A 72089-nucleotide genomic window follows, 5' to 3' on the forward strand; every position below is an offset into this window, starting at 1 on the left:
ACTAAACTAAACTAAACTTAACTTAACTTAACTGTTCCAAGAAAATATTGTTTGGATACTCATCTTGGATTCACTCTTCATAAAGATCACACACGATTCTGACTCTCAAGCATAAGCAGTGATGTTCTTCCAAAGAGGTGGGAGGTGATAGTGTTCAAACAGCATTGCCAACACCAGTGATGGAGGTTACAGAACAGGAAGTTCCTGCTGAAATAACACTGGTGAATGACTACACTACATTACATAAGCACTAGTCACTGCAGCCAAAGTGCTGGAGGGGGTAAGCATTGGGTTTGATGGCTGATCGAATCACTGGTCAAGCAAAGTGCATTATCTGAATTGAATGGGGTGTTTCCCAAGGGAGTTACTCTGGGAGTTAAAGCATGTCTAACTGTTTTTCTGCAATTCTAATGCAAAGACAGTACAAGGAAAGTGCCACAGATCCATTCGGGGTGTGACATGTTACATGCTGTCTCAGCTCAGCGATTCGACAGTGACTTTAGACTTTAGAGATACAGTGCGGAAACAGGCCCTTCGGCCCACCAAGTCCACGCCTGCCAGCAATCACCCCGTCCACAAGAACTATCCTACAATTTAACCAAAACCAATTAATCTATAACCCTGGTAGACAAAAGTTCTGGAGAAAGTCAGCGGGTGCAGCAGCATCTATGGAGCGAAGGAAGTCAGCCCGATACGTTGCCTATTTCCTTCGCTCCATAGAAACACAGCGGGTACAGCAGCACCTATGAAGCGAAGGAAATAGGCAACGTTTCGTGCCGAAACGTTGCCTATTTCCTTCGCTCCATAGATGTTGCTGTACCCGCTGAGTTTCTCCAGCATTTTTGTGTACCTTTGATTTTCCAGCATCTGCAGTTCCTTCTTAAACCTATCACCCTGTATGCCTTTGGAGTGTGGGAATTAAGAAGAAGGGTATGAAGAAGGGTCTCAACCCGAAGCGTCACCTTGTCATTCTCTCTGCCTGACCCTCTGAGTTAATCCATCATTTTGTGTCTATCTTCAGTGTAAACCAACATCTGCTGCTCCTTCCTACACATGTAGATAAGAGATTGTCTTGGCATACTGTTCGGCACAGACGTTGTGGGCCGAATGGCCTGCTCTTGTGCTGTACTTTTCTCTGTTCTTTAGTCTGATCCTTCTGAATTGAATTTCTTAATTCTCCGCAGACCAGGCGAAGCTCTGTCTTCTGTGCCAGAAGCATGCTTTAATCCTACTCTGCCCATGGTTCCAGAATTATTTCAAAGCAAATGACACAGGAGAATCAGAGCAAAAACAGTGCAGTCAGAACAGGATGAAAAAAAAAAATGATTGATAAAAGAGCATGTCTAATGAAATCTCCAGTCGTGTGAGGATTGGAAAGACAGCATGGAAACAGGCCCGTCACCCATGCCAACCATCGATCACACCTACACACTTGTAGGTGAAAACCCACGTGGTCACAGGGAGTACGCACTGGCAAACTCCGCACAGACAGCACCGATAGTCAGTTTTGAACCCGGGGTCTCTTGACACTGTGAGGCAGCAACTCTACCACTGCGCCGCCCTATAGTAACAGCTGTCTGACAGGGAGCATGCTTTGATGTACGTGTGTGATCCTGGCAAAATGCTGCAACTCAGGCTGGTCAGCAGAAAAACATACAGGGACAGGAAAATGATGTATGGAGTTGTACGGCCGACTCATAAATCACTGACGGAGAACATGCCTTTCCTTTGTGAGAAGACTGAAATATGAGTTGAACAAGAAGGAATCCGTAGAGTCACTGAATTGAGTCCAACCCAAAGTAGAAGCAGGCTGGAAAAGGCATTGCATTAATTTCGGGCCGTAAATCTATCTACCCTAAATATCCAGAAGGAGATATTTTTCACTCAGCAACTTTACTGATCTGGATTTGAAGGTTTGTAAAATCCTGTGGAGGCAGTTTCACCAACATGACTGAAGACAGAAGGTAGACACAAAATGCTGGAGTAACTCAGCGGGTCAGGCAGCATCTCTGGAGGAAGGAAATAAGTGACGTTTCCGGTCGGGACCCTTCTTCAGACTCAAGAGTGAAAACAACACTGGATCTACTCTGGTCTAGTCTGGTCTAGAGATATGGTGCAGAAACAGGCCCTTCGGCCCATCGACCAGCTACCCCCGCACACTAGCACTATCCTACACGCACTTGGGATACGTGTTTCTAGCTTCAGGTTCCTGGGAGTCAACATCTCCGATGACCTCTCTTGGACCCACAATACCTCTACTCTGATCAAGAATGCTCATCAGCGTCTCTTCTTCCTGAGGAGACTGAAGAAGGTCCATCTGTCTCCTCAGATCCTGGTGAACTTCTACCGCTGCACCATCGAGAGCATCCTTACCAACTGCATCACAGTATGGTATGGCAACTGCTCTGTCTCCGACCGGAAGGTGGAGTGGGTGGTGAAAATTACCCAACGCATCACCGGTTCCTCGCTCCCCTCCATTGAGTCTGTCCAAAGCAAGCGCTGTCTGCGGAGGGCGCTCAGCATCGCCAAGGACTGCTCTCACCCCAACCATAGACTGTTTACCCTCCTACCATCCGGGAGGCGCTACAGGTCTCTCCGTTGCCGAACCAGAAGGTCGAGGAACAGCTTCTTCCCGGCGGTTGTCACTCTACTCAACAACGTACCTCGGTGCTTGCCAATCACCCCCCCCCCCCCCCCCCCCCCCGGACACTTATTATTATTTATTCAAATAATTTGCTATGTCGCTCTTCCAGGGAGATGCTAAATGCATTTCGTTGTCTCTGTACTGTACACTGACAATGACAATTAAAATTGAATCTGAATCTGAATTTACAATTATGCCAAGCCAATTAACCTACAAACCTGTGCGTCTTTGGATTGTGGGAGGAAACCAAAGATCTCAGATCTCAGGTCATGGGGAGAAAGTACAAACTCCATACAGACAACACCCGTAGTCAGGATCGAACCCGGGTCTCTGGTGCTGTAATGCCCCTGTCCCACTTAGGAAACCTGAACGGAAACCTCTGGAGTCTGAAGAAGGGTTTCAGCCCGAAACGTTACCTATTTCCTTCGTTCCATAGATGCTGCTGCACCCACTGAGTTTCTCCAGCTCTTTTGTGTACCTCTGGAGACTTTGCGCCCCACCCAAGGTTTCTGTGCGGTTCCCGGAGGTTGCAGGTGGTTCCCGGAGGTTGCAGGTAGTGGAAGCAGGTAGGGAGACTGACAAAAACCTCCGGGAACCGCACGGAAACCTTGAGTGGGGCGCAAAGTCTCCAGATGTTTCCGTTCAGGTTTCTTAAGTGGGACAGGGGGCATTAGGCAGCAACTCTACCACTGCACTACTGCCCATAATATCTATATATACTTGGAAATTATTGCAGGGGTAAGGAAGGGAAGGTAGAGGGGTTGGATTAGTAGGGCCGCTCTTTCAGGGTCTTGTTTCAGGAATGATATGACTATTAGCCTCCGACTGAGTTGTATGATTTTATGGTTGTAACAAACAGAGCTGAAGTCAATCCATCACCTCAGCCGCGCTACCAAGAAGTGTGGTGATGAATGGGTGAAGCAATATAAACAATCCGTCACAGTAATATCATAATTCATAAAAAGACATTAGTATGCAGAGCCTAAACACTATCCCCGCTGGTCAAATTACTGTCAAACGCGTTATTAATATGCTATGTTTAAAGACTCTAACAGTGAAAAATTTACTAATTAGGACAACAGAATTGGAATCTCCTCTGGGAATGTTGTCCTTATCTATACTGCGACTTTACTTTGTAATTCCATTGTCAAAACTAAACTTCCTCTTTGCAACTTTTACCAACTCGATACACAAATGGAGACCAAAACAAGATCATACATTGAGATCTGAGTTAACACACACCATGGCAAAATGGATAGGGTATTAGGAGAGTTGACCAAATTGTTGATTTAAGGGTAGTATCATAGGGGTGTCAGAGGTTACGGGGAGAAGGCAGGGGAATGGGGTTGAGAGGGAAAGATAATTCAGCCATGAGTGAATGGCAGAGTAGACACGATGGGCCGAATGGCCTCGTGCTGCTCCTTAACTTATGAACATGTCATTTCAGGTCAAGGCCTTTCTTCAGAGTGATTCTAAAAGAAGAATAAGGAGGTCTTGATGAAGGTCCCGAACAACTGTAACATTGGTGGAGTTACAGATTGAGGGAGGAGAGAGGTCATGAGGAGGAGGCCATTCGGCCCTTCGAGCCAGCACCGCCATTCATTGTGATCATGGCTGATCGTCCCCTATCAATAACCCTTGCCTGCCTTCTCCCCTATATCCCTTGACTCCACCAGCCCCTAGAGCTCTATCTAACTCTCTCTTAAATCCACCCAGTGACTTGGCCTCCACTGTCCTCTGTGGCAGGGAATTCCATAAATTCACAACTCTCTGGGTGAAAAAGTATTTTCTCACCTCAGTCTTAAATGACCTCCCCTTTATTCTAAGACTGTGGCTCCTGGTTCTGGACTCGCCCAACATTGGGAACATTTTTCCTGCATCTAGCTTGTCCAGTCCTTTTATAATTTTATATGTTTCTATAAGATTCCCCCTCATCCTTCTAAACTCCAGTGAATACAAACCTAGTCTTTTCAATCTTTCCTCATATGACAAGTCTCGCCATCCCAGGGATCAATCTCGTACATTTTAACAAACAAAATGCCAGTCTGATTATGGAGACTGCAGATGTTGGAACCTTACGCAAAGAAAAAACAATCTGCTTGAAGAACTCAGTGGGTCAGGCAGCATCTGTGAAGGGAAGCGTTTTGGCCCGAAATAACGATAATTGTCCATTTCCCTCCAGAGATGCTGCAAAATTCCTCCAATGATAGACACAAAAATACTGGAATAACTCAGCAGGTCGTGCAGGAAAAGAATAGCTGACGTTTCGGATTGAGACCCTTCTTCAGACTGAAAGTCAAGGGAGAGGGAAACTAGAGATATGAAGAGGTACAAAGAACAAAGGAATGAAAGGTACACAAAACTGCTGGAGAAACTCAGCGGGTGCAGCAGCATCTATGGAGCGAAGGAAATAGGCAACGTTTCGTCCCAAAACGTTGCCTATTTCCTTCGCTCCAAAGATGCTGCTGCACCCGCTGAGTTTCTCCAGCATTTTTGCGTACCTTCAATTTTCCAGCATCTGCAGTTCCTTCTTAAACACAAAGGAATGGAAGGTATTTGCAAAAGGACAAATCAAAGCCAACGATGATGATCAAGGCGAGATGGAGCCAAATTGTTTTGTGCCGATACAATTAGAAACATAGAAACATAGAAATTAGGTGCAGGAGTAGGCCATTCGGCCCTTCAAGCCTGCACCGCCATTCAATATGATCATGGCTGATCATCCAACTCAGTATCCCATACCTGCCTTCTCTCCATACCCCCTGATCCCCTTAGCCACAAGGGCCACATCTAACTCCCTCTTAAATATAGCCAATGAACTGGCCTCAACTACCCTCTGTGGCAGAGAGTTCCAGAGATTCACCACTCTCTGTGTGAAAAAAGTTCTTCTCATCTCGGTTTTAAAGGATTTCCCCCTTATCCTTAAGCTGTGACCCCTTGTCCTGGACTTCCCTAACATCGGGAACAATCTTCCTGCATCTAGCCTGTCCAACCCCTTAAGAATTTTGTAAGTTTCTATAAGATCCCCCCTCAATCTTCTAAATTCTAGAGAGTATAAATTGGATTATATTGGATACTTGTAGAATGAAGGGTCCCAACCTGAAACGTCACATTACCATGTCCTCCAGAGATGCTGCTGGCCCGCTGAGGTATTCCAGCACTTTGTGTCCGTTAATATTGGCTTCTAAATCGGCATGGTTGGTCACATTGATGCCTATGGAGGTCCATAGGCCATTGTAGATTGACAAGAGTCAGAGTAATAGATGAGCAAAGCTTGGCACAGAACCGGATATGGGCAGAAGAGCTTGGGTGAGCTCAATTCTCCAAGAGGTAGATGGAAAGAAATGTTAAAAAGCACAGACGGGCTTTGGCGGAGTAAATGGGACAAAATTAATCCAATTGCGAGACTGGTCAGAAACATTGACAATATTGTCCATTGTCAAAATCAGTGATTCCCAACCTGAGACCATGTGGCAAATTTCAGGGGGGGCCACAGAAAAGGTTTGGGATTTAGGGGGCCACAAATTCAATGAAGGGGGCCACAGAGCGACCACCCTGTTGCCTCCTAAATTTCAGTTTTTTGGCCATGCCCCACCTAATCACCTCTAAAATCCTGATGCCCCCCCCCCCCATGTGGTGATATATAATTCTTATCATTTAAAAAGTGAACAGTTTCAGCTGAAGAAGCTTAAAACGCCAATACCTTGGTTTAAACAAGCTTCGAAAGAACAAAAATAAAAATCGAAAATTTGGACCCAGACCTCCTCAGTCGCGCTCAATTGCCCCCCTGTGGGGGCGTACGCCCCACGTTGGGAACCACTGGTGTAGTTGAAATATTTTTGATGTTTGTGGAATAGAAAAAAAGAGAATATATGTGCAATTAATAGACACTGATATTTTTATGGAAGGTATTATAATATTGTAGTATTTTTTTTCCGCTAATAATGTCGGGGGGAGGGGCACAGAAAAACTAAAAGATCCCAAGGGGGCCACGAGCTAAAAAAGGTTGGGAACCTCTGGTCAAAATCGTAGAAATACAATACAATACATTTATTTGTCATTTGAACCTCACATGAGGTTCAAACGAAATTTGGTTTCTGCAGCCATACAAGAAAAGAACCAAGACACAAAACCAACACAATTCACACAAACATCCATCACAGTGAATCTCCTCCTCACTGCGATGGAAGGCAAAGTCTTATCTCTCCCCTGCTCTCCATTTCTCTCCCGAAGTCGAGGTCAAAGGCCCCGGCGGGCGCTAGCAAGTCCGCGGCCACTCAAAGCCACACCGGGAGATGTAAAGCCCTGCACTGGGTCTTGATGTTGGAGCCCCCGGCGGGCTCTAGCAAGTACGCGGCAATTTAAAGCCGCGCCGGGCGATGTAAGGCCCCGCTCCAGGTCACTCTGAACCCCGCAATTCGAGCGGGAGAAGTCGCCGTTGCTGGTGCCCCGCAGAGCGGTCTCCCACCGGGGACCCGCGAGCTCCCGGTGTCACCATCCACCGGAGTCGGGTCGCAGCAGCTCGCCGCCACAGCTCTCCACGCTCCGAAGCTGGCCAGCTCCACGAAGGTAGGTCCGCAGCTCCACAGCTCCACAGGCTCCGTGACTTGAGCCTCCAGGTCGTTCTGGTTGGAGGCCACTCCACGGCGCTAGGCCCCAACGGCAACGACAGGGAAAAGGTCGGGTCTCCGTGCAGGGAAGAGATTTAAAAGTTTCCCCCACCCACCCCCCACACATACACATTTAAAAACCCGCTACAAACTAAACCCTCAACGGGAAATATTGTACAATTGGCAAAAGTACCAGAAACAAAGGGTCTTGACCTGAAACGTCACCCATTCCTTCTCCCCAGAGATGCTGTCCTGCCCCGTTGAGTCTATCTCCAGAAAAGTTTCTCCAGGCAATATTTACTTTTCCACATCTGCTTGCTGAAATCTGGAATGTACTGGCTCGAAAGCTGAAGGAACAAGATTAAAACAAGTCTTTGAAAATGGAAGCTGATAAATATTTTTTTTTTTTAATTTTCACCGTAAGTAAACCAGGAGGGGAAGTGAAATTATTTCAATTCAACACATTTGTTATCACATTTGTTATCTAATTCCTTCATCTGCAACTCCATTCAGAGAATTGTGTTATTTATTCTGAATAAACGATTCAGACTGAAACTGAAGGAAGGCAAAATGGAATTCACGGAATCACTGCAGACAACACTTCCCCATTATGCCCACTTTGCCTTTTTAGTTTAGCTTAGTTTAGAGATAGAGCACGTAATCAGTTTTATAGAAGGAACTGCAGATGCTGGAAAATTGAAGGTAGACAAAAGTGCTGGAGAAACTCAGCGGGTGCAGCAGCATCTATGGAGCGAAGGAAATAGGCAACGTTTCCTCCCGAAACGTTGCCTATTTCCTTCGCTCCATAGATGCTGCTGCACCCGCTGAGTTTCTCCAGCACTTTTGTTTACCAGCACCTAGTCAGGCCTTTCGGCCCATCGAGTCTGTGTCGACTAGCGACCCCCCGCATTAACATTATCCAACACACACTAGGGACAATTTTACATTTATACCAAGCCAATTGACCTTCAAACCTTGACATCTTTGGATTGTGGGAGGAAACCGAAGATCTGTCATTGAAAGTAGGCATGCAGGTGCAGCAGGCAGTGAAGAAAGCGAATGGTATGTTAGCATTCATAGCAAAAGGATTTGAGTATAGGAGCAGGGAGGTTCTACTGCAGTTGTACAGGGTCTTGGTGAGACCACACCTGGAGTATTGCGTACAGTTTTGGTCTCCTAATCTGAGGAAAGATATTCTTGCCATAGAGGGAGTACAGAGAAGGTTCATCAGACTGATTCCTGGGGTGTCAGGACTTTCATATGAAGAAAGACTGGATAGACTCGGCTTGTACTCGCTAGAATTTATAAGATTGAGGGGGGATCTTATAGAAACTTACAAAATTCTTAAGGGGTTGGACAGGCTAGATGCAGGAAGATTGTTCCCGATGTTGGGGAAGTCCAGAACAAGGGGTCACAGTTTAAGGATAAGGGGAAAGTCTTTTAGGACCGAGATGAGAAAAACATTTTTCACACTGAGAGTGGTGAATCTCTGGAATCCACAGAAAGTAGTTGAGGCCAGTTCATTGGCTATATTAAAGAGGGAGTTAGATGTGGCCATTGTGGCTAAAGGGATCAGGGGGTATGGAGAGAAGGCAGGTACAGGGTACTGAGTTGGATGATCAGCCATGATCATATTGAATGGCAGTGCAGGCTTGAAGGGCAGAATGGTCTACTCCTGCACTTATTTTCTATGTTTCTATGTTTCTATCTCGGAGAAAGTACACATGGCCATGGGGAGAACGTACAAACTCCAATACAGACAAGCACCCGTAGTCAGGATCGAGCTTGGGTCTCTGGCGCTGTAAGGCAGTAGCCCTACCCCTTTAGCCACTGTGCCACCCTTAAACCAACATCCAATCACCCCATTTTCTTTATACATAGCTGAAGAAATGATTTCTTTGTGCACATCGCAATTGCTCTTCAAAAGATCGTTGAATCTGATTCCAAGTGCGCAACTTTGGGATAGAAAAACGAACGATCATGCCTATCGGGAAACGCGCTGAAGATCCCTCAGCAATACTGGAGGAAGGGAAGATTGTTCGCCAAGCAAATAGACATCATTCAGGCAGCCGAACCAAAACAGATTCATTGGGCATCCATGTTGTTGATGTCATGGGATCCTGCTCTGCACAAAATGATTGTTTGATTTGCCAAGATAACAGCTGTTGCTGCAGCTCAGTGTAATTTGGTGCATGTACAGGACTGGGAATTAATTGGAACGAAAATCTAATGTCAGGGACGATTGTGAGAACAAATGCTCTCTTTCCACAATATCACTAAAAGGAAGCTTCTAGATTGTGTCGACTGATTGGGTTATTACTATTGATATCTCTCTCTCTTTATCTATCACTCTCTATTTGTCTTTCCCTCCCTCTCCCCCCTCTCCTTCCCACTCTTTCCCTCTCTCTCTCTCTCTCTCTTACTCTCTCTCTCTCTCTCCCCCTCCCTCCCTCTCCCTCTCTTACACACACACACACACACTCTCTCTCCACCCTCCCTCTCCCATCTCCCTTCCCACTCGTTCCTACCTTTTCCCTCTCTCTCTCTCTCGCTCTCTCACTTTCTCTCTCTCACTCTCCCTCTCTCTCTGATACACACACACTCTCTCTCTCTCTCCCCCCTTCTCTCTCTCTCTCTCTCTCTCTCTCTCTCGCACACACACACACACTCTCTCTCTCTTTCTGCCCCCTCCCCTCTGTCCCTCTCTCTCTCCTCTCTCTCTCTCTCACACACGTACTCTCTCTCTCTCCCTCTCTCTCTCTTTCTATCTCAAAATCTAGGTCACCAAATGAACCTGATCATCAAATCTGAGAGTGTCTCTCTTAATATCTGCTGACACTGAAGACATTTCCTCAAAATAAACCTGTCATTAGAAGCAAGCATTATCTATTTCTCGCTCAGGTTCACATTGCAATGTCCTGTCTCCATGTTGTGTAATGGATATTTAATTACAATTGTTAGGATAGATTCTAGTCCGTTGACGGGAATGTAAACTCATAAGGTGGATCTCTCAGAGGAAAGGAAAAGGAGTGTGTAGGAAGGAACTGCAGTCAGACACAAAATGCAGGAGTAACTCAGCGGGACAGGCAGCATCCCTGGAGAGAAATGAACGGATGACGTTTTGGGTCGAGACCCTTCTTCAGACAGAAGAACTGTAGATGTTGGTTTAAACCAGAGATAGACACAAAATGCAGGAGTAACTCAGCGGGACAGGCAGCATCTCTGGAGAGAAGGAATGGGTCGAGAGAAGCTTTTGGGTCGAGACCCTTCTTCAGACATTCTAGGACAATCAGCCTCCCACAACATTGCATGAATCTACAACAAGCACAGATTTTTTTTAAACTTATAGCAGTGAGACAAAGAGGTTGTTTAATGGTAGTCTCGCGTGACCTATTAAGGGAGACATTAAAGATTCTCTGAATCTTCTAATACTGTCTGAAGAAGGGTCTCGACCCGAAACGTTGTCCATTCCTTCTCTCCAGAGACGCTGCCTGTCCCACTGTGTGTCTCTTCGGTTTAAACCAGCATCCGCAGTTCCTTCCTACACATGAACGATTCTCTGATACAAGTAAATGGAAAGCCTTAGTGAGACCTCAACTCGGATACTGAAGAAAAGAGGCACTTGAAATAAAACAAAACATACTGGAAATATTTAGGCAGCTAATATCTGCAGAGAGATAAAAATGACAACTTTTCAAATCGATGACCTTCCATCAAACTGGCAAAAGTTAAAGATAAAAAGAAGTTCAAAGTGAGAGAGAGAGAGAGAGACGGAGGGATAGAAACATTAATAATAGCTAATGAGTCAATACAATCTGAAAGCTGCCAACTGTTGACCTTGTGGGAAAAGTATTTGTCTTTCACGCGACAGACAAAGGGCAGGAGGGAAGAGAGAACAAACAGAACATAATGTTTAAGATCTTAGGAAATAGTAGCATGATTACACCATTCAATCTTTCAGTAAGATCATTGCTGTTCTTTTATCTTTGTTTCTTTTCCCTGTACTAACCCCACACCCCATGGTTCCTTTTATACCTAAAAATCCCCTTGATTTCTGCGTTGATTGTAATCGGCAGGTGGGCATGTAAAACCGTCCAATGTGGAGATTCAGCTCTCTGTGGGTGAAGACATTTCTTCTCATCTCAAACGTGCGGGAGAATGGAGGGCAGGATGGGTGAAGTAGCAAAGAAGACGGATAATATATTGCAACGGTTCACTGTTTGCTGGAATGAGTATATTGTTCTTTCGTCCTTTGAGGAAGGATTAAGTAGTCCTTCAGGTTTACAAGAACGATATTTATCTCTGAAGCTACATCGCTAGTCAGGTTAAGTCAAGTTCATTGTGATATGCGTGAGCATGGTGAGTTACTGGTGCAATGAAAATGGTGCTTGCAGCAGCATCACTAATGCAGAGTCATCGAAACAGGGAATCATCCGTTGTGGAAACAAATTCAGCCCAAATTGCCCACACCGACCAATATGTCCCATCTATACTATTCCCAGCTAACTGCGTTTAGCCCATATCCCTCTAAACCTGATATATCCATGTACCTGTCGAAATGTTCCTTAAATGTTGCGATGGTGCCTGCCTCAACTACCTCCTCTGGCAGCTCATTCCATACACCCACCACCATTTGTGTAAAAAGTTCTGGTTCCTATTACCCCTACACCTTAAACCTATATCCTCTGGTTCTCGATTCCCGTAAGGGCCAGTCCCATGAGCATGCGGCAAGCACGACCTAAACAACGCCGTGCGGCAAGCGCTACCTAACCAGAAGCGGGGGCCGCGCGGAGGTTGAGTGAGTGACATGAAGTGCGAGCGAAGTCCGCGGGAAGTTCGCGCGGGACGTACGGCGTTGAGGCGGCTGCGGGCCGCCAGGCCGTTGGCGTGCGGAATTTTTGAACATGGTTGGTTTTTCAGAGCCCCGCGCGATGTCGGGACCAGCGACCACGTTAGGTCGCGCTTGCCGCGTGGAGTTGCTTAGGTCGTGCTTGCCGCATGGAGTCGCATGCTCGTGGGACAGGCCCTTTACTCTGGGCAAGAGAATCTGTGTTTTTACCCAATCTATTCCTCTTATGATTTTCTACACCTCTATAAGATCATCCCTCATTCTCATGCGCTCAGAAATTCAGACAACTCACAGAAACATGAATCATACATGTTAGACAAAATTCATCATATACGTAAATTCTACAAAATAGTGAAGACATTGGGACCTTCCAGACATTGTGTCATGTGAAATATATAGGGACAATTTTCCACTTGCTTTGGAGATTAGGGAGATAATAGAAATGGTTGCATTTTTCTTACTGCAGGTACTACAACCCGGATCAATGGCTCTGCCTCAGAAGATGAAAACAATCATAGGCTTAATGCCAATGGTTTTGATTCAGTCAAAATTGGATCAGAAATAACCGATGATGAAGCCTGCAATGGCAACACTGTCAGCAGAACATGCCCAGCATATTGGACATGCAAAATCATTAGTGTGAGCACAAACGTATATTCTCAGTTCAGTCAAAACAATGGTCATCAGTTCCTGACCAGAACAGTGCGTTCTCCAGCATCAGAGAGAAGAGGTGGGATTGTGAGCAATTAGACCATACTTTGGCTTATTAATTTAGCATTCCAGTCTTGCTCGTTAATTGGATTCACATGGCACTGGTCATAGCTCTGACATAACAAGGCAGGCACAGTGTTAGAGTTGCTGCCTCACAGCTCCAGAGACCCGAGTTCGATCCTGACTAGGGGTGGTGTCTGTATGGAGTTTGGACTTTCTCCCCACCACCTGCGTGCGATTTCTCCGGGAGCTCCGGTTTCCCCCCACACTCCAAAAACATAGTTTTGTAGCCAAATTGGCTTGGTAAAATTGTAAATTGTCCATAGTGTGTGTAGGATAGTGTTAGTGTGCGGGGATCGCAAGTCGAAGTGGACTCAGTGAGCCGAAGGGTCTGTTTCCACGCTGTATCTCTAAACTAAAAAAGAAACAGAATTAGTTGATTTAATTGAAAGCAACTTAAAATGAACTTTAAATAGTCTTAGCGTCATTCAGCCAGGAAACAGGCCCTTCAGCCCAACTTGTCCATACCCACCAAGATGCCCATTTAAGCAATTCCCATTCGCCCAGTTTCACCCACATCCCTCTAAACCTTTCCTATCCATGTGTCTGTCCAAATGTATTTTAAATATTGTTATTGCCCCAGCCTCAACCACTTCCTCTGGCAGCTGAACAATCATCGTACCATGCTCTGTGCGGAAAGGTTACTCCTCGAGTTCCTATTAATTCCTACCCATCTCACATTAAACCTATACCTCTAGTTCTTGACTCCTGAACCCTGGAAAAAAGACATTCACTCCATCTACTGGATTCCCCTCAAGATTTTATACACTTCCCTAAGATCACCGCTCAGTTTCCTCTGCTCCAGTGAATAAATAGACAATAGACGATAGGTGCAGGAGCAGGCCATTCAGCCCTTCGAATCAGCACCACCATTTAACGTGATCATGGCTGATCATCCCCAATCAGTACCCCATTCCTGCCTTCTCCCATATCCCCTGACTCCGCTATCTTTAAGAGCCATATCTAGCTCTCTCTTGAAAGTATCCAGAGAATCGGCCTCCATCGCCCTCTGAGGCAGAGAATTCCACTGACTCACCACTCTCTGTGAGAAAAAGTGTTTCCTCATCTCCATTCTAAATGGCTTGCCCCTTATTCTTAAACTGTGGCCCCTGGTTCTGGACTCCCCCAACATCGGGAACATGTTTCCTGCCTCTAACGTGTCCAAACGCCTTAACAATGTTATATGTTTCAATAAGATGCACTCTCATTCTTCTAAACTCCAGAGGTACAAGCCCAGCTGCTCCATTCTCTCAGCATATGACAGACCCGCCATCCCGGGAATTAACCTTGTAAACCTACGCTGCACTTCCTCAATAGCAAGAATGTCCTTCCTCAAATTAGGGGACCAAAACTGCTCACAAAACTCCAGGTGTGGTCTCACTAGGGCTCTGTACAACTACAGAAGGAGTAAAAAAAAAACAGGAATAAATACCTAGCCTGCCCAACCTTTCGTGAACGGTCCTTCCATAAGCTTGGGTACTGTTCTCTTTACCTCAACCCCATTGAGGACATTGGATTTTGTCTATGGAACTGATGCCCTCCAATACACTACAGTGCTGAGAACTATATTCTGCACTCTGTATCTTCCCCTTTGCCCTATCTATTGAACTTGAGTTTGCACTGATTGTATCTTTGTATGGTCTATATCTGATCTGCTTGGAAAGCTTGCAAAACAAAACTGTCGGTGCATGTGACAGCAATGAACCTAATCCCTAAACCTAAACTTAAACCTTTCCCGTATAACACAGTCCCGCAAGTCCTGGCAACATCCTCAGAAATCTGAAGGTAGACACAAAAAGCTGGAGTAACTCAGCGGGACAAAAGGAAAGGAATGGGTGAAACTTTGGGTCGCAACTCTTCTTCAGACTAGTCAGGGGAAATGGAAACGAGAGATATAAATGATGATGCAGAGAGATATAGAACGATTGCTATGTGTACGAAAGAACTGCAGATGCTGGTTTAAATCAGAGCATGCTGACTGGTTGCATCATAACCATCTTCACTGTCTATGATAGCATCTATTTTAACGTAATCTGCAAACTTACTAACTATGCCATGTACAATCTCATTCATATTGCTCCTCAAGATGACGTACTATCATGGGCCCAGCACTCACTCCTGAGAGAGAGGATCAGTAATTTAGTTCCTGAGTGAGTGAGTGAGTGAGTGAGTGGGTGGGTGAGTGAGTGAGTGAGTGAGTGAGTGAGTGAGTGGGTGGGTGGGAGTGAGTGGGTGGGTGGGTGGGTGAGTGGTGAGTGAGTGAGTGAGTGAGTGAGTGAGTGAGGTGAGTGAGTGAGTGAGTGAGTGAGTGAGTGAGTGAGTGTGAGTGAGTGAGTGAGTGAGTGAGTGAGTGGGTGGGTGGGTGAGTGAGTGAGAGGGTGAGGATGCATCCAGGATTGGAGACTGCATGATGAGTCCTTGTGAATGGAGGAAGGAAAGGAAAAGGAAAGCCTGGACCAGGGTTTTATGTAAAGAGAAGATCAGATGATAATTGCCTTTGGTTAGTATTCGAATTTGCTGATGTATTATTCAGGGAAGGTCTTTTAAGGGTTGTATTTTGAGAAGTTTTTAAAGTTCACTGGATATTGCATCTGGTGTAATATCACGTCTCAGTGTCATTATACTGAACTTTAATTTCTTAAGCTAATGAATGGTAAAGGGAAAAATATTATAATATAATGCTGGTAATGTGTTAAATGACTGGAATTGCTACAGCTAAAAACTGATGGAGCAAAGGTTATTATGGTACTAAGATATAATTACAATCCATTAATCGTATTTAATGATGAGAAAATGTTCACAAATAATAGTTTGTGTCCTCATCTGACATCAAGTAAGTGAGCTGAGTTGGCTGTTAGGAATACCAGGTGCAGTCCATTGGTGTGAGCTGTAGAGAGACAGTTTCCAGTTGTGTAGGAAGGAACTGCAGATGCTGGTTTAAACCGATGATAGACACAAAAAGCTGGGGTAACATATTGGGACAAGCAGCATCTCTGGAGAGAAGGCATGCAGGTACAGCAGGCACTGAAGAAAGCTAATGGCATGTTGGCCTTCATAACAAGAGGAGTTGAGTAACCATATAACCATATAACAATTACAGCACGGAAACAGGCCATCTCGACCCTTCTAGTCCGTGCCGAACACATAATCTCCCCTAGTCCCATATACCTGCGCTCAGACCATAACCCTCCATTCCCTTCCCATCCATATAACTATCCAATTTATTTTTAAATGATAAAAACGAACCTGCCTCCACCACCTTCGCTGGAAGCTCATTCCACATAGCTACCACTCTCTGAGTAAAGAAGTTCCCCCTCATGTTACCCCTAAACTTCAGTCCCTTAATTCTCAAGTCATGTCCCCTTGTTTGAATCTTCCCCACTCTCAGTGGGAAAAGCTTTTCCACGTCAACTCTGTCTATCCCTCTCATCATTTTAAAAACCTCTATCAAGTCCCTCTTAACCTTCTTAGTATAGGAGTATAGGAGCAAAGAGGTCCTTCAGCAGTTGTACAGGCCCATAGTGAGACCACACCTAGAGTATTGTGTGCAGATTTGGTCTACAAATTTGAGGAAGGACATTCTTGCTATTGAAGGAGAGCAGCGTAGGTTCACGAGGTTAATTCCTAGGATGGCGGGACTGTCATATGTTGAAAGAATGGAGTGACTGGGCATATATACTGGAATTTAGAAGGATGACAGGCAATCTTATTGAAACATATAAGGTTGTTAAGTGATTGGACACGCTAGAGGCAGGAAAGATGTTCCCGATGTTGGGGGAAATCCCAGAACCAAGGCCCCCAGTTTAAGAATAAAGGGGTAGGCCATTGAGAATGATGAGGAAAAACTTTTTCTCCCAGAAAGTTGTGAATCTCTGGAATTCCCTGCCTCAGAAGGCGGTGGAGGCCGGTTCTCTGGATGCTTTCAAGAGAGAGTTAGATAGAGCTCATAGATAGCGGAGTCAAGGGATGTGGGGAGAAGGTAGGAACGGGGTACTGATTGTGGATGATCAGCCATGATCACATTGAATGGCGATGGTGGCTCGAAGGGCCGAATGGCCTCCTCCTGCATCTATTGTCTATTGTCCATTGTCTATTGTTTCAGGTCGTGACCCTTCTTCAGACAGTTTCCAGTTCCCCTGTTCATGGCTCTGCCGACCAAACAACACGTTTGTGCTGATCAAGAGTGAGCAAATTAGAGGAACAAACCAGTGGTATGAACATTGAATTCTCTCATTTTAAGTAAACTTCTATTTACTCTCCCCTCCCCCCCCCCTCTCCCCCCCCCTCCCCCCTTTGCCCCTTCCTCCACCCTAGCCCCTTTGCCAGTTCCACAGTTCTCTGTCTAGTTTCCTTCCTGAGATCACACCTTCCCCAGCCAACAATGGGTTAACCAATGGGTTTGCCTGAGGTCATTTGTGGTCGGACTTGATTGCTCCTGGTCTTTTCTCACCTCCAGCTCTGCACACCCCCCCCCCCCTCACCCCCTACTTTGAGTCTGAAGAAGGGTCCCAACCCGAAACATCCGCCATCCTTATTCTCCAGAGATGCTGCCTGATCCGTTGAGTTAAGGGCCTTCCCACTTGGGTGTCATTTGCGCGTCATTTACGCGTAACGATGCACGACACACGCGTTGTGACGCGCACGTGATGCGCGCATGGTGCGTGGTGACGTAGGAAATGACACCAGGTCGCGCGCGGCATCCCAGGATTTTGGGACGTACAAAATCTTTGCCCGCCATCTGCGTGACACACAAATGACGCCCAAATGGGGCAGGCCTTTTATTCCAACACTTTGTCTCTGTCTTTGCTTCTGCGTTTCTAAAAACATCAAGCAAATTCACACCCTGTCTCGCACAGTCTGTCACTTCCTGCCTCTCCCCTGCCTCTGACAGATACTTTCTATCTCAATTACTTTTAATCTTATGCCGTCTCATTCGCTTTTACCTATTTTTTTGTCAATCGCTGTCTCAATCAATTACTCTTCTCCTTCACGTGCGGGAAGGAACTGCAGATGCTGGTTCAAACCGAAGATAGACGCAAAGTGCTGGAGTAACTCAGCAGGACATGCTCTCTGGAGAGAAGGAATGGGTGACATTTTGGGCCGAGACCCTTCTTCAGACTTTTCTCTTTATCTCTCTGTTTCAGTCTCTCTTTGTCTCTCTCTCTCTCACACACTCTTCCTCTCTGTCTTTTTTCTATCTCTCTTTCTCTCTCACTCTACCTCTCTTTCCATTTCTCTTCACTCTGTCTCTCTGCCTTTCTGCCCATCTGACTGCCTGACTCACTTTTCATATCCCTCTTGTTCAACTTTTTCACTTTCTCTGAGACAATAGACAATAGACGCAGGAGTAGGCCATTCGGCCCTTCGAGCCAGCACCGCCATTCAATGTGATCATGGCTGATCATCCACAATCAGTACCCCGTTCCTGCCTTCTCCCCATATCTCCTGACTCCGCTATCTTTAGGAGCCCTATCTAGCTCTCCCTTGAAAGCATCCAGAGAACCTGCCTCCACCGCCTTCTGAGGCAGAGAATTCCACAGACTCAGAGCTCTGTGTGAAAAAGTGTTTCCTCATCTCGGTTCTAAATGGCTTACCCCTTCTCCAGTCTCTCCGTCCACATTGTTTGATTATTCTGTATTTTTATTTCTATATTGCACTATACCACAGACTGACGCTAAACTGCATTTCATTGTACCCATACTTGCATTTGTGCAATGACATTAAAGTTGAATTGAATTGAATTGAATTGAATTCTTAAACTGTGGCCCCTGGTTCTGGACTCCCCCAACATCGGGGACATGTTTCCTGTCTCTTAGCGTGTCCAAACCCTTAATAATCTTGTATGTTAACAGATCTTAGGAGACCAGGCAAGAATCTGTATAACAAACTGTTCTTGTTTCCTTTCAAGCTTGTTTCCTGTCTCTTGTTTTTCCCCTTGCACTCTCCCCTACACTCTCTCTTACTTTCTTTTACAATTTATCATTCATTGTCACTCTTGTTCTTGCTTCCACCCCGACTCCTGCTCTCTCCAATGCACTCATCTCTCTTGCTATCAAATAATTTTCTCTTTCTTTCGTCTTGTCCTCTCTCTATTGCTCATCTGCTCTTTCGTTCCCTCAATCCCTTTCTCACTCGCTTCTGTTTTCTCTCTGCCTTGCTCTTGTTTTCACTATCACTCTATCATGCCTATTTTAGTGCCCTTTGTCACTGGCTCTTTCCCCCCTACTGACATGTACAAGTTCACAAGTTATAGAAGTAGAATCAGGGCATTCGGCCCATCAAGTCCACTCTGCCATTCAACCATGGCTGATCTCTGCCTCCTAATCCAATTTTCCTGCCTTCTCCCCATAACGACACCCATACGAATCTAGAATTTGTCTATGTCTGCCTATAAAATATCCACTGTCTTGGCCTCCCCAGTCCTCTGTGGCAATGAGTTCCACAGATTAACTACCCTCGGGCTATAGATGTTCCCCCTCACCTCCTTTCTAAAAAGGGCGCCCTTTCATTCTAAGGCCATGACCTCTGGTCCTAGACTCTCCCGACATCGTTTCCACATCCACTCTATCGATCAAGGTTGGGTTGGTGGCTGGTGATAACGGGCAGCACGGTGGCGCAGAATAGAGTTGTTGCCTTACAGCCAGCGCCAGAGACCGGGATTCAATCCTGACTACAAGCACTGTCTGTACGGAGTTTGTACGTTTTCCATGTGACCACGACGTCTTGCTCCGGGTGCTCCAGTTTCCTTCCACACTCCATCGACCTACAGGTTTGTAGGTTAATTGGCTTCGATAAAATTATAAATTGTCCCCAGTGTATAGGATCGTGTAAGTGAACAGTTAGTCGGTGCAGGCCTGGTGGGCCGAAGGGCCTGTTTCCGTGCTGTATCTCCAAAGTCAAAAATCTAAAGTAAAGTTTAAATCAAGACGAGGTCTCTCCCCTACCAACCAACCTGGTGGGGTGACAGATACATGTACACACATGTACAGCAAATGTCAATCCTGTGCATGCCATTGTAGGCGTTAGTTTTTCCCAACTCATTTCCTCCTGTAATAACTCTGGAGTGGAAAGGGTCAAGAACCTTCTTCTGTAGAAGACCCATTCCTTCTCTGCAGAGATGCTGCCTATTCTGCTGAGTTACTCCAGCATTTTGTGTCTACCTTCAGTTTAAACCAGCATCTGCAGTTCCTTCCCCTCATTTCCCCCTGCAATGGCCAAGTCCTCGAGCTACAGTAACTTGGCCTGAGGCAGCAATTACCCAAGTGCAAAAAAAGCTGGCTTTGTTTTTCAATTTGTAGCTTTCAATTGGAATTTAACAGATTGCAAACACAGCCTCATAGTTACCCTGCAGGGTTCCAGCGCTAGGTTTGGATTGGGATTCCTTTATTTTATTTAGGAATGATATTAATGTGCTGTCAAATCCACAGCAAGTTGAGAAATGGGTGCGCTAAACCTATTCTGATGACAATTTCTATTTACCAAGGTCAGCAAATTATAAAAGAAAAATTTTCATTGAATCATTTCCCTCTGTTCCTTGCATTGCCACGTGCTTATCTAAATGTCTCCTGAATGCCACTATCGTATCTGTCTTCACCACCATTCTTGGCAGCACTACCAGGATCCCACCTGCCCCGCACATCTCCATTTCCAATCTAAGGGTTCCTGCATTACTTTAATATGGACCGATGTTGATTGCCGTATCCAACAAGATTAGCAGTGATTGTTAGTGATTGGCAGCAGAAGTTTAAACGAGTTTTGATAGAACTTTGTTTCTGTGTAACACGGCAATATCTGGGCACCACAAACTGGACTTTAGCCAAAAGTCTCTCGAAAGCCAAGATTTCCTCTCTCCCGATGAGCAAAATTGCATCCTTTTTAGGAAAATAACCTAGAACAACACAGCACATGAACGGGCCCTTTGGCCCACAATGTGTGTGCCAAACATGATGCCAAGTTATACTGATCTCATCTACATGATCCATATCCCTCTATTTCCTGCACTTCCACATGCCTATCAAAAAGCCTCTTTAAACACCGCTATCGTATCTACCTTCACCACCACCCAGGGCGACACATTCCGTGCCCCCACTACTCTCAGTGTAAAAAACCTGCCCCGCACATCTCCATTAAACTTTCCCCCTCTCTCCTTGTAGATCTGCTCTCTAGTGTTGGTCATTTCTGACTGTTTACCCTATTGTACCACTCATAATTTTATATTCAGATAAAGAGAGATTTACAGAAAGCACAAAAGATCCTCATGACTAGGAAGAGGCCAGTGATTTTTCAGTTCCTGCCCCCCACACTTCTCCCCCCCCCCCCCCCCCCCCCCCCCCCCCCCCCCCCCCCCCCCCTCCCCCCCCCCCCCCCCCCCCCCCCCAAACCATCTTTCCAACTAACTAACAAATTCAAATGTGGAATCAATCCTGTAACCCTTTTGTTCAACTACATTAAACATAGAACATGAAACAGCACAGCACGGTTCATTGAATTTCAATGGATACTTCTTTGCGTTCTTCATCACAATGCAATAAATGCATTACTCCCTCAATGCAGCTTACAACAGTGCAACAAAAAAAAAATACGATAGAGAAAATGTTTACAGGTGAAATGTGTTGTGCTTAGAGACCAAACTCTGGGGTGGAAGATTACAACCTTCACGTGGTCTGCCCTGTTTCGACTAATGCAATCAACTCGACGTGCACCAACGGAAGATCAAATAGAACAAGTTGTCCAACAACTTTAGGCTGTGCACGCCACACGAAAGAAGAAGAAGAAGAAGACCAAACTCTTAGTCCCTTGAGTTACAATCCTTAATCTGCTAATTTATCTGGAGGTCAATTACTTTTATCCTAGTTCATTGTAATGAATAATTAAAAAAAACTTTAAATGCCTTCTTTTGATCAACATTCTTCAGATATGGGTAGCACTAGAAAGGCATGATGCTTGGACAAGCGACCAGAGATGCTGCCTGACCCGCTGAGTTACTCCAGCATTTTGTGTCTATCTTTACAGAGAGAGAGACAGTTGTTCTTAGCACAGATGTACAGTTCTAGTTCCCATTGAGGATCTGGTAGTGAATCTCTCCTCATCTCCAACCTTCCACAGACCTTCCCTTTATTCTCTCCTCCTTCCATGTCCTAGGCTGCCACTTACAACTCATTCCAATCCCAATATTTTCCAGTTCTGGTGCACACTCGTTGACAGAAACCTTGTCTCAGTTCCTCTTGTCGCAAAATTCTGCACGACTTTCCACCTCCCGCGCTTACTGCTTTATTTATCCCTCAACCCATTATTAGTAAAATGGATCCTTCCTACATTAGACCTCATAGCAGTTACGTAGCAGTAAGCTACAAGACGAGTTTCCTGGAGACCTGGGCTAATAATATCGACCTGAGTTCAAATCCCATTATCGCAGCTGTAGAACACAATTTAAGATAATAGTCTAAATTTTTAAAACAGCTACAGTAGTCTTAGGAACACATAAATAGTTATAGAATAAATATTACATTCAACACAAATCTTATTATCATCTAACACATTTTTATCCAATTCATGTTCACAGGATCATAGGACATAGGAACAGAATTAGGCCCTTCAGCCCATCGAGTTCTGCCATTCTATCATGGCTCATCTATTTTAAACAGTCAGTCAGACCACTGTCCAAAACATAGAAAATAGGTGCAGAAGTGGCCGTACGGCCCTTCGAGCCAGCATCACCATTCAATATGATCGTGGCTGATCATCCAAAATCAGTACCCCGTTCCTGCTTTCTCCTCATAACCCTCGATTCTGTTAGCCCTAAGAGCTTCATGTAACTCTCTCTTGAATACTTCTCTCCACTGTTGCATAACTGGATGACACTTCAGTCAGTTGGTTTTATCCATAGAGTTATACAGCATGTTGACAGTCCCTTTGACCCAAATCATATCATCATAAGACATAGGAACAGAATTAGGCCATTCGGCCCATCGATGGCTGATCTATTTTTCTCCTGCCTTCTCCCCCTAATCTTTGATACCCTTATTAATCACATGTTCATAGCCTCTTCTGTTGCTTGCGGGTTTAAAAAAAATCTAAACTTAGGGCATGCCACCTACCCTCTGTCACTTTCCATGTGTTTTCCTGTGTGTGCACTTGTACTGGGAGGTCAGGTGTAATTTTATAGGTTGACTCATAGAAACATAGAAAATAGGTGCAGGAGGAGGCCATACGGCCCTTCGAGCCAGCACCGCAAAACTCACGCAGGTCACGGGGGGAACATACAAGGCAGCGCCCATAGGGTGATTTCACCAAATTTCAAATGAGCGTAGATCCCCCCTCACGTGACCGAAAATTTTAACTGGAGGACATATGTCAGATCGGTACATGTTAGTGAATGGGGAAACACGCACTTTCCCACCCGTTAAAAACATGGAAAACGGCCGATTCTTGAGCTGAAATTTTCTGTGCTAGTCGGGGTGACCGTGAAGCACAGCGACCTAAATTTTCAGGCAAATAAAAAGATAGAAAGTAAGGTAATTACAAGAGGGAACTGAAGGTAGAAAGCAGCGGAAGTGAACAGCTGACATTTGCCGTGGTGATTTTAAGTACCAAAATATCGGGAATTATCGCGTTTGCTCGCTGAATTTCATCAAAAGTAAGGCATTATTAACTTACTTTTGATGAAATTCAGCGAGCAAACGCGATAATTCCCGATATTTTGGATTTAAAATCACCACGGCAAATGTCCGCTGTTCACTTCCGCTGTTTTCTACCTTCAGTTCCCTCTTGTAATTACCTTACTTTCTATCTTTTTTTTTGCCTGAAAATTTATGTCGCTGTGCTTCACGGTCACCCCGACTAGCACAGAAAATTTCAGCTCAAAAACCGGCCGTTTTCCATGTTTTTAGCGGGTGGGAAAGTGCGTGTTTCCCCATTCACTTACATGTACCGATCTGACATATGTCCTCCAGTTAAAAATTTCGGTCACGTGAGGGGGGATCTACGCTCATTTGACCTTTGGTGAAATCACCCTATAGTCGGGATCGAACCCGGGTCACCGGCGCTGCAGTTTGCTGTAAGGCAGCAACTCTACCGATACTCAGTGACCACGAGGGAAATGGAGGTGGACTGGCCAAATTTTGTGCCTTCCACCACAGGGATGAATGCTGTGGTGGATGTTTGTGTTAAATGTTTATTGTGTTTTTGTGTGTTCTTTTTTCATTGTATCGCTGCTGGCAAATTCATTTCACTTGCACTTGCAATAAAACTGATTAAAAATAATACTGATGAAATGAATGTAGTGTGAAAAAAAAAATCGCTGAGTTCAAATTGGAAGGGAAATTAAAAAAAGACTCAATGGGGAATGTATGCAGTTCTAACACAATGCTCACAGAGGGCGCGGTCTCCCATTGTGTGTTCCTTGTATTGAGGCCGAGGTGTAGTGTAGGCGTTGTAGTTCACCCGTGCAGCGCCCACGGCTTGTCAACGTTAAAGAGACCACAACTACCAGCCTCCCCCGAGGCTGCCAGAGAATTGGGTGAGATCGGGGCGAGGAGCAGCTGCGTTATCAGGACGGGTGCAAGGTGAGCGAGAATGTAACAGTGCAAGAGAAATGTAACAGTAGCAGCGCCTGTCAGTCAGTGCACAGAGTCTCCAAGCAGCGGTTACTGCTGCACAAGTTTGAACCCTTTCTGAAAGTTGACTTGCTCTTGGAATTGGAGAAAACTTCCATTTTGTCCTCTCAAGAAGGGGACCTCCTTTTAAAAGACAGATATTTATTTTTTAAATGTTCCACGGTGCAATGGTTTCGTGGGGGGGGAGATGTTTCACCAAGTGTTTCCTGGTTTCTGTGCGAAGGCGAACGAACCAGTGTCGCTGGGGGAGTGGAGGAGGGAGAAGAGGAGTGGGTGGAAGGGAGATGGGAGATGGGGGGGGGGGTGAGAGGGTTGTGTGGGGAAAGGGGTGAGAGGGTTGTGTGGGGGAGAGGAAGGGAGGAGAGGGTGAGATGGGCTTGTGCATGGGAAGGGGGAGAGAGAGATGAGGGTGGGGGTGAGAAGGGGGTAAGGCGGTGTGTAAGGGGAGGGAGGTGGGCAGGGGGGGGGTGAGATGGGCTTATGTGGGGGAAGGGGTGAGAGGTGGGGAGAGAAGAGGGTGTGGGGAAGAGAGGTGGGGTGAGATGGGGTTGTGTGAGGGAAGGGGAGAGTGGAGCGTGTGAGAGGAGTATGTGGGGGAAACGATAGGGAAGAAGGTTGAACATTGAATTCTCCAATTTGAGGTGACCTCTAACAATCCAATTTCCCCACACCATCTCCCTTTGATTGGTGCGGGTTTGATGGGCCGAAGGGCCTATTTCCATACTGTATCTCTAAAACTAAACTAAAATCTCTCCGGTGCTTTGAATAGGTTGGCTCCATCTCTGATGAATATAGATAAGCAGTGATCTCTGCAGCTCAGTGAACCATGGGCACAACAAGCTGAATGGCCGTCTTCGGTGCCAAAAAATTCAATGATTTCATTAAAGATACTTTTTTTAAGACTGTTGATGGGATTTGAAATATCACCACATATTGAGGACAATGGCAGTGGCACTTTTTTTTAAAAAAAAGCTTTATATATAGAATAATGAATACTTGAGCAATTAAACGTCTACTGAGATTGGGAAATTGGCTAATGCCGATGGCTCTTACAGACATACATTGATATCCCATTCTATGTCAGTGCCTTGATACCAAGCACACAATTAACACAATGTGTAGGAAGGAACTGCAGATGCCGGTCTAAACCAAAGTAGACACAAAATGCTGGAGTAACTCAGCGGGACAGGCAGCGTCTCCGGAGAGAAGGAACGGGAGATGTTTCGGGTCGGAGTCTGAAGAAGGGTCTCGACCCGATACATCACCCATTCCTTCTTCCAAGAGATGCTGCCTGTCCCGCTTAGTTACTCCAGCACAATTAATAGAACACGTATTAAGTCACGATATTAAACCACAAAGGCATATCTGTTTAATTTTCAACGGTTACAATCAATAGGTTTATTTTATCTCTATGGTTTTTAAATCTATGGTGTTTGGAGGCTGTATGATGTTTTTCAAAAGTGGAGGTGGTTTTGAGGAGAAACTGCCTAATCAAGATGACCTGTTTTTTTCAGAGAGCATAGTTATAAACTTATCTTCGCGTGGTGAGAGGACGGATGTGCAAGAGGCAAATAAGGAAGTCAAATGATACTAACACAGCATTTTCTCTTGACAACTGACGAGAAACCAGAATGCAAATCATCATTAATAAAGTATCCACCTTGCTTACTCTAAGTAAATGATGTGCACCATCCATTGTATGCAAGCACTCTCCTCCCTTGAGTTCATCCAGTGATTCTTTAAACTGCTGAGAAAACATTAGACTTGATCCATAGATTTGAGTCATAGCGATACAGCGTAGAATCAGATCCTTCGGCCCAACTTGCCCACACAGGCCAACATGTCCCAGTTACACTAGTCCCACCTGCCCGCGTTTGGTCCATATCCCATCCTAGCCATGTACCTGTCTAAATGTTTCTTAAACGTTGGGATAGTCCCAGCCTCAACGGCCTCCTTTGGCAGCTTTTGTTCCATACACCCACCACCCTTTGTGTGAAACAAGGGCCTAAAATTCCATCAAAATATTAGATGTCAGGTATAAGGATTGTTGGGGTTTTTTTCGCAATAATTGGATGAGAGGAAAAGTGTGAGGTGTTGCACTTTGGGAGGTCAAAAGTAAGGGAAATGTATGCATAGAAAGGAACTGCAGATGCTGGTTACACTGAAGATAGTCTGGAATAACAGCAGAATGGGCAGCATTTGTACACTGCAAGGGCCAGGAAGCGAGTGGGTAAGATCATCTCTGACCCCTCTCACCCTGGCCACAAACTCTTTGAATCACTTCCCTCTGGAAGGCCACTCCGGACTGTCAAAGCTGCCACAGCCAGACATAAAAACAGCTTTTTTTTTCCACGAGTAGAAGCTCTAGTCAACAGCCAAAAATCTGTAGCCTCCTTTCGTTCTGGTATTTGGTTTGGTTCGCATTTTTGATCGATGGTGTTTTATTAATGTTTAGTGTTTTATGTGTCATTCGTGACTGTCACTGTATATCATGTTGTCACTTGTGGGCGGAGCACCAAGGCAAATTCCTTGTATGTGAATACTTATCCAATAAACTTATTCATTCATTCATCTCTGGAGACAAGGAATGGGTGGCGTTTCGGGTCAAGACCCTTCTTCAGACTGGGAGTCAGGGGAGAGGGAGACTAGAGATATGGAAGGGTAAGGTGAGGTAACAAAAAGAAGATGATGATCTGGGAAATGCAGAATGGTTCATTGTTAGCTCTGAGGGGAAGGTGACAACAAGGTGTACAATCAGAAAAATTAATCAGACAAACAGTGAAACTGGTTGGAGAACTAGGGTGGGGGAGGGACGGAGAGGGAGGGAAAGCAAAGGCTACTCGAAGTTCGAGAAATCAATATTCATGCCGCTGGGTTTTAAGCTGCCCATGTGAGATATGAGGTGCAGAGTCTCCAATTTGCCCTGACAGTGGAAGAGGCTCAGGACAGAACGGTCAGTGTGGGAATGCGAGGGGGAGTTAGTCTTTAGCAACCAGGAGATCGCGGACTTAGCAGAGGTGTTCAGCGAAACGATCGCGATTAATGATCAACCAATGATTAATGAATGGCATAACTTTGATTTTAGCCTGAATTTCTTTCATACTTTATATTGGCACAGTTTTTTCAACCTTCGCTTCTGAAAGGTCTGATGCTTTTTTTTTTCCCTTTTTTTTATAATGACCCCTTCACCCTGACTTCCATTTTCAGTTCTACTTCTCTCCCTTCTGAATCTTTTGTTCCATATCCTACCCTCTTGCCAAGCTTGTTTATACTCTCACTAATGGTGAGAACAAACCTGTCTCCAAGACTATTAGTCTCAGGCCAAGTGAGGTACAACCTTGCCTTGTATAGGGAAGATAGGCACAAATTGCTGGACTAACTCAGCGAGACGAGACAGGCAGCATCTCTGGAGAGAAGGAACGGGTGACGTTTCGGGTCGAGACCCTTCTTCTCTCCTTAGTATTAAGGTTACATTTATCTATTTCTTATTGTATTATCTGTGTTTTGCATTGTTAAGGTTATTCATTCACTGGTATTAAGGTTATTCATTTATCGATCTCTTTGTTATTAATATAATCTATGTATTTTGCATTATTGAACTGCCACAAGTAAGTTCTGTTGTCAGTACATGTGATGATTTTGGCTCTTGGCAAGGTGGGTGGATATCCTCAGACTATCTTTGATCGAACTTTGCTGGCTTTTTCTTGCACTAAACATTATTCCCTTATCAATTATCTCTACACAGTGAATGGCTCGATTGTAATCACGTATTGTCTTTCCGCTGACTTTGCCTCCACACCCGTCTGTGGCAAAGAATTCTACAGATTCACCACCCTCTGCCTAAAGAAATTCCTCCACATCTGTTTAAAAGAATGTCCTTCAATTCTGATGCTATGACCTCTAGTCCCAGACTCTCCCATTAGTGGAAATATCTTCCCCACATCCACTCTATCCAAGCCTTTCACTATTCGGTACGTGTCAAAGAGGTCCCCCTCTTCTAAACCCCACAAATATAGGCCCACTGCCTTTAAACGCTCATCGTGGGTTAACCTAGTCATTCTTGTAAATCTCCTCTGGACCCTCTGCAGAGCCAGCACATCCTTCCTCGGATATGGTGCCCAAAATTGCTCACCAGCGCCTTATAGAGCCTCAGCATTACATCCCTGTTTTTGCATACAAGCCATCTCGGAAATAAATGCTAGTATTGCGTTTGCTTTCTTTACTACTGATTCGACTTGCAGATGTACTTCTTGGGAATCCTGCACCAGCACTCCCAAGTCCCTTTGCACGTCTGATTTCTGTGTCCTCTCCCCATTTAGAAAATAATCTACACCTTTATTCCTAATACCAAAATGCAGGACTCCACACTTTGCTAGCCCTACATTCCATCTGCCACTTCTTTGCCCACTGTTCCAACCTGTCCCAAGTCCTTCTGGAGACTCCCTGCCTTCTCAACACTACCTGCCCTGGCGCCTATTTTCATATCATCTGCAAATTTGGCCACTAAACTTTTTATCCCCCTCATCCAAATCATTAAGATAGTTCTCTCTCTCAATGTTACCTCTGGTTCTACTAAGGGAAGGCAATAAAACCCTTTTTTTGTTGTCTTGTCCGTCCCAGAGAAAGGGTCTCATGCGGTTAGAAAGATGGGGGCCATGTTTTCGCTGAAGCTGCCGACCGCAAAAGGGCCGTTGCACGTGGGCTGCACGGACTTCATGATTGACCACACGAGGGAGGTAAAGTGAAATTGTGCGTTCAATGGCGGGGGGGGGAATTGTACTGTTCCCGTGTAGTAAATATTGTCGATTGAACAGCATTTCCTTCCGCTCGCCTTTCGGGCTTTCCCTGAGAAAAACCAAGCAGGTTGTTCTTTGAGTCCATGCTATCCTTGCCTGGTTACATCATCCTGTAATCTTGCTGCAATCTCTCGGGCAGAAGAGTGAAGCCAGAGGAGGAAACGGGCTGATCTGGGGATGAAGGACTAAGAGGAATGCCTCAGGGCTCCACATTTTCTTAAGTATGAGAAAATATTGATAAAGCTCATAGTGTTAGCAGATTTTTTTTTTGACAGGAGCTGGACCAATATCTAAAGAAAATGCAACAGATACTATAAAATGATACAGCTGAGAAAAACCGAGCAGGAGTTGTTCTTTGAGACCAATGAAAGGAGTTTGATGGGTTTTATAGAGATAATTTAGAGATACAGCGCAAAAACTGGCCCTTCGGCCCACAAAGTCCGCACCGATCCCCCGCACACTAACACTATCCTACACACACAATTTACAATTATACCGAGCCAATTAACCTACAAATCTGTACGTTTGTCAAGGGTGAGAGGAAAACAAGGTGCCACGCAGCCGTGACGGGGCAGTATATTAAGTGGGAACAAAGGGGCTCCGTACAGACAGCCCCTTTGGGTAGTCGTGTGGAGTTAGCACCCTGTGAACATGGTGCCTCCAGGGCCCCGGTTTCAGCAACTTTATGATACCATGGTGAGAAAGTGGGATAACCCTAAACAAGTTCGTGGTCGGCATGGACTCGGTGGGCCAAAGGGCCTGTTTCCATGTTATATCTTTGCTATCTGTGGCGTTTGCACATTCTCACTGGTGGGTGGGTTTCCCTCGGGTGCTCTGGTTTCCTCCCGCATCCAGAAACCAACTGGTTGGTGGCAAAATCCACCTCTGTATATTACAGAGTGAGAACACCAGTTTAGGGGCAGCACAGTGGTGCAGTGATTGCCTGGGGTCAATCCTGACCTTGGGTACTGTCTGTGTGGAGTTAGCACGTTCTCCCTGTGAACATGGTTTGCCTCCAGGTGCCCCGGTTTCTACGCCGACCTGTACGCCTTTGGAGTGTGGGGGGAAACCAAAGACCTCGGAGAAAGCCACGCAGATCACGGGAAAAACGTACAAACTCCGTACAGATTCAGATTCAAACTTTATTGTCATTGTGCAGTGTACAGTACAGAGACAACGAAATGCAGTTAGCATCTCACCTAGAAGAGCGACATAGAATATGAGCAATAAATAAATATATTTACATGCATAAGAGAGTCTGAATCTGTACCAGCACCAGTAGTCGGGATCGAACCTGGGTCTGTAGCACTGCAAGGCAGTAGTACTACTGCTCCACCACCTTGAGATCGCTCTGTGAAGTATTCCCTTCTTTCTTTACAGATGGAAGTCCGCCCTGTGACATTCCCACTTTGTTTATTTCAGGGAAGCTTTTGTCGTCTTTATTACCCGTGTGAGGCTGTGGAGCAGTCGAGGCAGCCGCTGTGGATTCCACGGTACGAGTATTGCGCTGGCCTTGTCAACTATCTCAATCGGAGCAGGTGGAGCGTCCCGCTCCTCAACCTGGCGTTCGGTAAGTGGCGCTCAACAATAATCTCGCCTCGCAGGGCCACCGAGCCAGTAACTGTGGGCAGAGGCTCCCAGACTGAAGTGGGTGAGGGGAGGGGTGGGGTGGGGGAGGTGGAAGGTGGAAGGTGCCCACGGGAGATGGGAGCATGCGAGGAGAACTTCCGAGTGATCAACAAAGGTGGGGATGCAAGGAGATAAGGACAAAATGCTGGAGTAATGCCCCTGTCCCACTTAGGAAACCTGAACGGAAACCTCTGGAGACTTTGCGCCCCACCCAAGGTTTCCGTGCAGTTCCCGGAGGTTTTTGTCAGTCTCCCTACCTGCTTCCACTACCTGCAACCTCTGGCAACCACCTGCAACCTCCGGGAACCGCACGGAAACCTTGGGTGGGGCGCAAAGTCTCCAGAGGTTTCCGTTCAGGTTTCCTAAGTGGGACAGGGGCATTAACTCAGCGGGACAGGCAGCATCTCTGGAGAGAAGGGCTGGCTGACATTTCGGGTCGAGGCCCTCCTTCAGATTGAGTGTCGGGGGAGGGGGAGACTAAAGATATGGTGGGGTAAGGTGTGAAAACACCTAGCAGATAATGATCAAGGAAATTTAGAATGGTACATTGTCAGCTGAAGTGAAGGTGACAACGAGGCTTGTAAGGAGGTCTGATTGTCTGTGAACGCCGCTATAAGTGCAGCCACAACTAGGTACTTTGCAAATGTTTAGGAAGGAACTGCAGATGCAGGTTTAATCTGAAAATCGAATCAAAATGCTGGAGTAACTCAGTGGGTCAGGCAGCATCTCTGGACAATAGGCAATAGGTGCAGGAGTAGGCCATTCGGCCCCTCGAGCCATTTAATGTGATCATGGCTGATCATCCACACAGTACCCCGTTCCTGCCTTCTCACCATATCCCCTGACTCCACTATCTATAAGAGCTCTATCTAACTCTCTCTTGAAAGCATTCAGAGAATTGGCCTCCACTGCCTTCCGAGACAAGAGAATTCCACAGATTTACAACTCTCTGGGTGAAAAAGTTTTTCCTCATCTAAATGGCCGAATTGGTGATATATCGGGTCGAGACCCTTCCTCAGACTGAAGAAGGGTCTCGACCCAAAAGGTCACCCTCGCCGGAGATGCAGCCTGTCTTTCTGAATTACTCCAGCATTTTATATCTATCTTACATTTTAATTTAATATTTTTGTAATTTGGGATTTGCAGCATCCGGTGTTAATTGCTTTTGTAACCTCAAGGTAAATGGACCTGCAGAGAGGAACTCATAGCTACGGGGGAGAGAAATATGGGGCTAAAGTTACAAGAATTGTTTTAATGGGCAGCAAAACCACATTGTCATTCATGGTGGATATTGCTGCCAATTAGTGTTTTTGTGATTAAAAAAAAAATGAAATTCAAGCACAAATCTTGAAAACGAGCGTATATAATGGAATCCTACATCTCAATTCAGTGTAATTTCAGTGTATTATTTTGACCCACTCGGGCACGGCGCTGTGGTGCAGTGAGTTGCTGCCTCACAATGCCAGGGACCCAGGTTCGATCCTGACTATGGGTGCTGTCTGTACGGAGTTTGTACGTTCTCCCCAGGTGACCTGCGTGGGTTCTCTCCGGTAGACCCTTCAGTCCAAAGACGTACAGGTCTGCAGGCAAATTGGCTTTGGGAAAATTATAGACTGTCCCCAGTGTGTGTAGGATGGTGTTAGTGCGCGGGCATCTCTAGTCTGTGCGGACTCGGTGAGCCGGTCTGCCTGTTTCCGTGCTGTATCTCGAAACTAAACTAATTTGTTGTCTCCTTTAGGTTACCATACAGTCCCGGTCGCGTGGAATGCTCCTTTCAGAGCTGAGGAGAAATACCCACTGATTATATTTTCCCATGGCCTTGGGGCATTCAGGTAGAGTGCGGTCACACACATATCTCAACTCTGCATCTCTATCTTGCATTCGGGCCCAGGTGATCATACACCTGTTGGCTTCAATAGAAAAAAGTCGCAAACCGCCAGAGTAACACAGCTGGTGAAGCAGCATCTCTGGAGGACGTGCATCGTTCAGTTTAGTTTATTGTCGCGTGGATTTTGGTCAGTGGTATTATTTTTTTTTAAATAATATAAAAACGGGGAAGTATGGAGCATAGTTTTCTCTGGTTTCCTCTTGCACGTGCACACTTGACTTCCCCAGAGATACATCTCTGCTCCTTTGCACCCTGTCCCAAGTTCCTCATCTGTGGAGTTCATTGTACATTGAGTATTTCAACACAGGAAGGGGCCCTTCAGCTCACAATGTCTGTGCCGAACATGGATGCCAAGATAGATTAAACTCATGTGCCTGCATGTGACTCATAGCCCTCCATTGTCTGCATATCCATACGCCCATCTGAAAAGAAATCCATCACTCGCTTATTTCATCAATGCTGTTGCATTTTCTCCTCGCCTCTGGGTGCCACTAAGGGCGGCAGGGTGGGGCAGCGGTAGAGTTGCTGCCACCTTGCAGCGCCGGAGACCCGGGTTCGATCCCGACTACGGGTGCTGTCTGCACGGAGCGTGTGCGTTCTCCCCGTAACCACATCCTCCAAGATCTTCAGTTTCCTCCCACACTCCAAAGACGTACAGGCGTATCGGTTAATTGGCTCGGTATAAATGTAAATTGTCCCGAGTGTGTGCAGGATCGTGCTAGCGTGCGGGGATCTCTGGTAGGCGTGGACTCGATGGGCCGAGGGACCTGTTTTCGTGCTGTATCTCTAAATTAAACTGCTCTTGTGTGAATGTAAGAATGTTGTCATAGAAACATAGAAAATATGTGCAGGAATAGGCCATTCGGCCCTTCGAGCCTGCACCGCCATTCAATATGATCATGGCTGATCATCCCTCAGTATCCTGTACCTGCCTTCTCTCCATACCCTCTGATCCCTTTAGCCACAAGGGCCACATCTAACTCCCTCTTAAATATAGCCAATGAACTGGCCTCAACTACCTTCTGTGGCAGAGAATTCCAGAGATCCACCACTCTCTGTGTGAAAAATGTTTTTCTCATCTCTGTCCAAAAAGATTTCCCCCTTATCCTTAAACTGTGACCCCTTGTTCTGGACTTCCCCAACATCGGGAACAATCTTCCTGCATCTAGCCTGTCCAACCCCTTAAGTTTCTATAAGATCCCCCCCTCAATCTTCTAAATTCTAGCGAGTACAAGCCGAGTCTATCCAGTCTTTCTTCATATGAAAGTGCTGACATCCCAGGAATCAGTCTGGTGAACCTTCTCTGTACTCCCACTATGGCAAGAATGTCTTTCCTCAGATTAGGAGACCAAAACTGTACGCAATACTCCAGGTGTGGTCTCACCAAGACCCTGTACAACTGCAGTAGAACCTCCCTGCTCCTATACTCAAATCCTTTTGCTATGAATGCTAACATACCATTCGCTTTCTTCACTGCCTGCTGCACCTGCACTGCCTGCTGTACCTTTCTTTCCCTCATTTAATGATACACTCTGAGCAATGTGGTAATAAACTAAGTGGTTATGTATAGTGATACTTGTACTGAATGAATTTCACTGTCCATCGGTACCTGTGACAAATAAAGTACATACTGTGTATGGCGGCATCTCACTGCTACGTTCCTTCCTTCCCAGGTCCGTGTACTCCGCCATTTGCTTAGAAATAGCGTCCCATGGATTTATCGTTGCTGCCGTGGAGCACAGGTTGGTGTCTCGCAGGAGGTCCTGACACTCTACAGGGCGACACGGTGTCACAACGGTAAAGCCGCTACCGCACAGCGCCAGCGACCTGGGTTTGAGGGTGATTACGGGTGCTGCCTGGGTGGCGTTTGCACGTCCTCCCCGTGACCTGCACGGGTTTTCTCCTAGATCTTCGGTAGTGTGTGTGTGTAGGATAGTGTTAGTGTGCGGGGATTGCTGGTCGGTGCGGACTCATTGGAATGAAGGGCCAGTTCCCTCGCTGTATCTCTAAACTAAACTAAACACTACTCTCGTACATGCGGCCACTATTAAAGGGGCTCCCTGGCTACCCATTGATCCAGCGACATGGTCAAAGAGTCTTTGCCGGTTGGCATCCAGTGAGCGGCTTGTGCTGTGATGCCACTCGGACAGGGTACCCTTGATTGAAAGATGCAGCGTGGAAACTGGCCCTTCGGCCCACCGAGTCCATGCCGTTCCATCGCTGGTTCACACTCACACTGGTTCTATGTTACCCCACTCTCGCATCCGACCCCTACCCACTGCGGGCAACTGGCAGAGAGCCATTAACTTGCAAGCCCGCACGTCTTTGGAATGTGGGAGGAAGCCCGAGCACCCGGAGAAAACCCACTCGGTCACGAGGAGAACCTGCAAACTCCACACCGCCAGCACCCAAGGTGAGGATCCGACCTGGGTCACCGGCGCTGTGAGGCAGCAGCTCTACCTGCTGCTCCAATGTGCCACCATATTTTGTGGCTAAACTATGCAGTGCACTGTCTGTAGAAGTGTTTGCTGGGTCAGCGGAGAAGAAACCTTGTGCTGTATCTATCCCCATGTTATACACGCTGAGAACATTTGTGTTTGCAGAAGGTGCTGCACGTGCACTTGTTGAAATTATTTTTAGTTTAGTAGAGATACAGCACGGGAACAGGCCCACCGGTCGACCAGCGATCCCCGTACGCTAACACTATCCTACACACACTAGAGACAATTTACAATTTTACCCAAGCCAATCACCCAACCTACAAACCTGTACGTTTTTTGAGTGTGGGATGAAACCAGAGCACCCGGAGAAAACCCACACAGGTCACGGGTAAAATGTACAAACTCTGTACAGACAGCACCCGTGGTCAGGACCGAACCCGAGTCTCTGGTGCTGTAAGGCGGCAACTCTACCACTTGCGGTCCTTCTCCAGGGGTTATCCTCTGTGACCGAGCGCTGAGCTTCGAGGGGTCTCACATGGAACATTGAGGGAAGGGGGCCATGCACCCAGCCACGATACCCACCAAGTCAACCCTGATCAACAAATTCAGAATTAAAGGAAGGAGATGAGGAATTTCTTTAGTCAGAGGGTGGTGAATCTGTGGAAGTCTTTGCCACTGAAGGCTGTGGAGGCCAAGTCCAATGGATATTTTTAAGTCAGAGATAGACAGATTCTTGAATAGTACGGGTCGGGGGTTATGGGGAGAAGGCAGGAGAATGGGGCTAGGAGGGAGAGATTGATCAACCATGAATGAATGGTAGAGTAGACTTGATGGGCCGAATGGTGCTATTCTGTTCCTATCACTTAAGACCTTATGACCTTGTAACCGTAGCGATCAATGGGGTGAAAGATGTGGCTGCCAGATCATCCTCACAATGCCCTGAGAGCTTTATGCCCCGGTCCCACTTAGGAAACCTTGCGGTTCCCGGAGGTTTTTGTCAGTTTCCCTAATGGTCGAAAGTGGTTTCTGATTCTTCTATGTTCCGGCGATTATTTCAAAAAATTCAAAACCGGCCGCGACTAAAAATAGGTTGCCGTTTTAAAAATCGGTAATTTTTTAGTCGAAGCCGGTTGCGATGCTAGTTGAAGGTGGTTGCCGGAGGTTGCAGGTAGTGGAAGGTAAGACCGGAGGTTTTTGTCAGTCTCCCTACCTGCTTCCACTACCTGCAACCTCCAGCAACTGCACGGAAACCTTGGGTGGGGCGCAAAGTCTCCAGAGGTTTCCGTTCAGGTTTCCTAAGTGGGACAGGGCTTGGAGAAATAAACTTGGAGTAATCATTTCAACAAGTGCACGTACAGAGTTTCAGGTTATTGCAAATGCTTCTCATTTTGTTTTGAATCAGAGACGAGTCCGCTGCCTTCACCTATTACTACCAGTCAGCCGCTGGGGATGTGGAGCAGGAAACTTGCGAAGACGGAACACCCTCTGCTGTGCCCATTTCACCCCAGGTTGCCCAGCCTGGTCTGAAGGAAGTGTGGCTCCCAGTCGTAAAGCTGAAGACGGACGAGGAGGAATTCCCCCTCCGGAACGACCAGGTGCCGTTAAAATCTTGATGCTTGGCTTGTTTTACTTTAGTTAAGAGATACAGCCTGGAAACGGGACCTTCAGACCCCTGTCCATGCCGACCAACATCTCCCACTCACACTAGTACTCTTTTAACCCCGCCCGCTGACCCACCTTTCTCAGCCACTCCCGAAACATTTGGGGCAATTCACAGAAGCCAATTGACCTACTAACTGGCACGTCTTTGGAGTGTGGGGAGGAAACCGGAGCACCCGGAGGAAACCCACGCTGTCACAGGGAGAACGTACAAACTCTGCACAGACAGCACCCGAGGTCGGGATCAAACCCGGGGCTCCGGCACCTTGAGGCAGCAGCTCTACCCGCTGTTGGGCGAGAGGGGCAAGGTTTAAAATGGATACAAGTTGTAATTTTTTTTTTTTACTTTGACAGTGTTGCGTGCCGGGAACACAATGTGGAGTAATGATGGAGGCAAACATGATAGTGATTTTAGATAGTGCACATGGATATGAAGGGAATAGAGGGAGTGCAGAGACGGTTCACCAGACTGATTCCTGGAATGTCAGCACTGCCTTATGAAGAAAGACTGGATAGACTTGGTTTATACTCTCTAGAATTTAGAAGATTGAGAGGGGATCTTATAGAAACTTAAGGGGTTCTTAAGGGGTTGGAGGCTAGATGCAGGAAGATTGTTCCCGATGTTGGGGAAGTCCAGAACAAGGGGTCACAGCTTAAGGATAAGGGGGAAATCCTTTAAAACCGAGATGAGAAGAACTTTTTTCACACAGAGAGTGGTGAATCTCTGGAACTCTGCTCTGTTGAGGCCAGTTCATTGGCTATATTTTAAGAGGGAGTTGAGGCCCTCGTGGCAAGGGAATCAGGGGGTATGGAGAGAAGGCAGGTATATTTGGATGAGGGCCGTTAGATGGCGGCCTCGAAGGGCCGAATGGCCTACTGGCTTTCTATGTTTCTATGAATGGAGGGGATTGAAAGGGTTTTCAAGGGGTATGCAAGCAGAGGGGATTAGTTTTACTTGGCATCATGTTCAGCACAGTTGTTGTGTGCCGAAGGACCTTTCGTTCAGTTATGGAGTTACAGCATGGAATCAGGCCTTCGGCCTACCAGGTTCATGCCAACCATCGATCACCCATACTATGTTACCCCAATGCCCACACATTATTGGGGAAATTTTACAAAGGCCAATGAACCTGAATGACCCACGTCTTGGATGTGTGGGAGGAAACCAGAGCACCTGGAAGAAACCTACAGGGAGAACGTGCAAACTCCACACAAGCAGAACCCAAGGTCGGGGCAGGATTGAACCCGGGTCGCCGGTGCTGTGAGGCATTGTCTCTACCAGCTGTGCCACTGTGCTGCCTTGTTGCTGTGCTGATCTACCTCGCCCTCCTTGTTTTTTGAAACTGGCGTAGGAGCAGTTTTAATCATTGATGATATCTGTGAACTTGTGGACTCAGACATTTTGTCAACTCGGCCATTTATGACAACTCCACCGGTGTCCGTTTAGGTGGAAATTAGACTTTGGAAACTCAAAGTGGTACCTGCCTTGAGTGGTGCAGTAGATTTCTCTTTGAATGATGCTTAGCTTACCACATGTTCTGAGGTAGAATGAAAGTTTTTGTTGCGTGCTAACCAGTCAGCGGAAAGACAGTGCATGATTACAATCGAGCCATCCACAGTGTACAGATATACGATAAAGGGAATAACGTTTAGTGCAAGGTAAAGTCTGATCAAAGATAGTCTGAGGGTCTCCAATGAGGTAGATAGTAGCTCAGGACTGCTCTCTAGTTGTTGGTAGGATGGTGGGATCCCTGCTATGTGTCTTAGCAGAGGTTATTGTGAACAATACACCAAAACGGTTTTCAGCCAGTGAATTATTTTTTTCCCCCACTGTGGTTAGGTTACTTTGAAAGTACCACACCTCTATCAAGAGTGCAGCAAGCTCCCACAAACAACAAGCTGTCTGTGAACAGTGATTTTGACCACAGCGTCTCTGGGGCGAACCCTGTTCATTTTCAGAATGAACGGAGGCACAAGGAACTGCATATGCGGTTCCGTAAAAAAAAAGACACAAGATACTGGAGTAATATAGTGGGGTTTGGCAGCATCTCTAGAAGCAGTGAACAGGCGACATTTCAGGTCTGAGGTTGACTTTGAGTCCCAGCCCGAAATATCGGCAGTACAGGTCCTCCGGAGATGCTGTCCCACCCGCTGAGTTGAACTTGTTCATGCGACCAAGCATCGGAATTTAAGCCTTTAGGCATTTGTACCATTCAAGTGAATGGTTTCAAACGGTTCAGTTCAGTATCCGTTCAGTTTAGTTTATTGTCACAAGTAGTGCAGTTGGGAACGGAGACTGTAAGCTTGGCAATTCTACTCACTGACGAAGCACACTGTGACCCAATGGATAACAAGGACGCCACGGTGGTGCAGCAGTAGAGTTGCTGCGTTACAGCACCAGAGACCCAGGTTCGATCCTGACTACGGGTGCTGTCTGTACGGAGTTTGTACGTTCTCCCCATGATCCCATGGATTTTCTCCAAGAAATTGGGTTTCCTCCCGCACTCCAAAGACGTAGAGGTTTGTAGGTTGTAGGTGCTGGAGAAACTCAGCGGGTGCGGCAGCATCTATGGAGCGAAGGAAATAGGCAACGTTTCTGGCCGAAACCCTTCTTCAGACTGATGTAGGGTGGGGGGGGGCGGGGTGAAGAAAGGAGATAGGAAGAGGGCTGAGAAGGGGAGGATACAGCAAGGGCTAGGTTAATTGGTTTGGTATAATTGTAAATTGTCCCTAGTGTGTGTACGATAGCATTAGTGCGCGGCGAAAGTAGACGGCTCGGACTCAGTGGGCCGAAGGGCCTGGTTCGGCGTTGTATCTCTCAGCTAAACTAAGGTGGAATCTATTGAACATTCTGCAACCCTGACACCTGGTGGCTGACTCCAATATTGCAGCAGAGCAATGAAACCCAGAGTAGATCTGCAATGAAAAAGGACGCTTCTCCTTGAGTTGTGTCACATTTAGATAGGGTGGTCAACTCAGAAAGTATTTTGAGACATTGGTCGTCATCAGTCAGAGTTTTGGGTATAGAGGTTGGGAGGTCATGTTGCAATTATTTAAGATGTTGCTGAGGGCACATTTTGAGTATTTTGTTCGGTTTTGGGCACCATGTTAGAGGAAAGATGTTGTCAAGCTGAAAAGGGTGCAGAGGAGATTTACGAGGATGTTGCCAGGACTCGAGGGCCTGGGCTATAGGGAGAGGTTGGGCAGGCTAGGACTCTATTCCTTTGAATGCAGGAAGATGAGGATGGCAGGTGATCTTATAAAGATGGGCAAAATCATGAGAGGAATAGATTGGGTAAATGCGCAGAGTCTGGGTAGGATAGGTTTGGAGGGATAAGGGTGGAAAAACAGGCAATTGGGACTTGTGTAGTTGGGATATGTTAGTCGGTGTAGGGAAGTTGGGCCGAAGTGCCTATTACCACACTGTATCGCTCTGTGACCCAAAATGCTGGAATGACTCAGCGGGCCAGGCAGCATCTCTGGAGAACATGGATAGGTGACGTTTGGGGTCGGGGCCCTTCTTCAGATCTGCAATCGTTCAGAATGGAAAGCCACTATTGAATCCCATTCCTTTCATCCTCTGAGCAATTGATCAATAATTTTCAAAGGAGGTATCATTTCCTACAAACGGCGTTGTAGCCTTGTGGATGTGCAATGCTCAATTCTCATCTCCGTATAGCCGCGGAACAGGAACTGTACAGCTGAAGGCTATGTTATATGCCTGGTGCATTACACCTCCATTGATATTCACTGAGATCCTTCCTTGCCTTTTATACCAACACACAAGCTTTTATTGATCAATGCAGCCAGATACCCAAATCGGCAGTTTCTAAGCACTCGCTGTTAGTAAAATATTAAAGCTCTATATCAAAATCAATTAACCCTTGTTGTTTTTGCTCCCTCCCTCTCACAGCTGCGACAGCGAGTGAAGGAATGTAGCCAGGTCTTGAACCTTCTTACCGATATCAACCAGGGGAAGTCCGTCAACAACGCCTTTCTCGGTAACTTGTGCCCCTCCGTTCTAAAGGTGGGTACGTCAAGAGGTGTGTGCGCCACATCTAGACACAACATTGGCAACGCTGTCCCAGTACAAACATTTACGTGAAGTGCGATTGTTGTGTAATGGAGGAAAAATGACTGTGGATGCAGAAATTACGACAAATTAAATTGTTTCTTTAAGTAATAATACAATAATAATTAATTAATTAATTATATTGATTAATAAGGGTGGCGCAGCAGTAGGGTTGCTGCCTTCCTGCGCTTACGGAGCCAGAGACCCGGGTTCGATCCCGGCTACGGGTGCTTGTCTGGAGGGAGTTTGTACGTTCTCCCCGTGACCGTATGGGTTTTTTCTGAGATCTTCGGTTTCCTCCCGCTCTCCAAAGATGTACAGGTTAGGTGGTTGATTGGCTTGGTATAAATATAAAATCATCCCAAGTGTGTGTAGGATAGTGTTAATGTGCAGGGATCGCTGGTCCGTGAGGACTCGGTGTTCCGAAGGGCCTGGTTCCACGCTGTTTCTTTAGAAAACTAATATTGGAAACTAGTATTTAAACTGGAGTCAATGGGAGTCTGGAGTAAACTCCTTCCCTGGTTGGAATCATTCCTCACGCAAAGAATGTCAAGTGGCTTTCACGCCACACCAATGCTGGGAAATGGTGATATCCAACAAGAGAAAATCTAGTCATCATCCCTTGACATGCAGAACATTGCCTTCCTTTGAAAAAGTGCCATGGACTAACTTGTGACTTCCAGAGACGCATAGGGGACCTTATCTTAACTTTTCATCCAACATCTTGGACTGTGCAAGTCTCTCTCATCGCCAAGGTGGACGTTGGACCCACAACCTCCTTACTCAGAAGTTAGAGTGTGGCCCGTTAGAACTGAGAGTTGGTTCAGTTGAAACTTGGGGGTGCAGTCAATGAAGATCTTTTAAATTGGGAGGAAGGTGTTAGGCTGCTGGGACTTTGAGTGGATATAAAGTGCTGGAGTAACTCAGCGGGTCAGGCAGCATCCCTGGAGAATAGATACAAAAAGCTGGAGTAACTCAGTGGGTCAGGCAGCATCTATGGAGAAAAGGAATAGGTGACGTTTTGGGTCAAGAACTTTCTTCAGTCTTAGAGTCGGGGGGAAAGGGAATCGAGAGATATAAACGGTGATCTGGAGAGAGATATAGAACAAATTAATTAAAGATATGCAAAAAAAGTAAGGAAGATAAAGGAAACAGAATCATTGTTAATTGTGGGCTAGGTGAAAACGAGTTGCAAACAATGAGACTCAACAAGACGACTTTAGATCTAGTACAACGATTTGAGTGGGAGAGGGAGGGGATGCAAGGGTTACTTAAAGTTAGATACATCAATATACCGCTGGGTTGTGAGCTGGTGAACATGGATAGGTGATGTTTCATGTCGGGTTCCTTCTTTGAATCTGCTTGCGACTTCAGCACTGTAATACGTTGTATGATGTTTTGCAACAAGATCTAGACAATGGCAGAGATTTAGATTGATGAATATTGTGGGCCCATTTTCTTTTAAACATGTGTTCCCATAATAAGGACCATGGTAACCATTGCAATACATTCAACCGCAGTTCCATCTCGTGGCTGATTTGAGCTCTTACATAGAAACATAGAAATTAGGTGCAGGAGTAGGCCATTCGGCCCTTCGAGCCTGCACCGCCATTCAATATGATCATGGCTGATCATCCAACTCAGTATCCCGTACCTGCCTTCTCTCCATACCCCCTGATCCCCTTAGCCACAAGGGCCACATCTAACTCCCTCTTAAATATAGCCAATGAAGTGGCCTCAACTACCCTCTGTGGCAGAGAGTTCCAGAGATTCACCACTCTCTGCGTGAAAAAAGTTCTTCTCATCTCGGTTTTAAAGGATTTCCCCTTTATCCTTAAGCTGTGACCCCTTGTCCTGGACTTCCCTAACATCGGGAACAATCTTCCTGCATCTAGCCTGTCCAACCCCTTAAGAATTTTGTAAGTTTCTATAAGATCCCCTCTCAATCTTCTAAATTCTCTTCCAGTAGGGACTGCGTCGGTGTCCTTCACTCACTGCAACAGATGGAGTTGTATTACTGAGAATTTGAGGTGATGTTTTGTGTTACTGCAGGACTGTATAGATCTACAGAGGGTTGCAATGATGGGCCATTCCTTTGGAGGTTCCACTTCAGTCCAAGTTGTTGCCGAGGATAAACGTTTCCGGTATGTAGGGAGCTTTAGTTTCTGCTAGGAATAGAATAGAATAGAATAGAATACCTTTATTGTCATTCAGACCTTACGGTCTGAACGAAATTTCGTGCCTGCAGTCATACATACAATCATACAATAATAAACAACAATAAACACAAATTAACATCCACCACAGTGTATCCTCCAAGCACCTCCTCACTGTGGTGGAGGCAAAAATCTTAGGGCTGCAGTCTCTTCCCTCCTCTTCTCCCTCTGCGCTGAGGCGATTCCCCACTGGGCAATGGCACAAACAGTCCCGCGGCTCACCGAAACCCGCAAACCCCAGAGTGTTTAATTCATCGGTTCATAAGTCACGGGAACAGAGTTAGGCCATTCGGCCCATCAAGTCTACTCTGTCGTTCAATCATGGCTGATCTACCTTTCCTCTCAGCCCCATTCTCCTGCCTTCTCCCCATAATCCCTGACACTTTTACTAATCAAGAACCTATCAATCTCCACCTTAATATCCATTAGCAGCCTCCACTGCCTTCTGGGGCAATGAATTCCACCGATTCATCACCCTCTGACTACAGAAACTCCTCCTCAACTCCTTACTAAAGGTCTGTCCTTTTATTCTGAAGCTATGGGGCCCTTGTCCTAGACTCTCCCACTAGTGGAAACATCCTCTCCCCATCCACCCTATCCAGGCGAAAGACGTACAGGTTTCCAGAGTCAAGAGTGTTTTATTGTCATGTGTCCCAGATAGAACAATGAAATTCTTACTTGCTGCAGCACAACAGAATATGTAAACATAGTATGATATGACAAACGAGAAAGAGAACAGGAAAGCTAATTGTGAATATATACACATACTCACAACATAAATATATATATATATATATATATGGATGTTACAGTTTTCAGGTTAATTTGCTTGGTATAATTGTAAATTGACCCTAGTGTGTGTAGGAGAGAGCATGCTGACCGGTTGCATCGTGGCTTGGTTCGGCAACTTGAGCGCCCTGGAGAGGAAAAGACTACAAACAGTAGTAAACACTGCCCAGTCCATCATCGGCTCTGACCTTCCTTCCATCGAGGGGATTTATCGCAGTCGCTGCCTCAAAAAGGCTGGCAGCATCATCAAAGACCCACACCATCCTGCCCACACACTCATCTCCCTGCTACCTTCAGGTAGAAGGTACAGGAGCCTGAAGACTGCAACAACCAGGTTCAGGAATAGCTACTTCCCCACAGCCATCAGGCTATTAAACCTGGCTCAGACGAAACTCTGATTATTAATAACCCATTATCTGTTATTTGCGCTTTATCAGTTTATTTATCCATGTGTGTGTATATATTTATATTATGGTATATGGACACACTGATCTGTTCTGTAGTAAATGCCTACTATGTCCTGTGTGCTGAAGCAAAGAAAGAATTTCATTGTCCTATACAGGGACACATGACAATAAACTCACTTGAATTTGAACTAGGACAGCGTTAGTGTGCGGGGATCGCTGGTCGGCGCGGACACTGTTGGCCAAAGGGCCTGTTTCCATGCTGTATCTCTAACCTTAACTGAACTAAACTTGCAGTTAGACTGCCTTGTGTATAACTGGACATTCTGCTCAATAGATCCACCTCCAGCATCTCACCAAATCATCTCCACCCTGCTCCCCTTCTAAGTGCATTTCTTCCCTGCAGGTGTGCAGTGGCTCTGGATAGCTGGATGTTGCCACTGTCGGAAGAGATGTATTCCAAGGATCCCGGTCTTGTGTTTTTCATTAACTCTGAAAAGTTCCAGACGGAAGACACCATTAGGAAGATGGGGCGGCTGCAGTCCATGAACGACAAGATCAAGATTATCACCATATTGTAAGTACAGAGAGGTGAAATATCCGGGCTGCATGCTATTGAAATATTCCAGTAGAGATTTTCTGCTGTACCAAAGATAGACACAAAATGCTGGAGTAATGCAGCGGGTCAGGCAGCATCTCTGGAGAGAAGGAATAGGTGACGTTTTGGGTCGACCCAAAATGTCACCTATTCCTTTTCACCAGCATGTTCTCCAGGGATGCTGCCTGACCTGCCGAGTTACTCCAGCATTTTGTGTCTTTTACAATTAGAGTTGGCTCTCTAACGTGTAACGTTGAGGAACATTTTTCATTGCCTGGCGGTGGAGGCCGGTTCTCTGGATACTTTCAAGAGAGAGCTAGATAGGGCTCTCGAAGATAGCGGAGTCAGGGGATATGGGGAGAAGGCAGGGACGGGGTACTGATTGCGGATAATCAGTGCTGGCTTGAAGGGCCGAATGGCCTACTCCTGCACCTATTGTCTATTGTCACCCAACAGATTATGAAAATCTGAAACTTCCCCTTCCTCAAAAGGCTGCAGGTTCTCAAAGGGTAACTGAAGATTTTCAAGACTTCATGCAACAGCTTTATATTTGATGATGCAGAGCAATTTAATAGAGCTGGAGTTCAAATCGATCACGGGCTGGATAAATGACACGCGTTTCTTAATGATGTTCTCCGGCTCCTAATATTCCAGCGTAACTATAATTCTCTCAAAAAATCTATGCTGCTACGTCAATTCTCTGATGGGCGACATTGCAGTCTTGTACGTCTGAGTTTGCGGATAAAACATTAAATCAATGTCCTATCAACCAACTCTCCAGCTTGGTGCAAGAGGACCCATAAACTATTCGAGAAGCCTCCCGGTCAATATCCATTCCTCAAATCAGCATCAGAAAATCAAATTATCTAGTCATTATCCCATTCCTGAGAGCAGTTTGGCTGACATCCCCTGCATTATTATGAGCATACCTCACAAGTGCTCCAGTGCTCTGTGCTCTCCAGATTTCAGAAGGTGTTTTATTTTAAATGTTTCTTTGTGCTCTGCTGGTTCCAACCTCCAATATTCCGACTTGCTCCGACTATCGTCTCATTCCAGTGGCAGCATTAATTACCACAAAAGAGGACAATGAATCACATTCCAGCTTTGTTCACAAATTGGTACCTGTACCACCCTAACAAATTATAGTCACTTCAATTTGCTTTCATGTTACAATTGATCCAATTGCTCCGACTACTCCCTATCCCGGGCATCTTGCCAAGCAGTGCACTCTTTCCAATTCTGGCCTCCTGTGTACCTGAGATTTTCATTCACTGAAAGCTCTATATTTAAGAGGGAGTTGGGTGTGGCCCTTGTGGCTAAAGGGATCAAGGGATATGGAGAGAAGGCAGGTACAGGATACTGTGTTGGATGATCAGCCATGATCATATTGAATGGCGGTGCAGGGTTGAAGGGCCGAATAGCCTACTCCTGCACCTAATTTCTATGTTTCTATCTTCGGAGCTCGGGGCCAGGACAGTTGGAATTCCCTCCAAGCTTTTCTGTCCCTCGACTGTAAGACTGTCTGTACAAGATAACTTTGAGAAAGCTTTTAGTCATCTTTCCTTTGACTTCCTCGCTTGGGTTAATGTTAAGCATTATGGAGATGATCAATTTGGGCGGGTTCTGCACCACAAGGAAGGGAGCAGACCAGTCAGAAGAGGAGAAACGCCTGCACAAAGTATGATAGGATTGAGGATAAGGAAAGAATTTGATCACAATTACAATCAATCACACTAATACTTTATTAGCCAAGTATGTTTTGCAACATACGAGGAATTTCATTTGCCAAGTCAGTCATACAAATAAAAAGCAACGGAACACTCAAAATACATATTAACATAAACATCCACCACAGTGACTCCTCCACATTCCTCACTGTGATGGAAAGCAAAAGAAAAAGTTCTGATCTCTTCCCTTCTTTGTTCTCCCGCGGTTGGGGGCCTCGAGTCCTTCATTGACGGGGCGATCTTGACCCCCCGTAGCCGGCGACGTTTGGGCCCTCCGCATCGGGGTGATCAGCTCCCGCATCGGGGGGGAATGTCAGCTTTTAAAACGCACTAACATTTTTTTTAAAGAAGAAAAACCAGACAGACTGTTGGCGGGGCTGCCAATCGTGCGGCTCAGACCTGCAATAATGTAAATACCGTCTACTGCCTCGAGAGATGATTCAGATGCTCATGCTGAGACTGTTCTGTGAATAAACACAACAGCAATTTTTATCCATTGAAATAAGCAGTAGCGTTTGGTGATAAAACAATTAAATGCACTTGCAGAGAGATGGCTGATAGTAATGGTTTGGAGTTGGCATTTCTCAAGGAGAACGTGGACTTCTAGGCTGTCTGGACCATTGTTCTGTTCACGGAGGTGCTTATACTCACGGTAATTGCTCCATTGGTTCTTGTTTTCAGGGGGTCAGTGCATCAGAGCATGACGGACTTCACGTTGCTGACTGGAAATTTGCTCAGCTTGGCATTTGAGACCAGGGGAACCATCGATCCTCTGGTGGGTCTCAAAATCATCCAGAAAGCATCATTAGCCTTCCTGCAAAGACACCTAGGTAAGGTCCGACAGTATCATGAGCTACATTAAACCCATCATGTATGCGCCTGGCTTTTAAAAGAGCTGTCAAAGCGTTCCCCGCTTATTTTCCCAGATCTTCCCAGTTTTATTCCCCTTTGAAAGACACGGTTGATTCTGCCTCTTCAGACTGTGCTTTTCAGACCGTGATAACACGCGAGACCTTGAGAACAAACTCTCCTGATTGCCTGACTGCTCTGCTGTTGTCGTGTTGTTTATTCATTTATGGGGAAAGGGTTTTGCTGGTGGGTATTTGGCACCATGGTTGTTGATGAAGCCTTCATTTGCTGCCCATTCTCCAATGCCCTTGGGAGTAGTTGTAGCCATCTCCAAGAGCCGCCTGCAATCTCGACAGTGAAGATGCCTGGGACGGCAGGCACGGTGGTGCAGCGGTAGAGTTGCTGCCTTGCAGCGCCGGGAAGACCCGGGTTCGATCCCGACTACGGGTGCTTGTCTGTACGGAGTTTGTTCGTTCTCCCCGTGACCTGCGTGCGTTTTCTCCGAGATCTTTGGCTTTCTCCCACGCTCAAGACTTACAGGTATGTAGGTTTATTGGGTTGGTGTATGTGTAAATTGTCCCTAGTGTGTGTAGGATGGTGCTAGTGTGTGGGCTTCACTGGTCGGCATGGACTCGTTGGGCCGAAGGGCCTGTTTCCGCATTGTGTCTCTAAACCAGACTAAACGTAAAAAATGCTGGGTTGGAGTCCCAGTTATGGATCCAGTGATGATAAAGGGTGAGCGGTATATTTCCTGGACAGAATGACATGTGGATCAGAAGGGGGCTTGTGGTAGATTTGGAAGTTTTGGCCCCCCAAGTCCGCACCGACCAGTGATCCCTGCACACTAACACTATCCTACACACACTATGGACAATTTACAATTATACCAAGCCAATTAACCTACAAACCTGTACGTCTTTGGGGGTGTGGGAGGAAACCGAAGCACCTGGGGAAAACCCACAGGGTCACGCTGAAAACGTACAAACTCCGTACAGACAGCGCCCGTAGTCGGGATCGAACCTGGGTCTCTGGCGCTGTAAGGCAGCAACTCTACCGCTGCGCCACCGTGCCGCTCCTAGTTGCCACTGCTTCAAAATCGTCGCAGTTTCACAGCGGCATGAGTGAACTTACACCACTGAGAATCAGGATAGGCAAAACATCCTGGCTTCATCAGCAACGCCTGTGTTCTGAGACTCTGAGTTTATTTAAGAAATGTCCTCGCTCAGCTTGGTGATCAGTGACATCTAGAGGTCAGTGCTGGAAGTGGGTGTCTGAAGAACGGACTTGACTTGAAACGTCACCTATTCCTTTTCTCCAGAGATGCCGTCTGACCCGCTGATTTACCCCAGCTTTTTGTGTCTATCTTCGTCATTCACCTTGTGTCTGACTAAGCCTGACAAAGCGAGAGAAACAGTTAGAAATTACATTGGTAAAATTATTGACCACTTTCTGATTTTAATTTTTAGATCTACCAAAGGATTTTAATCAATGGGACGATCTTGTGGAAGGAAAAGGTGTCCATATCGTTTCCGAGCCTCGCCTTTGACTTAAAGGCGTGGGGCCTTTAACAGAGCATGCAACTGGTTCCTTCGTGTGAAGTCTGAATGGAGGCTCCACCAGAGGCTTGCTTTCCAAAGCTTGAATGTTCATACCTTGTTTGCAGGATCTAGAAAGATACTGACTGCAAGACTGCATGAGTGTGATTAGGCTGCATGCAGAGCGCTGCACTTTTTTTCCTCTGCCTATTCCCGTCCTTACCAGCAGGGTCCTTTTCAACTGCTTACTGATTGACTGAAGAGCTCCTCAAATTGTGATGCGGGTTCTGACTCCAGCCATATAGCCGAAGAGACCTGAGCTTTACTGCACATCTGCTCCAAAAATACTGCAAGCAGCCACATCGACCTCGCAAAAAATCTCATCTCTGTCAATGTGAACAATTCTTTTCCAATTAATACATGCAGACATTCATCTCCATCTTGTCTGCTACATGGTGGGATGCAAGCATGATCTTCGCCAACAATGGTTCAATGATCTTTATCATCATATGTACCAAGATACAATGGAATTCCTTGTTTATCATCATTTCAGTCAAGTCATACTATACATGAGTGCAGTCATGAATAACGACTACAGCACCATGAATATTAATGCAAGAATATTATGTATATTAGACTTCACTGAGGAAGTACATAGGAATCGCCAAATTTCTGATGCCACTCATTCCCTTCAAGTTTCAAGTTCTAAATCACAATTAAAACACAAAAATACTTGTACTGTAACACCAGGATAAGCGCTCAACCCAGAAAACCAAGCCCAAAGCCAAAGTACTATCTACAACGTCTTCAAGAGAGAGTTAGAAACAGCTCTTTGGGCTAACAGAATAAAGGGATATGGGGAGAAGGCAGGAACAGGGTGCTGATTCTGGATGATCAGCCACGATCATATTGAATGGTCGTGCCAGCTCAAAGGGCTGAATGGCCTGCCACGGCACCTATTTTATTCATGTTTCTAACTTATTATACAAAGTTACTCTAAGGACAATAACTAACTCCATACGCAATAATCAGCTACCTATATGTTAACAAGCACTTTTTTTTTTAAACTGATCGTGTCGTTACAAGTATATCTTTGGGGTCATAAGGTGGGCACCTCCCTTCACTGGGGTTTCATTGCATTAACAGTATAGTGTCTGACTTTGGCCTTAAAGACCAGGGGTTCCCAACCTTTTTTGTCCTGTTTACCCCTGGCAACCTTAATAGCACATAACAATGTACAACTAATGATGAACAGATACCAGAATACACAGTCAATGAGAGAAAATATGTATAAATCCAGAATCAACAAATTTACCCCCTGGGTAGGTGAAATTTACCCTGGGGGTAAATGTACCCCCAGCTGGAAACCCTTGACCTAGAGAAACACTTGGAAGCATTGGGAGGTACCACTGTTGCACCAAAACCTTCCAGATCCACTGGCAGGATAAACAAACCAGCGACTGCCATGTCTCCCACAGCAGATTGATCCACTGGCAAGACCACCATGGAAGAGGAATTTGTAGATCCAAAAGGATTGCTTCTTAACCCAATGTGTAATAGAACATACCTGAAATAGATTACTTTAGAATTGATCATGTTAATGAGGGAGGATTAACAAAAGATCGTGTAGCTGGGTAAACTCTGGAAGTAATGATTGCTATCAATGTACAAGAGGTGAACAGCCCAGTCTGAAACCAATATTCTGGCCTTAAGTATGGGTAATTGTATACGTCTGAAGAAGAGTTTTTCTGAAGTTGATGGGTGCTTTAGATGCTCAAAGGGATCTGGGTGTGCATGTACAAAATTCATTCAATGTGAAAATGCAGGGGAACAAATGATTTGGAAGGCAAATAGTGAGTTAGCTATTATAATAAGATTGGACCACCGCCCATGGACGCCTAATTACTATTGGTTCATCCCTTGTTGAGGGTACACCTGGAGTGTTGTACACAATATTGATTTTCTTACCTAAGAGAGGATGCACTTGCCATAGAGAGAGTGCAGTGAAGGTTCACTTAGATGGTACATCTATGAAACACACCCTTTGGCCCACTGTCAGAAGTTCATAGGAGACATTTGACCCGAGGTCATAGCCCCATCGAGACCACTCTGCCATTCAATCATGGCTGATCTGGCTGCACCAACCATCGATTGCCTGACCGTTTGTTGGATTGGTTGCAGATATGGTGGCTTTTACCATTTGAAGAGAGAGAGAGAAAGAGAAAGCGCACTTTTGAAGAAGGAGATAAAATGGGCTTTTTCAGATTCGGAAGCATGAGAGGTGATCTGATCGAACGTGTCAAAATTCACAACCGGGCTGGATGGCGGGAGAATGTTTTCTCTGGCTGAGAGGTCTAGAACCAAGAGTCATAGTTTCAGAAGAAGGGTTTCGAGCCGAAACGTTGCCTATTTCCTTCGCTCCATAGATGCTGCCTCACCCGCTGCGTTTCTCCAGCATTTTTATCCACTGTCACAGTTTCAGAGTAAGGACAGAGACAAGGAGATATTTCTTTGTTGAGAAAGACGAATCCTTGGAATTCTCCACACTAGACACCTGTGGAAACTTGTGTGTTCAACACAGCAATAGATTGCAGGATACAGGAACCTTTAATGTACGTCCTCGATGGAAAGTGCATCCTTTCTTCAATATTAAGAGAATTAAGGGATATGATGATAGTGGAGGAAAATGGCGCAAAGGTGGAACAGCCATGATGGTGGTGTGGGCTCCAAGGGCCACATGGTCTACTCCAGCTCCTTGTTGATATGTCCCAATGCAGTGGGAGCAAGGTTCTCCCATTTCACTAACTGGGACAGGATTGTGAAGTATGACGTCCTATATATAATTGTAAATCCTTCTTACAATTTAATTAAATGTGAATTCAAACAAGAAATTAAGGTTGGATATGTTTTTGTGCTTTTAAACTTGGAGGGTAATCATCTTCAAGGACTGGTCTCTGCTTTGATTTGTTTGCTTGTCTTAGTGAAGACAAGGTGGAGAATGAAGGGATTTGATGCCTGATTCCAGATTGGAGATGAGTGGCTTCTTCATTGACTCTCCACACAGTATTAAACCTGAAAGTCAGTCACAGTCTGCGGAATTAGTGTCACTTGAATGGAAGGACTCTCATTTGTTTATACAGCCTTGGGATGTCCCAATGGCATTGGTGCCAGTGAAGGTCTTTGTGAAGTTGCTGCAGTTTAGCAAGCGAGACAGCCAGCTTGCTGCAGCTGAGATGCTGATGATGATAAGATCATCTGCGCCGGTGATGTTGAAGTCTAACTTGCTGTAGTTTCATACAACCATATGACCTTTTACAGTCAGCCCGAGAAACTTCTTGCCCTGAAAGGTATTACTGAACTCATTGCTTTACGGGAATTCCGTAGCTTTCCTGACTTTTATTAACTTGTATTCAGTTAAATGAGCCAGTGGGATTTCATTTGGGGTTTTTGAACATTCCTGGCAAGGCTGGAAGTTATTATCTATCATCAGTAACCGGGCGAAGGCATTAGCTGAACGTGTTGTTGATTTTGATAATTGGGTGAATAGATGCCTCGCAAGGGTAAATTGTCTCAAATGCTTGACAATGAACCAATGCAAAGGATGTACCAGGGGAGATGGTGGGGAGGGAAGATTGTGTGTGTTCATTGAGCCTGATCCCATGGCTTCAAGCGGTGTGCCCAAAGGGGTTTGGATAGAATCACGGATGTGCGTGTCATCCTTTCACTTACAACCACTGGGACTTGACAATGGCGCCAAACTGGCGACTCTGTATACTTCAGTCTGAAGAAGTGTCTCGACCCGAGACGTCACCCATTCCTTCTCTCCAGAGTTGCTGCCTGTCCCGCTGAGTTACTCCAGCATTTTGTGTCTATCTTCGATTTAAACCAGCATCTGCAGTTCTTTCCCACAGACTCTGTATACTGTCTCAGTGTACCACTGCTGTACACTTGTACTGTATCTAAGATGCTTCTCTAACATGTATCTCAGTGCTTATGTGTAGTGATACCTGTACTGAACTGTGTACAAAAATGAATTTCACTGTACATGTGACAAATAAATACCATACCATACATCAGGATGAAAGAGCATTCTATACATTGCCAGTTATGGTGATGAAGTGGAGGGGCGCAGCGAGGAGCTAGTAGTGAGGAGAAAATTCCGGGAATTCCCGAAGGAACTTGTACTTGAGGCACTATTACCCAGAGATTCATCCCGAGTCAATACTGCACATTGTTTCAGTTTAGTTTAGTTTATTGTCATGTGTACCAAGGTACAGTGAAAATCTTTTGTTGTCTGCTATCCAGTCAGCGGAAAGACAATACATGATTACACTCGAGTATTTACAGTGTATAGATACATGATAAGGGGTTGACGTTTAGTGCAATGTAGAGCCAGCAGAGTCCGATCAAGGATAGTCCAAAGGTGACTAAAGAGGCAGACAGTAGTTCAGCACTGCAGGGTAGAAAGGGAGTTCGATTCCGGTAGGCAGTAGGAGCAGGAGTAGGCCATTTGGCCCTTCGAGCCAGCACCGCCAATCAATGTGATCATGGCTGATCATCCCCAATCAGTACCCCGTTCCTGCCTTCTCCCCATATCCCCTGACTCCGCTGTTTTTAAGAGCCCTATCTAGCTCTCTCTTGAATGTATCCAGAGAACCTGCCTCCACCGGCAGTTGTGGCTGCGATTGGCAGTGTAATAGTTGAATTATGTAAGTGCTGAGCTGTGAAGCTCCACAGTCAGCCTGCGGGATGATGGGGGAGGTCAACAAGGCAAAGAAAGTATTTGTGATTGTAGCCACAAAGTTTCAGTGACTAAAGAGGATTAGGTGGCTGTTTATCACATTGCTGTTTATAGGACCTTGTGTATAACTATACCTCACAACCTTCCTTCCTATACACTAAGTACTGTTACTTCAATTACTTGTTTGGATTTAGTGTTGTTTTCTGTCCTGGCTGATCTCAGTGGGGAGAGAGGAAATTGGTCTGAGATTGTGGTTGCTCCACTGAGTTGAGTTATCGCTACTGACATTGCTTTCAACTGAGGGCAGAGGTAGACTTGGTGATAGAAGTCCACCACTGCTTTTACCGGCAACTGGTAGTCCGGTGCCTGCTTTGATCGAACAAAATTTCACGAGAGCGCACTTGAAATTTCCCCTCCTCCCCGGAAGTCTCCCGAAAAATGTGACGCCTCGGCCGGGTGAGGTGGCTGATCGGGACCTCTGCGACTGATTGACAGGTCAAATTTGCCCCCTCCCTGTGTCCAGGGCTCTGGAACTACAGCCCAGCCAGAACCAGCAGATCCTTTCCCATAGCCGACTTCCAAGGCCGACTTTCTGGGCTGGAATCTCATTCCCTCACCAGCCTACACGGATCGCTCCAGTACTGTTGGACTCTCGGAGGCCGCGACCTTTGCTGGTCCGGCAAAATGGTCCAAATGATCCAGAAAGCCTGGAACCAAGTGTACCGGAAAACGAGCGGTGGGCCTGTAACATAACTTGTGGTTGAAACACCTGCAGAGGCTTAAAAGTCTAGCTTCACAGGAGGACAATGCATCATTTAGGTGAACTACTGAATTAGGAGACTGGATAGCACACAACCAAAGCTTTTCACTGCACCTCGGTACATGTGACAATAAACTAAACTGAACTGAACTGAATTGCAGCCACAGTAATTTTTTTCAAAAACAGCATCTCAGTGTTGGAATTAAATATTTGTGCGCAAAAATAAAAAATAAATAATTAAATACATGAAATCAGTGCAAGTAATGCAATAGACAATAGGTGCAGCAGTAGGCCATTCGGCTCTTCGAACCAGCACTGCCATTCACTGTAATCATGGCTGGTCATCCGCAATCGGTACCCCGTTCCTGCCTTTTCCCCATATCCCCTGACTCCGCTATCTTTAAGAGCCCCATCCAGCTCTCTCTTAAAACTATCCAGAGAACCTGCCTCCACCACCCTCTGAGGCAGAGAATTCCACACACTCTCGACTCTCTGTGAGAAAAAATGTTTCCTCGTCTCCGTTCTAAATGGCTTAACCCTTATTCTTAAACTGTGGCCCCTGGTTCTGGACTCCCCAACATCGGGAACTCGAGTACTAGCAGTAATTCCACAGACACATCCTCTTTCATTTATACAATCATAAAAGAACTATGAAATCATTAATACGATGGTAAATTCTCCTGCTGTCTGAAGCCTAATTAATGTGGGGTTCCCACAGGGTTAAAAGTACGAAACATAACAGTTCCCTGGCTTAATCCGAACGTTCTTGGGTGGCTGTGTCATAAACAAGGGTGTAATATGTCTCTTCTTTGATGCCTGGTGTGTCTGCTCATTGTGAGTTGCCATCTGTGACAAATTCTCCCAGGAATATTGCCCAGTTGTTGACTTTCTGTCAGACATAAAGGCTGACGTTCGTTCACGGGAGAAAGAGAGAGATGTGCACAGCAGACACACATACATGAGATAGTAGGAAAGGACACACACGCAGACACACACACACACAGACACACACACACACTCACACATGCAGAGACAGACATACACAGAGATAGACACACACACATGCAGAGACAGACATACACAGAGCCAGACAGACACACACACACAGAGACACACACACACAGAGACACACACACACACACACACACACACACACAAACAGAGACAGACATACACACAGACAGACACACGCATGCAGAGACAGATGTACTCACGCAGTCAGACATGCACATGCAGAGATAGACATGGAAGCACGCCGTGATAAGCATGCACACGCCCATAGTGGCCGGCACAGTGGCGCAGCAGTAGAGTTGCTGCCTCACGGCGCCAGAAACCTGTCTGCACAGAGTTTGCATGTTCCCCCAGTGATCACGTGGATTTTCTCCAGATGCTCCAGTTTCCCTCCAGATTGCAATGACGTGCATATTTTAGGTTAATTGACCTGTAAATTGTCCATTGTGTGTAGGATAGAATTAGTGCGCAGGTGATCGCTGGTCGGCAAGAACGCGGTCTGCCGAAGGGCCAGGTTTCACACTGTATCTCAAAACTAAGAGAGACACACATGTATTGAAACATACAGCAGACAGATGGAGGACCACACATTCTGCCATGTGCCTCAGGATGACCTCAGGAAGCGCTGAGGTCATCCTTTGACAGCCCTTACTTAATCTGGCTTTTTCTCGTCTCCAGTTATCCCAACCGCCCCCCCCCCCCCACCTCTGCTTTAAGTCTGAAGAAGGGTTCTGCCTTGAAACATCACCTAATCTTTTTCTCCAGAGAGGCTGCCCGACTCGCTGAGTTGCTCCAGCATTTTGTCTCAATCTTTGGACCACACATCTGATACATAAACACACACAACAGACACACACACTCCAAGAAAAATGTGTTCATTAATAAAAACAGAAGCATGCAAGCAGCCTTACACATGTGCACTGGCGCTCACATATAGACATAGGAGTAATATGCAATTCACAAGTTATGGAATAGAATTAGGCCATTTGGCCCATTGAATCTACTCTGCTATTCAATCATGGCTGATCTCTGCCTCCTAATCCCATTTTCCTGCCTTCTCCCCATAACCCTCGACACCCGTTCTAATCAAGAATCTGTCTATCTCTCCCTTAAAAATATCCACTGACGCCCTCCACAGCCCTATGCGACAATGAGTTCCACAGATTAACTACCCTCTGACTAGAGAAGTTTCTCCTCACCTCCTTTCTAAAAGAGCGCACTTTAATTCTGAGGCTATGACCCCTGGTCCTAGACTCTCCCACCAGTGGAAACATCCTTTCCACATCCACTCTATCTATGCCTTTCATTATTCTGTAAGTTTCAATAAAGTCCCCCCCACAACCTTCTAAACTCCAGCGAGTAGAGGCTCAGTGCTGTCAAACGCTCATCATATGCTAACCCACTCATTCCTGGAATCATTCTTGTAAACCTCCTCTGGACCCTCTCCAGAGCCAACACATCCTTCCTCAGCTATGGATGGGTGTTGTGTGATTAACATGCAGCAGACACGCGGGAACATGCTTGCCACTTTCCGTCAACGCTTCGGAGTGGCGACCGACCCTCGGTCACCATGGCAACAGGCTGCTGGGTGTGAACGCACTGAACCAAACAACGGAAGCAAAGCAGCCCAAAGAATCACAAACCTACCCTGAGCTCGGCTGCAGAAGAGAGAGAGAGTAAACAGAATACAAAGCACAATTCAGCAGAGGGGAGAATGATTAGGACTGGAGTATGTTAGTGACAGAAATACACCGGGCATTGGAAAAAGTTAAAATGTCGATGGAATAAGACGGGGAGGAATGAATTGCAAAATGGTGTGAATGAGCTTTCATTCTAGAAATTTCCAGCCAGAAGCCAGAGGAAGGACAGGCTGGGAGGGGTAGGGGGAGGAAGCAGACTAAAGATGCTGAGACCAAGATGGGAGGTGGGCTGGGGAGACGAAGGACAGAATTCCTGAATGTACAATGTTTAGCATTTAAAACGATGCCTGGGAACCATGAGACTAGAGTGACGTCGAAATTACCAATCATATTTTTATCATTTAGTTCCATATAGAGTGATAACATTTCCAAGGAGAACTGAATATATGACAGGGATAGTATTGCTGAGTAATACTATTTCCAAGATGAAGTTCATAAAATGATGGGAGCAGAATTAGGCTATTCAGCCCATCATCTATCTTTCACTCTCAACTCCATTCTCCTGCCTTCACCCCATAATGCCTGGCACCCATGCTAATCAATTTGATTGGAGTACATGATAGAGATAGTATTGCTGAGTAATAATATTTTCAAGGAGGTTTGATAATGACATAGTATTGTTAAGTAATAATGTTTCCAAGGAGATTTGAGTACATGACAGGGATAGTATTACTGAGTAATAATATTTCTAAGAAGATTTCAGTATGACAGAGATAGTATTATTTAGTAACAATGTTTCCAAGGCGATTTGAGTACACGACAACGATAGTATTACAGAGTAATAATATTTCCGAGGAGATTTGAGTATGACAGAGATAGTAATGTTGAGTAATAATATTTCCAAGGAGATTTGAGTACGCGATAGGGATAATATTGGCTTTACGGCATCTCAAAGGCTCTCCTGGTCAATGTCCTCGAGGAAATCTGAATTCCAAGTGAGAGACGATAGAAAGCTGAACTAATTATAAAAGATTATTTCATGCCTGGAGTATCACCTCTCTTATTGAAAAGTCCTTGAAATAACTGCACAGACGATCCTATTTTTTTATTAAACATGGAAATACATCACATAAGTTGGAATCTAGTTGGGGGAGAATATTTAACTAAAAATAACCCCCCTGAACATTTCAAAATCCAGTGCGCGTCACACGTCATCATGCCACGCCACGTCACGCTACGTCACGCCACGTCACGCCACGTCACGCTACGTCACGCCACACGCCACACGCCACGTCACGCCACGTCACGCTACGTCACGCCGCATCGCGCCTGATACGTCAGTCAATGATGCCGGCAGTCGCTGCATAAAATCGGCAAGTGGGCCAGGCCCTTAACAGGTGATAGACTTCTAACCGACATACACTATAAACCCACTGACTCCCATGGCTATCTGGACTACACTTCTTCCCACCCTGCTTCCTGTAAGGACTCCATCCCCTACTCCCAATTCCGCCGTCTACGCCGCATCTGCTCCACGGATGAGGCGTTCCACACCAGGGCATCAGAAATGTCCTCACTATTCAGGGAACGGGGGTTCCCCTCCTCCACCATAAATGAGGCTCGCACCAGGGTCTCTTCCATACCCCGCAACACTGCTCTCTCTCCCCATCCCCGCACTCGCAACAAGGGCCGAGTCCCCCTAGTCCTCACCTTTCACCCCACCAGCCATCACATACAAAAAATAATCCTCCGTCAGTTTCGCCACCTCCAACGTGACCCCACTACTAGCCACAACTTCCCATCTCCCCCCATATCTGCCTTCCGCAAAGACCGCTCCCTCCATAACTCCCTTGTCAATTCTGCCCTTCCCACGTCACGCTGCACCCCGCTCCATCACGCCACTTCCCTTGCGGCATCAGGAGATGCACGCTTGTCCCGCTTTACCTCCCCCCGTCACTCCGCATCAGGCTGACCCAAGCAATCGTTCCAGGTGCGCTGCAGGTTTACGCTGTATCTCTTCCATCCTCATCTGCATTGCTGCATCCGCTGCATCTAGATGTCAGCAGCATCTATATCGGTGAGACCAAGCCGTCACGCTGCATCAGGTTGGGCGATCGTTTCGCCGAACACCTCCACGCTCGGTCCGCAATAACCTAGCTGACCTCCCGCTGCATGGCTCAGCACTTCATCACCCCCCGTCACGCCGCCTCACGCTGCATCTCTGCCTGGGTCTCACTCCATGTCACGCAGCGAGCAGCACCGCTGCATCACGCCACGTCACCTCATATCACGCTGCATCAGTCTGTCACCCTGGGGCATGAACATCGACTTCTCCCAATTCACGTCAGTCCTTGCTGTCTCCATCACGCCACCTCACGCCGCATCCCGCCACTGTCTCGCTTCCACCCTCCAGCCTTCGTCTACTCCACCTTTTCCCTTTCTTGTCCCCTACCCACCCCCACCCCACGATCAGTCTGAAGAAGGGGCTACGTCACGCCGCAAACGTTGCCTATTTCCTTCGCTCCATAGATGCTGCTGCACCCGCTGAAAAAATCCAGCTTTTCTGTGTACCAGGCCCTTAACATCCAGGTTCAGGAACAGCTTCTTCCCTACAGCCATCAGGCAGGCTATTAAACACTACAACCTCATAAGCTCTGAACTACAATAGACTATTATTATTATTATTATTATTATTATTATTATTATTATTATTATTATTATTATTGCACTGTTATTGTTTGTTCTTTTTTGTCTGAGTTTTTGTTATATTATTTATTATGATTACATATTTTGTTGTGCTGCAGCAAGTAAGAATTTCATTGTTCTATCTGGGACATATGACAATAAAACACTCCCTTGACTCTTGACTCTCTCTTGACACAAAAGGATGGAGTAACTCAGCGGGACAGGCAGCTTCTCTGGGTGACGTTTTGGGACGAGGCCTTTCTTCAGACTTAATCTCCTACTATCGTATCTGCTTCCACCACCACCCTGATAGTGTGTTCCCGTCCCCACAGCTCTCTGCGTAAAAAAAAAATACTTTTCCCCTCTCACCTTATAGCCATGGCCTCTAGTGTTGGACATATCCACCCTGGGAAAAAGGCTCTGATTGACCCAATCTATGCCTCTCATCATTTCATATACGATTCATAGTATATAAAGTGTAATAGAATGTAATTACAATTATATATAGTGTATATCATTTTATATACTGTTCAAATATTAGCAGGGAATTTTCCAAGGGAGCAGAGTTTAGGTTTGGCTACTCCTTTACAAACCTCGCCATCCTTCTTTGTTACAACATTGGCCTACTTGAGATTATCCAAACTACTTTCCCTCATCTCCTAATGAATTCCATTCCAGTTGCCCTTGCCCCCTCTGTTAATGTGGTCACAGTAGTGCAACTATTATTTTCCTCTTACATTAATATTCAATTTCCAAGCGTTCAGCTGGAGTGGCGTTTGCCGTACGACTGACAACATTGGATTGTTTTCTCTGGAGCATCACGGGCTGCGTGGCATCTTACGGAAGCACATCAAATTATGAGAGGCATGGGTAGAGTAAAAGGTCAGATTCGTTCTTGCGGGGTGGAAACACAGAGAGTGGTGAGTGCCTGGAATCTGTTGCTAGGCGAGGTAGTGGAACCATGTACAGTTGCAACATCTAAGAGTCGTTTTAGACAGACACCACAGGCAAAGGATAGGGGGATACAGCTCATGTATGAGGCGGAGGGGAGTGGTTAGATTGGCATCATGGTTGCCACAGGTCCAGGTTCAGGAACAGCTTCTTTCCTACAGCCATTAGGCTATTAAACACTACAACCTTAATTAAATTCTGAACCACATAGACTATTATTGTTATTATTGCACTATTATTGTCTGTTTATTTGTTGTGGGTGTGTGTGTTCGTGTGCGTGTGTCTGTGTGTGTGTGTGTGTGTGTGTGTGTGTGTGTGCGTGTGTGTGTGTGTGTGTGTGTGTGTGTGTGTGTGTGTGTGTGTGTGTGTGTGTGTGTGTGTGTGTACACACATACACTGACCTTTTTTCCCCACTTATTATATTGTTTTATAGTGTACTATGTTTATATATTCTGCTGTGCTGCTGCAAGTAAGAATTTCATTGTTCTATCTGGGACATTTGGCAATAAAATACTCTTGACTTAACATGGGCCCGTTCCTGAGCTCGGCTGTACTACGTACGTTCAATGTTCCAACCCTCCACAGTTCTCATCGATGGATTGTATATAGAGGTCAATAAACTACAGACGTTCTGCTTTCCTCTTTAAGATTTAAGATGTTTCTACACATTTCATTCTCATTTATTTTATATGTCACTATAAATTACAGCTCATTCATCTCTCCCTCTCTCGATGTGTACAAATATTCTAGTTGTTAGACAAGTGTACAGAAGATCACTGACCTTGCTTGGGTGAGGATGGTGAATTACAATAAGAGGAAGTGGATGGTGATTAGTCTGAACCAAACCAGATTCTACCTTCAAGCTGTTTGTAAGGGAGGGAATGGCGTGTTGGAAAACGTGGAGGTTAACGAGATAGATCCATCCACATGAGATGGATTGTACAAGCAGATTCAGGAATTATCACTGGTGGCACAGATAAACCATTCACCTGTTTGGTGGATAAATTAATCCCAGCACATCCCAGCTAGGGGCGGCACGTTGGCGCAGCGGTAGAGTTACTGCCTTACAGCACCAGAGACCCGGGTTCGATCCTGACCACGGGTGCTTGTCTGTACAGAGTTTGTGCGTGGGTTTTCTCCGCGATTTCCGTTTCCACATTCCAAAGACACACAGGTTTGTAGGTTAATTGGCTTGGTATAAAATGTAAACAAAAGTCCCTAGTGTGTGTAGGATAGTGTAAGTGTGCGGGGATCACTGGTCGGTATGGAGTCAGTGGGTCGAAGGGCCTGTTCAGATTCAGATTCAGGTTCAGATTCAGAAAACTTTATTGTCTGTCGTAACAGAAAATCTTCTTTGTCGTGGCTCAACATACAGACAGGACAATGTACTGATACGCTGTCATACAACACAGGTTTCTGCGAGCACACACCGTGTGTATCGATCTTAAAAGCAAATATAAAGATTAAAAACTGTAAAAAATAGACAAGATAAAAGTTGTGGATACGTGTAAAGTGACAATGCGTCAGGGTTAATTTGTCCATTGTTCATTTTTTATTTAAGCTGTTTATGGCAATGGGTATGAATGAGATTTTGTGGATGTTTTTCTTGGATAGGGGGACTTTATATCGGCGGCCTGATGGCAGAAGTTGGAAAGACTTGTGCAGGGGGTGGGTGGGATCCTGTGCAATGAGGTTGGCTTTCCTTTTAACTGCCTGGGTGTGGAGTACTGATAATTGATTTTGAGTTTTGCCAGTTATTTTGCTTGCCTGATTGATGATCCGGGAAAGCTTTGATTTGTCTTTGACAGAGGTGAGGGTGAACCAGGATGTGATGTTAAAGGTGAGTACAGATTCTATGTGATTTATACATAGCTGTTAAAATGTCGTGTCTGACATCAAAGCTCCTGAGTTTCCTCAGCAGGAACAGGCGTTGCTGTGCCTTCTTGTACACAGAGTCTGTGTGCTGGGAGAAGGACAGGCGGGTGTCAATCTCTGTGCCCAGGTATCTAAAGGCCTCTACCTGCTCAACTGTCTGCCCATTCAGCGGTAGAGTTACTGCCTTACAGCTCAGGGGTTCAAAGAGAGGTTGGGGGGGAAGATGTTCGCCTCCCCCCACAACACAGCTCCTTGGTCATGGAGATGTTAAGCTCCAGAGAGCTCTCTTTGATCCACAGCATCAGGGTGTTGACCTGCTGATAGTAGGCAGCCAGAGAAGTGTGATCCTTGATGTGGGCCACCAGGGCCATATCGTCTGCATACTTAAAAAGGGAAATGTCACTGTTATTGTTTGTTATGTTGTTTGTGTAGATGGAAAATAAAATCGGTGATAAGACACAACCCTGGGGGACACCAGTGTTTAAAATCATGTTCTTGGATTTAAAACCATTTACCACCACATGCTGAGGTCGGTCCTGCAGAAAGTCTTTTATCCACAGGATAAGTGATGGGTTGACTTGTAGATCCAGAAGGCGGTTGCAGAGGGTGACCGTGTTAACTGTGTTAAAAGCTGAAGAAAAGTCCATAAATAAAATCCATAAATAAAATACTGTTTCCACACAGTATCTCTAAACTAAACTAAACGTGTTGTGTTGTCCAGTAGCAGAACTATCAAAAGCTTCTCCATTGTAAGTTCATAAGTTCTAGGAGCAGAATTAGGCCATTTGGCCCATCAAGTCTATTCCGCCATTCAATCATGGCTGATCTATGCTGTGACTCAGCAGGACAGGCAGCATCCCTGGATAGAAGGAATGGGTGACTTTTCGGGTCGAGACCCTTCTTCAGTCTGAGGATGGGTCTCAACCCGCAACGTCATCCATTCCTTCTCTCCAGAGATGCTGCTTGTCCCGCTGTGTCTATCTTCTCTTTGATAATGCTGCCTTTCTCTACATTGAACGAGTTACATTATTCATTTGAGTATCCATCGATGCGGGGATCACGGGACAGGCCAGGATTTACTGCCCACCCCGAATGCCCTTGACCTGAATAGTTTACTGAACCATGCCAGTTATGGATCAATCACGTTGCTGCCTGTCTGGAGTTACATAATGGCCAGGGGTTTATGCTCTTTATAGTAAGGTGATACAGGCAGATTTTCATCTGATCTGCTATGGCCAGATATAAATCCCAGATGGTTGAGGTTAAGAACAGTATAATCATGTTCCCACATCGCTAACTGCCTAATCGTACTCTTGTTAGTAATTTGACACCTTGTCTTAAAAGAAGGTTTAAAAGTTTGAGCAAAGTTACAGGTTTTTAAGGAGCATTTACAAAGGAAATCAGAGAAGAAGTCTGGGAAACTGAGATGAAGGTTAAATAAAAATTGGAGGAAGACTGAGATCTTGTGTAATTCCACAACATCATGACACGAGGGTAGGTTTAGTCTTGTTTGATTTAGTTTGAGATACAACATGGAAACAGGCCCTTCTGCAAACCTAGTCCGAGCCGACCAGCGATCCCCGCACACTAACACTATCCTGCACACACTGGGGACAATTTACAATGATATCAAGCCAATTAACATACAAACCTGAACGCCTTTGGAGTGTGGGAGGAAACCGGAGATCCCGGAGAAAACCCACGCAGGTCAGGGGGAGAACGTACAAAATCCATACAGACTGCAACCGAAGTCAGGATCGAACCCGGGTCCCCGTGCTGTAAGGCAGCAACTCTACCGCTGCGGCACCGTGCAGCCTATATAAATTCTACACATATTAACTCTTCATATCCTGTGGTGGTCTCACTTCAGGAGCAATAGGAGCTGGTGGAAATGCACACTTGGCTGTTGCAATTCCATTGGAATCCTGCTCTGCTTACTATTCATTCAGGGGAAATTGGCTAGTAGGGTCAGCACCTTCTAGGCTTTAGTTTAGAGATATAGCGCAGAAACGGGCTCTTTGGCCACTGAATCTGCACTTAGCAGCGATCACCCATGCACTAATTCTATATGTGTAGGAAGGTACTGTAGATGCTGGTTTAAACCGAAGAGTAACTCAGCGGGACAGGCAGCATCTCTGGAACGGAGGAATGGGTGACATTTCGGGTCGAGACCCTTCTTCAGACTAATTTCTAATCTAATTCTATATCCTATGCACTAGAGTCGATATACAGAAGCCAATTAAGCTACAAATCCACACGTCCTTCAGATGTGGGAGGAAACCCACGCGGTCACAGAGAGAATGTGCAAACTCCACACAGACAGCACCCAAGGTCAGGGTCGAACCCAGGTCTTTGGCGATGTGAGGCAGCAGCTCTACCCGCTGCGCCACTGTGAAGCGTGTCTTGGAGTCTTGGAGCTTGTCTTCGGAATTAAAAATTAATACCCCAGAATATTGTTGTAGCCCCGTAGAACAATTAACTGAACATTCTCTTTGAAGATCTATTATTCATGGAGGTAGCGGGATGGGAAGAGAAAGGCTATTTGTCTGACAGACGTATAACCTCTGGGCGGTTAGAAAGGCAGGTGGCCTGCTGTCTATCTAGCCATGATTAGAAGACACAAAGTGCTGGAGTAACTTAACGGGTCAAAGAACATCTCTGAAGAACATGCATGAGTGGTGTTTCGGGTTGGGACCCTTCTACGGACTGACTGTGGGGAGTGGTGGGGGGAGGGGGGGAGAGAAGAAGGCTGGAAGAGAGGAATGGCAGGGGGATTGGGAGCCTTCTACAGACTGATTGTGGGTAGTTGAGGGGGTGGGGTGTCGATAGGCAGATGGTTTGACAAAAACCAGAGATGAAAAGACAGAAGGTGTGTGATGAATGGATTGAAGGGTTGCGAATTGTGAAGCTAGAGGAAGGAATGCCAGAGTAACTCGGCGGGTCAGGCAACATCCCTGAAGCAAAGGAGTAGATGACATTACAGGTCGGAACCCTTCTTCAAACTGCTGACCCGCTGAGTTACTCCAGCAGTTTGTGTCTATCTTCGGTCTAAACCAGCATCTGCAGTTCCTTCCAAGAGACCTCTGATGGCTCAGATTTCCATTGAAGGACAATAAGCCGATAATATTTCCTTATACATAATGCATGAAATTATCACAGGGCTTTTTTTAATGTTTGGATGAAATTACTTTTAATGATTTGGATCTATATCAAAATAACATTTCATAATTGATTTTTAAATATTCATTGATTTACATATCGAATTAAACTTGAATTAATAAAACTTTGTAAAATTTAGCATCAATACCTTCGCCAACCGTGTCCTCACCTTTAACTTGCTTTGTTTTATGGGTTACTGATTCCCCAAGCACTAAAATACACCATTATATCCAAATATAACTATTGAAAGTGGGAATTTCAGCTTGCCTGTTATGCTCTATGTCTCATCTATCTCCCCATTGGCTCCACGCCACCAAATTATTGTTACTGCTAACTTGCAAATTTGATTGCCTGAATATAATCCATCCAGTTTTTTAGTTTTTAGTTTTAGAGATACTGCGCGGAAACAGGCCCTTCGGTGTTGTCTTGTTGGGCTGAATGGCCTCATTCTGCTCCGATAACTTACAAACTTATGACCTGCTGAGTTACTCTAGCATTTTGTGTCAATCTCTACTGTATTATGTTGTATGTTCTATGTCCTCCCTACATACACCATTGATAAAATGCCTTGACATTGATGGGGTGCGGGGTTGTGGTAGGAAGGGAGGATCATGTGTTCAGCATCTCAGGCAAACAATGACAAGATTTTGAGTCTGATTGGGAGACATGGATTAGTATCAGTGGAGAAGTCACAAACACGCATTGTGATGGAATGATTCTGATGGAATAAAAACAGAAAAATCTTGGACATTTCGTTTATCTGGCAGAAGGAAAGAGCTAACATTTTGGCTTGAAGATCTTTCCTTAGAAATCCCCAGTTTTCTAAGGAGACGCCATATTTTACTTTTGACAAAACTGCGCAAGATGCAGATCTGTGTTGGTCGTGACACTGTCGCTGCGAGGTTTCCAGAGAATGGGCTAAAGAGTGGACAAGATGAGGAAGCTGCTTTAAGATCAGTAGCAATCCAGTCAAGATATTGTGGGGGACGAGTTACTAAGTGGCAATAAGATGAAGCTGAAATAACACAAATAGAAAAGCAGCAACATGCAACAAGCTACATGAGGGAATAGATCGGGTCGATGCACAGAATCTCTTGCCCAGAGTAGGGGAATCAAGGACCAGAGGACATAGGTTCAAGTTGCAAGGGGAAAAGATTTAATAGGAATCTGAGAGGTAATTTTTTCACACAAAGTGTGGTAGGTGTATGCTGTAGAACGAGCTGCCAGAGGTGGTAGTTGAGGCAGGGACTATCCCAACATTTAAGAAACAGTTAGAGACAGGTACATGGATAGGACAGGTTTGGAGGGATATGGACCAGGCGCAGGCAGGTGGGACTAGTGTAGCTGGGACATGTTGGCCAGTGTGGGCAAGTTGGGCCGAAGGGCCTGTTTCCGCATTGTATCACTCTATGACTCTCAGCTGGGTGACGCAGAAGTGACCTGGAGTCACATCAGTGAGTCATTACCATCATTAAAAATAAAACCTGATGATTCTATGAATTTCGCTCTCAGTCCATCACAGGTCACTCCACATGCTGGAAGCGCTAAGGGTTAATTAATGTGGGCATTATCAGCAAGCAGCATTTTGCTCACAGACCTATGTTTCCTGCATGTAACGCAGGCCTCTGTGCTAAGGATGCGGTTAACACATGCAGAAAGCTGCAGATAAGCATACTGACTTCCTGCAGATGAGCGTTGAGGTTTAACTGTAGAACTGGAAGCTTTGTTTCTGCTCTTGAAACTGTAAACACTGAAGGAGCCGCTGGCCTGCACAGGATACGATAGAGAAATCCCGTTGCTCCCATCCCCCACACTTTCCACAAAGCCCTGCAAATTATTTTCCCTTTAAAGACCTTTTAAAACTCCAGTTTGACTCAATTACAAGCACTTCTGCATTTAGGAACTTGCAGTTTTTTTTTATCACTTTCCCCTTTGTATCTTTAGCCCATAACTTTAAATCTGTTTCCATGCTTCTTGCACATCTGGGTTTTTTTTTAAACAGATTTCCGCTCTCGATTTACATGGGTAAACAGGCCCTTCAGCCCAATTTGTCCATGCTGACCAACATGTCCCAACTGCACCAGTAGTTCCTTGGTCCTAGTCCATTGTCACCTGCCACTCCTGTAACCAAAGATCCTACAGCGAGCAATATAGATCATTCGATGAAAAAGACATAGTACGGTCATGGGCAGATTCATGGGTAATTTTCGGCCCCATTTCCGTAACCGGCTTCCGTCTCCGCACCAAAGATCCCGTACGACACTAGTGCGAAGCCGGAAGCCGGTTACGGAAACATCCTCGTAAAAATAAAAGTTATTTGGTAAAAATCTTCTCCTCATTTTCAAAATTTAAATTTATTAACACAAACTGTTCCCCCGCAACGTTGATTACACTGCGAGCTGGGTCGGGTTACTGAAATGGATGAAAAAAAGGCCCACGTTCCACTCCGTTGCGTACTACACGTCAGCCCATTGCATTTAGCAAGAGTGGTCTATCTTGATCCGCTATAGGATCTTTGCCTGTAACCAACAATTCACAGCAGGGCACGATGGACTGAAAGTAATAATGGCAGGCCGAATCCTCATTAGCCCAGAGAAGAAAGACACTCATCTTTTTGTTCATCCTCATCTCACCCTTACCTGGTCTTCTATAAAAACCCTACTGTCCCCCTCACTTGCAAGGATGTCCCCCTTGTCACTGAATTACTCCAGCACTTTGCGTCTTCCTTTGGTGTAAACCAGCATCTGCAGTTCCTTCCTACACACGACTCCTATGTTGCAATGCTTGCACTTGAGTGTACTTAGACTCTGCAGGTTAAGGCCACAGGTATAATAACAGATGTTTCATTCAAGTTAGACCATTGAGGACAGTGGCAATTCAGGTGCTGCCTGACCCAGGGAGTTCCTCCAGCCATTTATTTTTCTTTGCTCAAGATTCTGGAGATGGGCTCTGCAATCTCTTGTGTCTCCATCCATATAAGTACACCTATAAATAGCAACAAAATGCACGTGGCTAAATAATTAATGAGGACAAATGTGTCTGGGGCTGAGATGTGGCCGACTCTTGCATTTTGCCTTCAGCAGAATCTTACACTGCAATATTCTGGATCAGTAGAGAAAGCTCAAGGGAGGTCATTTGGCCCATTATTCCTGTACTTTGGAATTGCGAACCATTCCTCCCTCTCTTTGCCAACGTTAGGTATTTTCCCCCAATTCCCTTTCAAGGATTACTCTTGAATTTGCTTCCACCACCCTCTCACAAAGTGGACTCTAAATCAGACCAGCACATCGTGTGAATTCCTGCTGATTGTTTAATTGTGATTTTTTTTTAGGAGCAGATACTTATATCTTTGCATGCTTTTGCATGAAATCTAAGAGGCTCATGAAAACACAGAGTTGACGTGGAAAAGCTTTTCTCACTGAGAGTAGGGAAGATTCAAACAAGGGGACATGACATGAGAATTAAGGGACTGAAGTTTAGGGGTAACATGAAGGGGAACTTCTTTACTCAGAGGGTGGTAGCTGTGTGGAATGAGCTTCCAGTGAAGGTGGTGGAGGCAGGTTCGTTTTTATCATTTAAAAATAAATTGGATAGTTATATGGATGGGAAGGGAATGGAGGGTTATGGTCTGAGCGCAGGTATATGGGACTAGGGGAGATTATGTGTTCGGCACGGACTAGAAAGGTCGAGATGGCCTGTTTCCGTGCTGTAATTGTTATATGGTTATATGGTTATAAGCATAGCAAGCTAATCTTATATTTTAAGTGCAATTGATTAACGTTTAAATGTGGATGATGCACGAATGATTAAAGTAAGTTGGTTGGTTGATGTATCATGTCGGGACTTCTGTTCAGACTGATAAAATGTAGAAACAAAGAACTGCAGATGCTGGTTTAGATCAAAGATAGAGACAAAGTGCTGGAGTGACCGTCTGAGAAAGGGTCCCGACCGGAAACATCACCCATCCTTTTTCTCTAGAGATGCTGCCTCACCCATTGAGTTACTCCAGCACTTTGTGTCTATCTTTGAAATCGCACAGATATCTGCAAGGCTGGCCCAGCATTCTAATAGATAATATTCAACTTGTCACGAGGCAACAGCAGGAAATATGTCGCAAGTACTATTTTTTCCCTTGCCCATTATCCTCTCGGAAACAATTGCTTTTTCTGAGATTCTTGACATCGGGAAGAAATAGCCTTAAAGAAAAGTCGTGGTGAAGACAAGCAGGAACATAGAAACATAGAAACATAGAAAATAGGTGCAGGAGTAGGCCATTCTGCCCTTCGAGCCTGCACCGCCATTCAATATGATCATGGCTGATCATCCAACTCAGTATCCTGTTCCTGCCTTCTCTCCATACCCCCTGATCCCTTTAGCCACAAGGGCCACATCTAACTCCCTCTTAAATATAGCCAATGAACTGGCCTCAACTACCTTCTGCGGCAGAGAATTGCAGAGATTCACCACACTCTGTGTGAAAAAAAGTTTTCCTCATCTCGGACCTAAAAGATTTTCCCCTTATCCTTAAACTATGACCCCTTGTTCTGGACTTCCCCAACATCGGGAACAATCTTCCTGCATCTAGCCTGTCCAACCCCTTAAGAACTCTGTAAGTTTCTATAAGATCCCCCCTCAATCTTCTAAATTCTAGCGAGTACAAACCGAGTCTATCCAGTCTTTCTTCATACCTGCCGTCTTTGAACAGAAGGTTCGCTGTGAATAATCCGAGCCCCACTGGCTGATGGAGGCCTTTCAGGCTAATTAACCAGGTTGGAGACAAGGGTTTGCAATTACCACGTCAAACAATGAATGAATGTGCGAGGGGAATGAAATAGCTCATCTCAGGGACCGGGGACGGGGATGAGGTCTGTCATGTATTGCACTGTCTCACTGACGGCCGTGCCCATAGCAACAATGCAGAACTACAATCACACTCCGCTATAATCTCTCAGGCCACACTTGAACTGCCACCATTCAATCTGTTCGAGGTGGAGAGCTTCCTTCAGGAAACCTTGGTGGATGAAGAAGCCACCTCCGTAGCGTGCAACAGTTTCATGCCAGCCAGTTGCCAACTCACCTCCTCTATCAATGTCTCCTATTTAACAACTTAGCTTTGCATTCCTCAACAAATGAACAGTCATTACATTTCATCTGCCAGCGGTGCTTCTTCAGCCAGAGGGTGGTGAATCTGTGGAATGTGTCCCAACAAACTACTGTGGAGACCAAGTCATTTGGGTAATTTTAAAGCGGAGATTAACAGGTTCTTAATTAGAAAAAACGCTTCAAAGGTTATGGTGGAGAAGGCAGCAGAATGGAATGGAGAGTGAAAGATAGATCAGCCATGATTGAATGGCAGAGTAGACTCAATGGGCCGAATGGCCTAATTTCTGCTCCTATGACTTTTGAACATTATGTGTTGGTACCACTTCTATGACCACAATAGCTGTCTTGATGGAGCTGTGTGGTAGCCATTGATTGATAATTCTCCAGAATGATTTCATTGGAGCGGCAGGCCATAGCCTAATACTCTCAGAGTCCGTGAATTGAGCTTTCTTTAGCATCTACCCCAGCCCACCTTGGGCGCAATATGAAGGCAACTTGTTTATTAAAAATTGGCAGCATGTTTCTCACCCAATTGATATCGAAGCAAAAGAAAACCAGGCTGAATCTAAACCTGATGACCATTCACTATTGCGTGTCCCAGAGATCAATTTTGCACACATGTATCCACACCCCCCCCCACCACTCCATCCCCTCCCCACCACCCGCTGTTTATCTTCCTTAAGGTTAGAACTGACAATGCTTCCTGGTGATGGGAGAAGAATCAGCAGCGAGTGGAACTTTACAAGCCCAGCTGGAATCCACTTAACTGAAATTTCATCTGCATGTACCTCATCCCTTCTAGGTTAGAGACTTGAGTAAGAAAATCCATTGGAACAGAGGCCACAGGGGCCCACAAAAGAACGTTGGCAGGAAACCATGTTGTTAATGGAGAGAAAAGAAAAATGACATCAACCGGCCGTCCATAATTCATGAGCACTCACACCAAAGGCTCAGCCACTTCCACCTTGTGCTGGAATGAAAAGTCGCAAAATTCAGTCATGTCGGTCGAAGGTAGAGCATAGAACAGCACCGGAGCAGGCCCTTCAGCCCAAAATGTCCATGCTGAACATGA

At 45.7% G+C, this 72089-nt stretch overlaps 1 protein-coding gene across 1 annotated transcript; it reads left to right on the forward strand.

The window, feature by feature from the left end:
* The first annotated feature begins 24280 nt into the window (after positions 1-24280).
* LOC129709843 (platelet-activating factor acetylhydrolase 2, cytoplasmic-like) lies at positions 24281-53211 on the forward strand. The gene is made up of 11 exons (XM_055656456.1): positions 24281-24438; positions 29110-29225; positions 30708-30855; positions 32653-32746; positions 34476-34544; positions 36646-36838; positions 40816-40929; positions 43027-43118; positions 44790-44960; positions 47390-47538; positions 49024-53211. Exons 2-11 carry the CDS (start codon positions 29136-29138, stop codon positions 49101-49103), a joined length of 1200 nt encoding a protein of 399 aa, XP_055512431.1. The 5' UTR covers positions 24281-24438; positions 29110-29135; the 3' UTR covers positions 49104-53211.
* Positions 53212-72089: the final 18878 nt, after the last annotated feature.

This window comes from Leucoraja erinacea, chromosome 26, assembly GCF_028641065.1.
Source record: "Leucoraja erinacea ecotype New England chromosome 26, Leri_hhj_1, whole genome shotgun sequence".
In the NCBI taxonomy this organism is placed as follows: Eukaryota; Metazoa; Chordata; class Chondrichthyes; order Rajiformes; family Rajidae; genus Leucoraja; species Leucoraja erinaceus.

Bases quoted from the DNA above. Each gene is read 5' to 3' on its own strand.
- LOC129709843 (XM_055656456.1), top strand. From the start codon at position 29,136: ATGGGGGCCATGTTTTCGCTGAAGCTGCCGACCGCAAAAGGGCCGTTG. The intron at 32,747-34,475 runs GTAGAGTGCGGT...CTTCCTTCCCAG, and splicing joins CATGGCCTTGGGGCATTCAG to GTCCGTGTACTCCGCCATTT. The intron at 34,545-36,645 runs GTTGGTGTCTCG...GTTTTGAATCAG, and splicing joins GTTGCTGCCGTGGAGCACAG to AGACGAGTCCGCTGCCTTCA.